The sequence below is a fragment of the Triticum aestivum genome, chromosome 7B (assembly GCF_018294505.1).
Source record: "Triticum aestivum cultivar Chinese Spring chromosome 7B, IWGSC CS RefSeq v2.1, whole genome shotgun sequence".
NCBI classification, from domain to species: domain Eukaryota; kingdom Viridiplantae; phylum Streptophyta; class Magnoliopsida; order Poales; family Poaceae; genus Triticum; species Triticum aestivum.
Window position 1 is genome coordinate 3,906,154 of NC_057813.1, and position 72,089 is coordinate 3,978,242.

Sequence of the window (72,089 nt, forward strand, 5' to 3'; positions counted from 1 at the left end):
CGTCAAATTTGGCTTCTTAATCCTCCAGACCTCAACTGTATCATGAACATTATTGAGTAATAAAGTGAAGTGTGCTTAGACCCAAAAAAGGAGTTGGGGGATCGTGGCAGGCCATATGAAGCCATGTGTACCAAACCCTGACTTTGTAAACGAAAAACAGGTTATACCATATCCGCACGTACTTGGTCTAATTTTTAAGCCTTCAATGTGAGGGACAAAATATGTGTAATATGCCAAAAAAATACAACAGGGATGACTCCCCCATTTCATTAACGATGCCAACAATTTTGTTATAGCCCAAATGCAACACTACCTGAAGGTTCAAACCACACCAGTACTCACTATCCTGGGAGGCAAAGGCAACAGCAAGAAAAACACGACTAAATAATAGCTCAGGCAAAAGAGAAAATGTAGGCAAATTGGGGGGAGGGGCCTGGCACCCCATCCCACAAGCCAGCCTAAGGACAAGGAGATCAAACTCTAGCAAACATCAAAGTTCTAGCCAAAAGCAACATCTTCCAAAATGTTCATGACATCTCCATCCACGACCAGCCACCTTATTGTCTTGTTACCCATGATGCCCAGCTCCACTTTGATAACCCACAAGTATAGGGGATCTATCGTAGTACTTTCGATAAGTAAGAGCGTCGAACCCAACGAGGAGCAGAAGGAAATGACAACCGGTTTTCAGTAGGGTATTCTCAGCAAGCACCAAAATTATCGGTAACAGATAATTTTGTGATAAGATAATTCATAACGAGTAACAAGTAACAAAAGTAACTAAGGTGCAGCAAGGTGGCCCAATCCTTTTTGTAGCAAAGGACAAGCCTGGACAAACTCTTATATAAAGTAAAGTTGTGACGCCCCCGATTCAATCGTACACTAATCATGCACGCAAATGTGTACGATCATGATCAGGGACTCACGGGAAGATATCACAACACAACTCTAAAACATAAATAAGTCATACAAGCATCATAATACAAGCCAGGGGCCTCGAGGGCTCGAATACAAGTGCTCGATCATAGACGAGTCAGCGGAAGCAACAATATCTGAGTGCATACATAAGTTAAACAAGTTTGCCTTAAGAAGGCTAGCACAAACTGGGATACAGATCGAAAGAGGCGCAGGCCTCCTGCCTGGGATCCTCCTAACTACTCCTGGTCGTCGTCAGCGGGCTGCACGTAGTAGTAGGAACCTCCGGTGTAGTAGGAGTCATCGTCGACGGTGGCGTATGGCTCCTGGACTCCAGCATCTGGTTGTGACAACCAGAAAGAAAGGAAATGGGGAAAAGGGGGGAGAAAGCAACCGTGAGTACTCATCCAAAGTACTCGCAAGAAAGGCACTACACTACATATGCATGGGTATATGTGTAAAGGGCCATATCAGTGGACTGAACTGCAGAAAGCCCGAATAAGAGGGGGATAACTAATCCTGTCGAAGACTACGCTTCTGGCAGCCTCCGTCTTGCAGCATGAAGAAGAGAGTAGACTGAAGTCCTCCAAGTAGCATCGCATAGCATAATCCTACCCGGCGATCCTCTCCTCGTCGCCCTGTTAGAGAGCGATCACCGGGTTGTATCTGGCACTTGGAAGGGTTAGTTTTATTTAGTATCCGGTTCTAGTTGTCATAAGGTCAAGGTACAACTCCAAGTCGTCCTGTTACCGAAGATCACGGCTATTCGAATAGATTAACTTCCCTGGAGGGGTGCACCACATAACCCAACACGCTCGATCCCATTTGGCCGGACACACTTTCCTGGGTCATGCCCGGCCTCGGAAGATCAACACGTCGCAGCCCCACCTAGGCACAACAGAGAGGTCAGCACGCCGGTCTAAATCCTATGCGCGCAGGGGTCTGGGCCCATCGCCCATTGCACACCTGCACGTTGCGTACGCGGCCGGTGAGCAGACCTAGCAACCTCCATTACAAAGGAAGTTGCATTAACGCAGTCCAACCCGGCGCGCGCCGCTCAGTTGCTGACGTCACGAAGGCTTCGGCTGATACCACGACGTCGAGTGCCCATATCTTTCCCGCGTAGTTGGTTAGTGCGTATAGGCCAGTAGCCAGACTCAGATCAAATACCAAGATCTCGTTAAGCGTGTTAAGTATCTGCGAATGCCGAACAGGGCCAGGCCCACCTGTCTCCTAGGTGGTCTCAACCTGCCCTGTCGCTCCGCCACAAAGTAACGGTCGGGGGCCGTCGGGAACCCAGGCCCACCTCTACCGGGATGGAGCCACCTCTCCTTTCAACCCCCTCATCAGAATCACTTGCGGGTACTCATCGAGCTGACCCGACTTTAGTCACCATCTGTACAGTATGTATGTATGTATAGTATATACCCGTGATCACCTCCCGAGTGATCACGACCCAATAGTATAGCAAGGCAGACTGAGAAGAATGTAGGGCCAATGATGATAAACTAGCATCCTATACTAAGTATTTAGGATTGCTGGTAAGGTATCAACAGATGTAGCAACAATGTCAGGCTATGCATCAGAATAGGATTAACGGAAAGCAGTAACACGCTACACTACTCTAATGCAAGCAGTATAAAGGAGAATAGGCGATATCTGGTGATCAGGGGGGATTGCCTGGTTGCTCAGACAAGGAGGGGTCGTCGGTGACGTTGTCGACCACAGGGGCATCAGCATCGTCACAGGGTCTACCGGAGAGAAGAGGGGGAAGAAACAGTAAATACATAGCAAGCAAGTGCATAACAGGACAACAAGTAGAGCTAGACGTGTCCTAACGTGGTATGAGGCGATACCTGTGAGGGGGGGGGGGAACATCCGGGAAAGTATCCCCGGTGTTTCGTGTTTTCGGAGAGATGAACCGGAGGGGGAAAGTTGCGTGTTCGATATGCTAGGGGTGTGTGGTGGACGAACGGGTTGCATATTCGGAATCGTCTCGTTGTTCTGAGCAACTTTCATGTACAAAGTATTTTCATCCGAGTTACAGATTATTTTATACTGATTTTTAAAGTTTTAAATCATTTTCTAAATTATTTTTAATTCGAAAATTAAATGTTAAATTGCTATGGGTACATAGAAGTGTACCCACATATGGGCTTGGGTGGTTGACCAGTAGGCCCAGTTGACTTGGGTGCCTAGTTAGCAGAGGCTAACTGATGGGGCCGGTCAAAGTCAACAACCCAGTCAGCATTGACTTTTGACTGGTCAAACTAACTAGTGGGTCCCGCTTGTCATAGTCTCATAGTAATTAAACAGGGTTAATTAGCTTTAACTAGATGATTAGGTTAATCTAATCCAGATTAATTAAGTTAATTAATTCTTTAATTAATTAATATTTTAATTATTATATTTTTAATTCCTTTTCTTTCTTTCTTTTAACGTTCTGGGGGCTGGGCCCCATGTGTCATTCAACCAGGGGGCCGATGCGGGTTACGGGCCCTGGGTGCTAACGGGCACAGCCCGAAAGAGTGCTGCGGGTGTGGCCGGCAGGGGCGCACCCGACTCGGCTCCGGCGGCCACGGCATGACGCCGGAGTAGGGGGAGGTCGGTGGCCTGAGCCGGCCGCGTGCGCGAGGGCGCACAGCAACGGTGTGAGCACAGGGAGGAGGTCAGGGGCGCTACGCGGACGAACGACCACGATGGCCGAAGGCGCGACCACGGGGCGCGGGTGGGCGTGCACATGCGCGTGCAGGGGGCGCTCGGCGCGGCCAGGGACCGAACGGGAGCACGGTCACGAGGCGGCGCGGAGGCCGTAGAGGAGCTCCGACTAGCTCAGCAAGGGGGCAACATGGTGACGGATAGGGAGGGAGCCTCGGCCGCACGACAGCAGGGCAGCGCTGCCGTGGGCGCGTGCGGAGGCGCGCCGGGCGAGGCGAGGATGCGGTGAGCGCGGTGAGCGCACGTACGGGGCGGTGGTCACAGGCATGCGCCGGAGCGATGGGCGCGTTCGTGGCCCGGTCGGCGACTGTGCTCGGTGACGGAGGGGAAGAGGAGGAGGGGGAAGGCCCGGGGCCTCACCGGGGTTCGCAGGGTCAAGGGCAGCGGTGCTCGAGGTGGGGGGACGGGGACGTCGTGGACGGCGTGGAGGCAGACCGGTTGGGAGGAGGAAGCAGGCCGGCGAGGGAGCTCCGGCGTGGTGGCCTCCGGCGAGGTCCTCGGCGGTGGCAGGCGCGGTCAATCCAGGCGGCGGGGGTCGGTGTTCGATCCTGATCCAGGAGGGGATCGGGGGGAGAAAGAGTGGGGGCGCGAGTGGGGGGGAGTGGTGCGTTGGGGGGTTAGGGTTTCGGGGTCCAGGGATAAGGGGAAGTGGGGGAGGAGTGGCCGGCTGGGCCTGATGGGTTGGCCCAGTTGGGCCGGTTGGTCCGGGGGGTTTGGGGGTTTCCCTTTTCTTTCTATTTTGTTTTCTTCCTTTTTTATCTTTTTCTTTTCTTTCTTTATTTTTTTAAAAATCATTTAGGCATTTTATAAAAATGTGTTTGCTTTATTATAATTACCCTTGTAATATTCGGCACCCACCGAACATTTTTGTTTCAACTTTTGAAAACTTTTATTGTTGACACTAATTTAAATTTGAATTTTGAAACGGTTTCGAATCAACTCGAGATTAGCAATAGTAACCGTGGTGATGTGGCATCATTAATAGAGTTTACTGAAGCTTAAATATCCGAGCATCACAAAAGCGCTCCCGAGGACACATGGGAATTTCTGTCAAGCTAGTTTTGATCATGCTCATATGATTCACATTCGTTACTTTGATAATCTGATATGTGGGTGGACCGGTGCTTGGGTACTGACCTTCCTTGGACAAGAATCCCACTTATGATTAACCCCTCTCGCAAGCATCTGCAACTACAAAATAAGAATTAAGGTAAACCTAACCATAGCATGAAACATATGGATCCAAATCACCCCCTTATGAAGCAACACATAAACTAGGGTTTAAGCTTCTGTCACTCTAGCAACCCATCATCTACTTATTACTTCCCAATGCCTTCCCCTAGGCCCAAATCATGGTGAAGTGTCATGTAGTCAACATTCACATAACACCACTAGAGGAGAGACAACATACATCTCATCAAAATATCAAACAAATACCAAATTCACATGATTATTTATAATAAGACTTCTCCCATGTCCTCAGGAACAAACGTAACTACTCACAAATCAAAGTCATGTTCATAATCAGATGGGTATTAATATGCATTAAGGATCTGAACATATGATGTTCCATCGAATAAACCAACTAGCATCAACTACAAGGAGTAATCAACACTACTAGCAACTCACGGGTACCAATATGAGGTTTTGAGACAAAGATCGGATACAAGAGATGAACTAGGGTTTGACAGGAGATGGTGCTGGTGAAGATGTTGATGGAGATTGACCCTCTCTCGATGAGAGGATCGATGGTGATGACGATGACGATGATTTCCCCTCCTGGAGGGATGTTTCCCCGGCAGAACAGCTCCGCCGGAGCCCTAGATTGGTCCTGCCCAGGTTCCGCCTCGAGACGGCGGCGGTTCATCCCTAAAGCTTCCTTATGATTTTTTCCAGGGCAAAAGACACCATATAGCAGAAGATGGGCATCAGGGGCCTGCCTGGTGGCCCACGAGGCAGGGGGGCACCCCCTCCACTCTCGTGGCTGGTGGGTGGCCCCCTCTGGTGTTTTCTCCGCCCAATATTTTTAATATATTCCAAAACTGATTTCAATGGAGTTTCAGGACTTTTGGAGTTGTGCAGAATAGGTCTCTAATATTTGCTCCTTTTCCAATCCAGAATTCCAGCTGCCGGCATTCTCCCTCTTCATGTAAACCTTATAAAATAAGAGAGAAAAGGCATAAGTATTGTGACAAAACGTGTAATAACAGTCATAATGCAATAAATCTCGATATAAAAGCATTATGCAAAATGGACGCTTCAACTCCCCCAAGCTTAGACCTCGCTTGTCCTCAAGCGGAATTCGATATCGACATATATGTCCACATGTTTAGAGATAGAGGTGTCGATAAAATAAAATACGAACATGAGGGCATCATGATCATTTTTAGAATAACAACATATATATTGGCATATGATTTCTTATGTTAAATTAACAATCTGTTCACAATGTAAAGTATGAATCAGAAACTTCATTGAAAACTAACAAACTATAATCTCAGTCATTGAAGCAATTGCAATTTATCATAACATCGGAAAGAGTCAATATAAGAGCTTTTCAGCAAGTCCACATACTCAACTATCATATAGTCTTTCACAATTTCTAACACTCACGCAATACTTATGGGTATGAAGTTTCAATCGGACACAGAGAAAGATAGGGGCTTATAATTTCGCCTCCCAACCTTTTACCTCAAGGGTAATGTCAACAATAATAATTTATGAAAACCTACATCCAAGTGGATATATATATATATATATATATATATATATATATATATATATCAGGATCTTTCCAACACATAGTGCTTGCCAAAGGATAAAGTTAAAAAGGAAAGGTGAAGACCACCATGACTCTTGTAGGAAGGTAGAAGATAGAAATAAAAGATAGTGTTGGAAATATGCCCTAGAGGCAATAATAAAATGGTTATTATTATATTTCCTTGTTCATGATAATTGTCTATTGTTCATGCTATAATTGTATTGATCGGAAACCGTAATACATGTGTGAATACATAGACCACACCATGTCCCTAGTGAGCCTCTAGTTGACTAGCTCGTTGATTAACAGATGGTCATGGTTTCCTGACTATGGACATTGGATGTCACAGATAACGGGATCACATCATTAGGAGAATGCTGTGATGGACAAGACCCAATCCTAAGCATAGCACAAGATCGTGTAGTTCGTTTGCTAGAGCTTTTCTAATGTAAAGTATCATTTCCTTAGACCATGAGATTGTGTAACTCCCGGATACTGTAGGAGTGCTTTGGGTGTACCAAATGTCACAACATAACTGGGTGACTATAAAGGTGCTCTATAGGTATCTCCGAAAGTGTCTGTTGGGTTGGCACGAATCGAGACTGGGATTTGTCACTCCATGTGACAGAGAGGTATCTCTGGGCCCACTCGGTAATGCATCATCATAATGAGCTCAATGTGACCAAATGGTTGGTCACGGGATCATGCATTACGGAACGAGTAAAGTGACTTGCCGGTAACGAGATTGAACGAGGTATTGGGATACCGACGATCGAATCTCGGGCAAGTAACATACCGATTGACAAAGGGAATTGTATACGGGATTGAATGAATCCTTGACATCGTGGTTGACCGGAGATTTGTTGACATCGTGTTTGACATCGTGTTGGACCAATTCTTTCTAGATCTATTAACAGTCTTTTGTAAGATCTATTTAGTCTCTCTATTACTGAATTCTACTTGACCAGTAGACTGAGGGTGGTATGGAGATGCAATTCTATGATTGACATCATACTTAGCAAGCATTTTACGAAAAGCACCATGAATAAAATGTGAACCACCATAAGTCATTAAATATCCAGGGATTCCCAACCTTAGAAAAATAACTTCTTTAAGCATATTAATAGAGGTGTTATGATCAACACTACTAGTTGGAATAGCTTCTACCCACTTACTAACGTAATCAACAGCAACTAAAATATGTGTATAGCCGTTAGACGAAGTAAAGGTCCCATATAATCAAAACCCCAGACATCGAATGGTTCAATAACAAGTGAATAGTTCGTAGTCATTTCTTGACGTCTACTAATATTACCAATTCTTTGACATTCATCACAAGACAAGATAAACTTACGGTCATCTTTGAAAAGAGTAGGCCAATAAAAACCGGATTGCAATACCTTATGTGTAGTTCTATCTCCAGCGTGGTGTCCTCCGTAAGCCTCGGAGTGACACTTGCGTAGGATCTGTTCATGTTCATGCTCAGGTACACAACATCTAATAACACCATCTACTCCTTTATAAAGGTGTGGGTCATCCCAAAAGTAATCTCTCAAATCATAGAAAAACTTTTTCTTTTGCTGGTATGTGAAACTAGGTGGTATAAATTTAGCAACAATGTAATTAGCATAATCAACATACCATGGATCAGTACGAGAAGCATTTATCACAGCTAATTGTTCATCAGGAAAGCTATCATTAATAGGTAGTGGGTCATCAAGAACATTTGCTAACCTAGACAAGTTGTCTGCAACGGGGTTCTCAGATCCCTTTCTATCAATAATATGCAAATCAAATTCTTGTAGCAAGAGAACCCATCTAATAAGTCTAGGCTTAGCATCTTTCTTTTCCATAAGATATTTAATAGCAGCATGATCAGTGTGAACAATTACTTTGGAATCAACAATGTATGGTCTGAACTTATCACAACAGAACACAACTGCTAAAAATTCTTTTGCAGTAGTAGCATAATTTCTCTGGGCACTGTCTAGAGTTTTACTAGCATATTAGATAACATTTAATTTCTTATCAACTCTTTGTCCTAGAACAGCACCTACATCATAATCACTAGCATCACACATAATTTCAAAGGGTAAATTCCAATCAGGTGGCTGAAAAAATAGGTGCAAAAATCAAGGCTTTCTTAAGTATTTCAAATGCTTCTACACAATCATCATCAAAGATGAAAAGAATATCTTTTTGTAAGAGATTATTCAGAGGCCTAGAAATTTTAGAGAAGTCTTTAATGAACCTCCTATAAAAACCGGCGTGACCAAGGAAACTTCTTATACCTTTGATATCCTTAGGACACGACATATTTTCAATAGCCTCTACTTTAGCTTTATCAATTTCAATACCTCTTTCAGAAATTTTATGCCCCAAGACAATACCTTCATTAACCATAAAGTGGCACTTCTCCCAATTCAAGACAAGATTAGTTTCTTCACATCTCTGCAAAACTCGATCAAGGTTGCTTAAGCAATCATCAAAAGAAGTTTTGTAAACGGAGAAATCATCCATGAAAACCTCAACAATCTTTTCAGAAAAGTCAGAGAATATAGCAGACATACATCTTTGAAAGGTAGCAGGTGCATTGCATAAACCAAAAGGCATACGTCTATAAGCAAAGGTCCCGAAAGGGCAAGTAAAAGTGGCCTTGTCCTGATCCTCTTTTGACACAGGTATTTGAGAGAAACCAGAAAAACCATCTAGGAAGCAAAAACGTGTATGCTTGGACAGTCTTTGTAGCATTTGATCAATAAGAGGTAGAGGGTAATGATTTTTCTAATAGCTTTATTTAATTTGTGGAAATCAATTACCATTCTATAACCTGTAACAATTCTTTGTGGGGTCAATTCATCCTTATCATTAGGAACAACTATAATACCTCCCTTCTTAGGGACACAATGGACAGGACTTACCCACTGACTATCAGCAACAGGATAAACTATACCTGCCTCCAGAAGCTTTAGTATTTCATTTCTTACCACTTCTTTCATCTTAGGATTTAACCGTCGTTGTTGATCAACAACTGGTTTAGCATCTTTTTCCAGTTTTATTTTGTGCTAGCATAGAGTGGTACTAATGCCCTTAAGATCATCAAGAGTATGTCCAATAGCTGCACGGTGGTTCTTCAAAGTTTTCAATAATTTCTCCGCTTCATGCTCTGAATGGTTAGCACTAATAATAACAGGACATATCTTCTTTTCATCGACATAAGCATATTTAAGAGTATTAGGTAATTGTTTAAGCTCAAACACGGGATCACCCTTGGGTGGAGGACGATCCCCTAGGATTTCGACAAGCAAGTTGTGTTTCAATATAGGCCCTTGCTTAAAGAATACTTCATCTATTTCGGTTCTTTCATTCATAAACATATCATTTTCATGGTCTAGCAAATATTGTTCTAAAGGATCATTAGGACGCACGACAATAGAAGCAAGACTAATCATTTCATCTTTACTAGGCAATTCTTTATCATGGGGTTGTCTATGAAATTTAGCAAAATTAAAGTCATGAGACATATCCCCTAAACTGACAGTAACAATATCCTTTTCGCAGTCTATCTTAGCATTAACAGTATTCAAGAAGGGTCTACCAAATATAATGGGACAAAAGTCATCTTGTGGGGAACCAAGAACAAGAAAATCAGTAGGATATTTAATTTTCCCACACAAGACTTCAACATCTCTAACAATCCCAATTGGTGAAATAGTGTCTCTATTGGGAGGCTTAATAGTAACATCAATATCTTCTATTTCAGCAGGTGCAATATCATGTATAATTTATTTGTATAAGGAATGAGGTATTGCTCTCACACTAGCACCCATATCACATAAGCCATCATAACAATGATCTCCTATTTAAATAGAAACAACAGGCATGACAACAACAAGTCTATGTTTATTTTTAGTATCTGGTCTAGCAATTCTAGCAGCTCCATCATAGAAGTAAATAACATGCCCATCAATATTATCGACCAAGAGATCTTTGACCATAGAAATACTAGGTTCAACTTTAATTTGTTCAGGGGGTTTAGGTGTTATAGCATTACTCATACGAACCATAGTTGAAGCTTTAGCATGATCCTTTATTCCAACAGGGAAAGGTGGTTTCTCAATTTAAGCGGAACAATAGGATCAACATTATAAGTAATAGTATTTTCTTCAACTTTAATAGGTTCTACAACTTTTACTTCAATGGGAGGATGATATTTAAACCACTTCTCACTGGTACGCGTCGGTGCTAAACAAACGGTTTAAAACCCCTTTCCACGACAACATTTGGAACTGTCGCCTAGTGAGTGTGGGCGATTAGGGGGTCCTTCCCACACGAGAAACCGTCGGGGATATGCCCTCCTGGCACACACACTCGGCAAAATGAGGTCATGAGGGACCGACGAGCGACCAAATACGGTTATACGTATAGTAGTGCTCAAACAATACAATTATAAAGGCGAAATCTTTTCCGGTCGTAAGTACATCCCACACACTCAGTCCCCGCGAAACGTTTCCGTTTGTATATACATCCCACATAGTCGCTGCAAGAAAAACGTTTCTGTTCGTAGGTACATCACACACAAGTTTCCCTGTTAAATCGTTTGTGATGGCGTTCCCATCGCACACAATATTAAAAAAAATAGTTTCCGTTATTGAATGCATCACATACGGTGCGTAGAAGAAACTGTGTGGCAAAGCCTGTCCATCACACACAGTTTTTATACGGTAAACGTTTGCGCAAGGTGGCCTAATGCAAACAATTTTGAAGAGAATGTCGTGTGCGATTGTTCATCGATCCAACACGGTTTATTCCTAGAAACTGTGTGCATTGCCTTAGGTCATCGCCCATGGTATTTTCTCAATAACCGGTTGCAATAGCAAAAACCGATTAGCAGGCTAATTCCCTATTATTAATAATCCATTTATTAATCTAATTAACATTCATATGAAACACATAATATATTTCATTCCCATGTTAAGGAAGCGGGATTTCATAATTGAAATACGTCAGAGTACAACATGATAGCTTCAGCACTCAGCTACCCCATTACACAACAGCGCCAGCACCAAGTTTCACATGACCTTTCGAAATTAGCATCATAGACGGTACATAGACAGATGCATCTCATTGCGAATATTGAGCCTTCATTGATGTTGAAGGTCTTTGCAACTTTAGGCCGGTGCCTATGGATGATTGACTGTCCATCCTTCGTCCTCTTCAAGAACACTTCAATATTGAACCATGGGTGTTTTATGAAAACCTTCCTCGCCTCCTGACTATAGAGGTGGTTTGAGAGGTAATCATCAGTGAACTTCTTTGGAAAGGCCTGAAAACAAGGATGTGCATAAATATCTTCTCTATATTGGAAATGGGGCAAAGGAATAAAAAAAGGCAAGGTATAATAGTTAGTACCATCTTGTAGTGAACTGATGTCTTCTTCATTGTGCAGACAAAGATCTTGTTGTTTTTTGTCGCCAATTTCTTTATCCTAACAATCTTTCTGAGTTTCTTGTCTTGATTGATATTCATGGACAACTCATTTCCCCATATGCAAAAAGGGTCGAACAGTGGGTCAAAACCTCTGACAGCAGGACCTACATGTGCAAGACCAAATTGTTAAAAACCTAAGTATTAGAATGGTTCCTGCAACTGCACAATAATGTGCTATTAGACAACGGACCATGCATGTGCTAACCTCAGTGCTTCCTGTTATATTGTTTCCCTGTAACACATATAAGGTAGTTAGTCATCAGGTTAAGTAAGGATTCACATGCTATCAGTAAAATATGTTGATGAAAAATAAGCACATTGCAGATTCATTAGATTAATTCAAGCCACATGGAAACCCCATTTATGCAAACCAAGCAAGATTAAGAACTAGGAAATATAGCACTTGTATATGCTTCTCATGTATTAAGTGCAGCAAAATTCGATTTATTCCTCACATGCACAACAATACAAAATTCCAACCACGATAATTGGACATCGCATAGCAAAATTGAACCGTAGTTAACTAAACACCACAACAAAAGAATCAAACATTAACTGAGCACCACAATAAAATACTCCTAATAGAAGATCAGACAGTTAATTGAACCAAGCATGCTTAACAACCTGGAAATATAGCAACTGTATTTGTTTCTCATGTATTTAGTACAGCCAAATTCGATTTACTTCTCACATGGTATACAATAATAGAATGCACCGACAACTATTGAACATTGCATTGCAGAATTGAACCAAACAGTTAAATAAACACAACAACACAAATGAACCAAACGTTAACTAAGCAACACACTACTAGGGAAAAGCCCATACACAGAATCTTACCAGCAGCGCTCCTCAAAATACGACGCTACTACTATTTAGCAGCAACGCATGATAGCAAAACACGCTGCTGAAAGGAAAATAGCAGTAGCGCGTTCGCACCAAACCGCGCTACTGCTCTAATTGCCATGACCTTGCCATCCAGCTAGTTATAGCAGTAGCGCCCTATACTGAACCGCGCTACTGCTATAGAAGTTAGTAGCAACGCCTTTCTAAGAAAATCGCTACTGCTAAGATCAGCCCACAAGTTTAGTCCAACCTTGCTCCGCGAACAGGGTGTTTACCACCTTAAATATGTTACTTCTGAAACTATTACAACCAGTTGGTCTTCACTGAACTCTATGTGTAGAATTGTGGCCGCAATATGAGTCCTCTCCGGTTCCTACAGGGGAGGACTCATATTGACAATTTAGATTGTACACAAAAAGATCATTGATGGCCAATGTATTTTTGCATTGACATATTTTTTTATACTTACACTTAGCAGTAGCGCTTTATCTGCAAAGCGCTACTGGTAGTCCAACTTAGCAGTAGCGCGTAGCAATGCACGGTGCTACTTCTATTCAGATTAGCTGTAGCACGTTTTGGCAAACGCGCTACAACTATCCCTACCTTATCCCCATGTGCGCGACCGACCCTCTCTCTCACTCACACTCTCACTCTCACCTCGTGCGCCGATAACCGTCGTCGTGCGTCAACGCCGCCGCCGCCTTCGTCCATCCACCGCCGAGGTACTCCCCTCCTTCTGTCCCTCCTCCCTCCTCCTCGCACCGCGCCCTCCTCCCTCCGCCTGCGACCACCCCTCCTCCCTCCTCCGCCGGCAGCCCTCCTCCCACCGCCCTCGACCTCACCGCCGCCACCCGAGCCCACCCAGCACCGCCGCCTCCCGATCCCGATCCTGCCCTCGTCGCCGCTACCTCTCCGTTGCCCCCCACCCCCTTTATATATGCTTAGTTAGTACTAGATGTTGTTTAGTAGTAGTAGATGTTAATTTAGGGTTCATAGATAATGATTTTTAGTAGTAGTAGATGTTAATTACTAGTAGTGATGGTACTAGTTAACTAGGGCAGTATGATTAATAGTAGTTGTAGTTGAACTAGTTTAGTAATTAAATTAATAAACTAGTTTAACTAGTTGAATTAATAGAAGTAATGTATTTTTAGTAAGATAATTAATATAACTAGTTGAACTACTTTATTTTTAGAAAGAACTAGTTTTTTTCTATTTATAGTAAGTTTATATTTAGTAAGAACTAGTTGAATTAATAAAACTAGTTGAACATGTCATATTTGTTGTTATTTTTTTAGTTTAAGCAATTATTCGGGATGTATTAGTGATAACTTATACGGTTTTTGCTTTTGCAGAAATCAAGGAGCCCCTCCATCATCCCCGCTGTCGTCTCCGTCACCGACCCCCTCCGACATCGAGGTGAGACCAGCCAAATATCCATGTATATCTTATGTTGCTCAAATAGGATATGTGGTTGCCCAAGTGGCCGTTCATGTTCAGTTTACTCCTCCGAGTGGCCTATGTGTTGCCGGAGTGTTGATTAATTTCCGTTCCGGCAAATTTCAGGCGCTCGATATGTCTTTTTTTAACAAAGGTCATGCTGGATTTTTCTGTGAATTCTGGCATGACTTGTGCTAGAATATGTAGGAAATATCGAGTGACCTGGATTTTCTCGAAAAATAATGATCTAATTTAGGTTTTTAGTACATATATTTAATTTTACAAGTTTAATATTTGAATTATGAACGTAGGAAATGTCGTACTCGGACAATGACAGTCTCCCGTGGGAGTGCAGCTGGTGCCACGATGATCGAGGTATGTGCGACAGGTTCGTTGAGCTGGACGAAGATCGGCGCTTCAACATTAAGCTCGAGGAGACCTTCGATGTTGAAACGCTACGCAACAACGACAAGTGTTTTTTCGTAATTAAGCATGACTTCAACTATTTCAACGTATAATTTTCATCTTTTACAATTCGATTAGCTTATCCCATGCCATGCAAGACACTATGTCTTGGAGAGGATGGGTTTTGAAGACCATGAAAATTCTGAAACAAAGAAAATACACCTAAGGACCCATCATGATATGAATTTTGAAGTAAATATGTGCAATGCTCAGAGCGTAACCCATTTTGGTTGCCAAAATTGGGAAGCACTTTGCAAAATGTATGGTTTTTATGAGGGTATGATTGTCACCATGGATCTTGGTGATCCTGACATCGAGCAAGACAATATGGACATCTGGGTCCTTGTTGATACGCTTCCGATTGTACTGCTATGTGAGTTTCTCAAACATAGTTATTAACTAATTTATATTGTTTATTTCAAAATAGTTGACAACTTATTTCCATTGACAGCTTATTTTGATTCTTCAAAGACTGTGTGGAAGATGGTAGACAAAACCCACTACACTGATGGCTCTGAATTAACTTATAAGGAGAAAAATCATCTGATCGCATTTTGTACTCTTCTTGAGGTTTACAATAATTATAATTGAACTCCTCCAAATTATGGTGAATACGTGCCACTAGTGCACGTGTTGAACTACGGTAACTTCTCTGGAGATACCCTAGTAAGATTTTTTACTATTACGACATCCGTGCATCTTTTGCATACTTCTAAAACTAGTACATCATTGCTAACTACGAAATTATTACTATGTTTTTCAACAGAAACTCCCGATGGATTGTGTGCCTCATCTGATGTATGTGAATGGTCGCCTTATAGTTCTGAACATACTGCCAGGTAAATCTAGGGAGCTTACATGTGCATATCGGATTTCTAAAACCGGTGAACACATGTTCATCAAAGAATGGAAGAAATGTATGGACATTCGCAAGGAGTGTCTTGGAAGTAACATTCAGCAAAAGGCCAGAATTGGAGACATGCTAATCTCTATTCTCCATAATGGAGAGTCAGGGGCTATCTTGTTTTTTGCTATTTTACCTTAGAAAATGTAGTAGGTCTTAATCAAATGTAGTAGGTCCTATGAGGTACAATATGTTTATTATGTGGTAATGTGTTAGAGTTGATAATGAGGAGTACTTGTGATTACGACTAGTGACCAATTTGCTATGTGATGTCATTGATGAAAACGATGATCTTGAGGAGGTGTTATATGACAATGATGTATTATGATGATAAGTTGTTAATGATATGATGATGATGATGATATTATTATATCATTGGGTGAAAGAACCGCGGATTAGTTTCAAGTGGATGGACATCCACTTGAAACTAGTCCACGGTTCTTTCACCCCGTGATGTAATAACTCATTATGATGTAAACACAATCTCTAAATTCGTGTTGTAAGAAAACTTGTGTAAAGGTGTACGAATACAACATGAAATAAAAAAGAAATAAAATACTAAATAATAGTAGTAGCGCGGGCAAGGGGAAGCGCTACTACTAATTACCGGTAGCGCTCCTTTGGAGAAGCGCTACTACTAAGTCAATTTAGCAGTAGCGTGGTTCTAGGCACGCTACTGCTAAGCTTTAGCTGTAGCGCCTTATCAGTAGCGCTCCTGCCCGCGCTACTGATAGGCCTAAAACCCGCGCTGCTGCTAGGCTTTTCCCTAGTAGTGACACATTGCACAATGTATAACCAAACCAAGCATGCTTTACAACTTGGAAATATAGCAATTGTATTTGTTTCTCATGTATTTAGCACAACCAAATTCGATTTACTTCTCACATGGTATACAATAACAGAATGCACCCACAACTATTGAACATCGCATTGCAGAATTGAACCAAACAGTTAACTAAACACCACAACACAAATGAACAAACCGTTAACTAAGCACCACATTGCACAATGTATAACCAAACCAAGCATGCTTGACAACTTGGAAATATAGCAATTGTATTCGTTTCTCATGTATTTTGTAAAGATAAATTCGATTTATATCTCACATGGAAGACAATACAAAATTGCAGCCTGAAGAATTGAATATCACATTTGAAGAATTGAACCAAATAGTTACCTGAAGAAGACAACTAATTAACCAAACAGTTAATAAGTGAGCACCACACTACAGGCATATAGAACACATACACAGGAGCAACAGATTGCATGGTAAAATTAGATAGCACAATTCACTAGAATTTGTTAAGGAAAGGCAAGAGCAGCACACGCAACGGGTAAACCGAGCATGCTTAACCGGCGTAGCTAGCAAATGGCAAGGTGCTCCTCCAAGATCTGGGGGTCGGCACAAATGGTAGCCATCACGACCTCATCCGCGCGTGCGGCCACGATTTGCTTCTCCACTGCCAAATGCTCCTTGAGATCCTGGCTATACTGCGTGCACCATGGCTTAGGACGGCGCTTATTTGGTGGAGGGGTAGGTGATTTGGGTGGAAGGAGTCGCGCTCGCGCCAGCAGTCGGGGCATGTGGGATGTGGAAGGAGGAGGAGGACGGGGTTCGGGTGTGGATTACATGCCTGGATAGGCGAGGCCGAGTAGCATGAAGGAGGGTCGCCGGTGAGGAGGCGACGCTGCAAGCAAGAAGTGAAGGTTTCAACTTGGAAAGGAAGGCAGAAACAGGGGAAATGTGGCTTTTGATAAGGGGGAGGGGGCGGGGAGGTAGATATTTTGCAGAAGCAAAAATTTGGAATCACTTTAGTGAAAAACTGGTGCGCAAAGTGTCATCAGACACGGTCCCTTATTCAAAACTGTGTATGATATATGAACGTCACAAATGGTTCAGATAGCTTAACCCATGTGCGATGAGTTTGAACATCAAAAATTTTGGTTCCAATTTCCCTGGTTACAGTGCTCATCCACGTCATTGCATAATTTGCCTACACAAAGGAGACTACAACACACACACACACTTCTTAATCGAGCAAGTTCGGCAATTAAACAGAGCTAGCTGGCCTAAACATTACTCTAACAAATTAAAGACCAGCACTCTTAATTAAACAAAACAAAGAGTACTACTATGGATGGTGCTCGGTGGTCTTCGCCGCCTCCTCCATCTCCAGTTCGCGCCCGACGGTCTCCTGGGGAAGGAGCTCCATGGCATCCATCGCACCATATTAGGCCAGCATCTCGCCATCCGCGTCTGCCATCTCTTTGGAAAAGGCCGCCAAAAGCTGGGCGTGGGCGGCCGTGATCTGGGCATGGACGGGCTCAGTCGTTGCAAGGTATGCGGCAGAGGAACGAACGGCTGCTCGAACGCTCTCGCCGATTGCCAACTCTTCAGCCGTGGGTTGCCGACCGTTGTCGGAGAAGCTTCGTTCAATTTGTGCGGTGACCGCCACGAGCTGGGCGTGGGCGTCCCTGACATGGTCGTGGGCGGCCTCCTCAGGGCTAAGGGCGCCGCTATGGAACGGACTACTGCTGTGCCTCTCTCGCCAGCTGCTATCCCTGAGGCAGATGTTGTTGCCGCCACCTGAGAAGCAACAGCAGCCGTTTGGGCTGCCATGGCCGCCCATCGCAGATTGCGTCCGCGCTCACGCACCTTGTTAGCGTGCACATAGTAGCTGCGGCCATGCTCTCGCCGTAGTGGGCCGCCAAAGTTTCCCTCACGACGCGGGTCCATGTCCCCATCTTTCATCGGCGATGATTGAACTGTGAAATGGTATTTGGGGAGTGAGCTAGTGTGCTTGACACGCCGGCTGTGGAATATAGCCCATGCACCTTCTCGCGTAAGCTATAGGCGTACTATACACCGACGGTGCTCCGGGATATTTTGTACTGCATCTCACACGGTTGGTGATAATAAACTGTGTGGGATCAACTTGATTTTCAATTTTGATTTGAATTATAAAATAGGGCCACAGTGGCAATGGACAGTGTTTGAATTGCTAGACCTTTTATCAGCAGTGAACATGCAACTATATGTGTGTCGTAAAAAATTGGAATTGTTCAGGGTTCCTTTGGAAATTTTTATACTGTAACTTGGTTTTCTTGGCATTTCAGGTGCACAATTCAAAATTAAACCAGATGCTCCAGTCCATAAAAACGGGTTGCAAAACCAAATTTTTGTCCTTGGTTGCAAGCTTAGGTCACATGCAAGAAATGAGAATGAATGTCAAACACCTTGACACTGTCGCTCAGCCGCTAACATTGAGATACATGCTTTTAACATTCTAGTAAATTGAAAACTCGTCTGAAATTCATGAAACTTGACATGATATCATGGAAAGGCAGCGACATGTCGTGGTAAAAATATTATCCCATTTGGGTCAGGTGTGGGGTATAAGCTTCTCGCAAACCAGAGCTTCCCTCACAACAAGTCTGATGGTTTTAGTAGGGTACGTGCCAACTTGGGGGACAAAACAATATATGTTGCCTCTTCTTACTTTCAAAATGTTTCTCGTGTCAACATAGAACAACACGAGTGTTGTGTCAATTTTTGGGATTTTCCGGGGTTTGTTTTGACATTTTCATGCATTAATTGTGTTTTCAATGCATTTATGAGCACAATTCAAATTTGAACTGCAAGCACATGCTCTAATGCATATAAATTGGTTGAAAATTCAAATATGTGTCCTTGGTTGCATGCTTAGGTCCCATGCAAGAAATGGGAATGAATGTCAAACACCTTGCCATCGTCACTCGGCCGCAAACATTGAGATTCCTGGTTTTTAAATTCTAATAAATCACAAAACTCGTCTGAAATTCATGAAACATGGCATGCTATCGTGGAGTAGCATCAACATGATGTGGTAAAAATATTGTCCCGTTTGGGGCAGGTTTGGGGATATGCTTCTCAGAAACCAAAGGCTCTCACAACAAGCCTGATGGTTTTGGTAGGGTACGTCCCACCTTTGGGGATGGACCGATATCCGCTGCCTCTTATTGCTTTCAAAAAATTTCTAGTGTCAACATAGAACAATATGTCGTGTCAATTTTTGGTATTTTTTGGGGTTCGTTTAGACATTTTTATGCATTAATTGCGTTTTCAATGCATTTATGAGCACAATTCAAATTTCAACTATATGCACATGCTCTAATGCATATAAATTGGTTGAAAATCAAATTTGTTTCCTTGGTTGCATGCTTAGGTCCCATGCAAGAAATGGGAATGAATGTCAAACACCCTGCCACCGTCACTCGGCCGCAAGCATTGAGATTCCTAGTTTTCAAATTCTAGTAAATCCAAAACTCGTTTGAAATTCATGAAACTTGGCATGCTATCATGGTGTCGTGGTAAAAGTGTTGTCCCATTTGGGGCAGGTTTGGGATATGCTTCTCACAACCCAAAGGCTCTCACAACAAGCCTGATGTTTTCGGTAGGGTGCATCCCACCTTTGGGGACGAAACGATATCCGCTACCTCTTATTGCTTTCAAGAAATTTCCACTGTCAACATAGAACAATAGGAGTGTCGTGTCAAATTTTGGGATTTTTCAGGGTTCGTTTGGACATTTTTTATGCATCAATTGTGTTTTCAATGCATTTATGAGCACAATTCAAATTTGAACTACATGCACATGCTCTAATGCATATAAATTGGTTGAAAATTCAAATATGTGTCCTTGGTTGCATGCTTAGGTCCCATGCAAGAAATGGGAATGAATGTCAAACACCCTGCCACCATCACTCGGCTGCAAACAATGAGATTCCTGGTTTTTAAATTCTAGTAAATCCAAAACTCGTCTGAAATTCATGAAACTTGGCATCCTATCATGGAGCGGCATCAACATGCCATGGTAAAATATTGTCCCATTTGGGGTAGGTTTAGGGATATCTTCTCACAAACCAAAGGTTCTCACAACAAGCGTGAAGGTTTCGGTAGGGAACGTCCCACCTTTGGGGACGAAACGATATCCACTGCCTCTTATTGCTTTCAAAAAATTTCTAGTGTCAACATAGAACAATAGGAGTGTTGTGTCAATTTTTGGGATTTTTCGGGGTTCATTTGGACATTTTTATGCATTAATTGAGTTTTGATGCATTTATGTGCATAATTAAAATTTGAACTACATGCACATGCTCTAATGCATATAAATTTGTTGAAAAATCAAATCTTTGTCCTTGGTTGCATGCTTAGGTCCCATGCAAGAAGGGAATGAATGTCAAACACCCTGCCAGCGTTACTCGACCGCATGCATTGAGATTCCTAGTTTTTAAATTCTAGTAAATCCAAAACTCGTCTGAAATTCATGAAACTTGGCATGCTATCATGGAGCGGCATCGACATGCCGTGGTAAAATTTTTTGTCCCATTTGGGGCAGGTTTGGGTATAAGCTTCTCACAAACTAGAGCTTCTCACAACAAGCCTGATGGTTTCGGTAGGAATGTCCCACCTTCGAGGACAAAATGATATCTGCCGCCTCTTATTGCTTTCAGAAAATTTCTAGTGTCAACATAGAACAACAAGAGTGTTGTGTTAAATTTTGCAATTTTTCGGGGTTCGTTTGGACATTTTTATACATTAATTGGGTTTTCTAGGCATTTTATGTGCATGATTCAAATTTGAACTACATGCATGTGCTCCAGTGCATATAAATTGGTTGAAAAATCAAATCTTTGTCCTTGGGTGCATGCTTAGGTCCCATGCAAGAAATGGGAATGAATTTCAAACACTAGGGCACTGTTGATTGCCGGCAAAACGTTGAGATACTTTGTCTTTAAATTCTAGCAAATCCAAAACTCGTCTAAAATTCATGAAACTTGGCATGCTATTGTGGAATGGCACCCAACATGCTGTGGTATTTTTTGTGTCCATTTTGAGAGAAAAAGCACTCGAATAACAGCCAACAAAGGCATTTTCAAACAAATAGCTGCCACTCTAACCTCGCAAATGTTTGTATAGTTCAAATCGTGCATGTTATGTGAACCATTCACGTGATGCCACGTGTCTTCATTCTAATGGCTATAGGAGGTGTCGTGCGGACAACTGCTTGACTGAACAGGAGGTGTGCGAGCATAGTCCGGTGCGCAGGCTGTTCGAGAGGCGTGCAAGCTGTCCTCCAATGCGCAGGCTCACCGGGAAGCATGCAAGTTGTACGCTGCGCAGGCTCACTGGGAATCGAGCCCTTTGACTTCCATGGCCGCCACCTTCCTCTCCATTAGTGGCACCCGAGCCGCTGCTTAATATGGGTAGCCTTACTATTCGCCTCCCACTCCCCTCCGTCCGGCAGACCTCCACCAACGCCATGGCGTAGAAGGATCATCTGCCACTAGTCTTCAAGTTTGGTGAAGTCGACTCCGAGCCTGAGGAGATAGAAAATAAGGAGGAATGGGGCCTCATGGACATGGCCCAGAACGAGTTGGCCGCAGCTGTTGCTGCCCCTGCTCCTGTCCCAGCTCCCATCCCCGCGCTCCCGCCAGCGACCATGATCGCCTCTGAGGCAGCGTGTGCCACGACCACGGCAGCGGTAAGGCTCTTTGCGTGCTCGACGAGTCGCTCCTCCTCCTCCCGCAGGAACTCGGTGTAGCGCACAAGGTTGCTGACGCACGTGTCGGCATCCACCTTCGCCTCCCGCCTTCGGGCGGCGGTGGCGGAGCGGGTGATGACCCTGGCGGTCGACGGTGGGCTGGAGGCCAGGGCAGCCGATGATGGGGTGGCGCCCACGACCACCACCTCCCGCCTTCGGGCCGCAGTGGCGGAGCGGGTGACGTCCACGGTGGTCGGCAGTGGGGTGGCGGCCATCACCGCCACCTCCCGCCTTCGGGCCGAGGTGACATAGCGGGCAATGGCCCTAGCTTTCGATGGTGGTGTGGCGGCAACAGCGGCTGGAAACAGCTGCCGACGGGCACCGGCGGCGGATTGTGTGGTTGGGTGTTTCACGCAAACCCAACAGGGACGCCACGTGCACTACACTACGTCGGGGACTGCGCCGCCGCCACGGTGTAGCCTCCCAGCTGGAGCTGTCGTCTGATGACGGCATAGTGGCTGAGCGACCACGACGGACCGGTGTCATTGGCGATTGTGGGAGAAGCATACGAGATAAGCTACAGGGAGGGAGGGGAAAATGCAACGGAGAACTCGCCGGCCGTTAGGGTTTTTATAGCAGGCCGGTAAGCATTGGGATTTTGGGGTATTACACCCAGTCGGGCGGGAAGCTTGCGCAGGAACCTGCAAGGTTGCACGGGAACAGGCTCATCGACGATTCATTGGCGCCACTCTTTGGCCAAAAGAATGCTCCCACGCGCTGCGCAAGCTTGCGTTGTAACCGTCTGCGGCAACGGGGTGACAAGACATGCGAGAGGAGGACGAAAGGCCACGTACACATATGGTTAATAAAAAAATGTTTGCGATTGAATTACCTACTATACACCCATCCTGGTTTATAAGTAGGATTTAACTAATAAAACACGAATGCATGTTGCCGAAGATTATATAGTTGGATTTGTATTTGAACATAGTTTCCAATTATATAATTTTTATAACATGCATTAACATTTTATTGGTTAAATTTGAGGGCAAAGTATGACACATACTATAAAGGGGACTATAGACCAAGATGGAGGTAGTAGCACACGACCGCTCTCTACGCAGCGACGCAAGTGTCGGCCGGCTTGTAGGCGACCATTTCCTGCGTGTTCAACTTCTCTATGCGTGTGGTTTCTTGCGGTTGAGGCGGCCGCGGCGCGCTCTGCTCGTGTCTCTCCGCGCGTGCTCTGCCCTCTCGCATCCCTCCGGGTGCTCTACCCTCGTCCCTCCACACGCGCTGCCAGTGTTTGGGGTCGGCGCACGATCACGCACGTTTGTGTGCATGCGGTTGCGCTGGGCGCGGCTCCACAATGCAGTTACCCGATGCAAAAACTGCCATGCGGACGCGCCGAGAATCTAGGCCGCCCGACCCCCATTTATTCCTACGGCTATTTACCTTCATCTCTCATGTCACACGACACAATAAGCACCTCCACGACGACACATACAGAGAGGACATCCAGCGGTTCCAGTGGCGATCCCCGTGGCTCCAATGGTGCTCCCAGCGGCCGCTGACGACAACGGCGGGCAGTTTACCACGCATCACGCAGTGGACACCCACGTGAGGAAGAAGGCCCTCTCGGTGGTGTACACGAACGATCTGGTGTCGGTGGAGAGCTCCATCCAAACTATGAAGCAGTTCCTTGCCGAGGATAAGTACCAAGTGGTCGGCTTTGACCTCGAGTACACCATCGGTCGTGCTGGGCACGATCAAAAGGTTGTGGTTGCCCAGCTGTGCATGCGACATGACGTCCTCGTCTACCACTACCACCTGGCCATAAGGCATTGCGAGCGGTTCTCCAATTTTATCAACACCTCCGACTACAAGTTCGCTGCGGTGGACACCACCAATGATCTAAAAGCTATCAAGGTTTCGGGCTTGAAATGCCCGAATCTTGTCAACATCCTGGACCACTACAAGGACTGGGGCAATGCCAAGAACAAAACTAAACTCCCTGGTTGACATCGCCTCGGCCATCATCGACCCCTACTACATGAAGATGAAGGATGAGAGCAAGAAGGACAAGGACACCTAGCACAGTGATTGGCATCAGAGACTGAATGAAGAACACATCAAGTACGCGACCAATGACGCGTACACAAGCTACGAGATGTACAGGAGGATCGTTGACATGAGGAAGTGGCGGGAGCATCACAAGAAGTAGATGACTAGACGATCATTTCTCCTACTTTAGAATGCATGCTATTGTTTATTGAGGTGTGTGCGAATGATCTGTATAGTCACTTATGTAATTGAATGTTTATTTCAGTTATATATACATACATACATGTTATTCTTCTGTAGACAGAGAAAATCACACGGCTTATTAGTAGCAATCGTCTGTGTTATTATTGGTCTTCGAACACATTTCTGATCAGGGACCTGTTTGCCGCGTATCACACACATATTGTTCAGTTGAACCGTTTCCATTGTGTTGTGCAATAAAGGTTGCAAAGAGGGATCTACAGCAGCAAGGACCAGCTTCCTTACCGATAGCTCATCTAACAGAACTCCCAAGCTAAGTGTGCTGAGGCTGGAGTAGTCATGAGATGGGTGACTGGATGGGAAGCAGACTCAATATTAACTAGTTGGATGGGCAACTGCAAAGGTTTATTATAGATTATGTATTATAAACATTTATACTGACCCATCCCATCTAGTTAATATCGAGGTCTTTGTTTTGTAATTTTTGTAATTTTTTGTTTTCTGAACACATGTTGATTGGCTTGAAGAAGGTCTATCTCGTTACTTTTTGATAATTGTTTATACGCAAGCAATTAGTTTGCATTTTTCAAAGTTTTTTGTATGAACAGAATCGCACACGAACTTACTATAGTAACCGTCTGTGTTATAATTTCTCATCACAAACAGTTCATCCGAGTGGGCTGTTTGTGTTCTTTTGGCTGATAGAAAATGCCGCATATCACACACATCTTTATAAGATGAACCGTTTCGTTCTCATCGTAAACAGTTTGTCCGAGTGAACCGTATGCCGTATATCACACACACCTTGATCTGGCTGACCGATTCTGTTGCATTCCCTAATAGCACACATTTCATCGGAGGGAACTGTATGCCGTATATCGCACACACATTGATATGGCTGCCCGTTTCTGTTGTTCTTCCTCGTCACAAACATTTCTGCTGGATCAACCATATGCCCTGCATCGCACACGCAACTAAAATCGGAACCGTGTTTGATGCATCGGTCATCGCAAACGTTTTGGACATTTTTGACGGTTCTGTGACACCACTGTTTGCGATTATTGCATCACACACAGTTTCTCGAAGAGTCTCTGATCGTAGTGTCACGTTAGCACCTTCCTACAGTCGTGTCTCCTTAAGGAGATCAATATGAGTAGCAAATGATTCACAGAAAGAAGCTATTATGTCATACTCAAGTCCATATTTAGTGCTAAATTCACAAAAAGCATCGGTATTCATAAAAGATTTAACGCAATCAAACTTAGGTGTTTTACCTGACTCCTTACCTTTGTCGTGTTCCCAATCTTCAGAGTTGCGTTCAATTCTTCCAATAAATCCCATCTGAATTCAATAGTCTTCATCATAAAAGAACAAGTACAAGAAGTATCGAGCATGGAGCGATCATTAAGAGAAAGCCGAGCATAAATTTTTTGAATAGTAATTTCTCTTGAGAGCTCATGATTTGGGCATGAATATAGCATTGACTTAAGCCTCCCCCAAGCTTGAGCAATACTTTCTCCTTCACGAGGCCAAAAATTATATATATAATTACGATCATGATGAACCAGATGCATAGGATAAAACTTCTGATGAAATTCTAGTTTCAATCAATTGTAGTTCCATGATCCACTATCATCACATAGCCTAAACCATGTCAATGCACTACAAAAAAAAGACACATCCGTGACATTTTGGGCCAAACAAAAAAAAATTATGTCATACATATGACACTTCTATGACGATAATTGTGACAAAACCCGGTATCATCATAGATGTGGTGGGCTCCTAGTTCTATGACAAAAAATCATGACAGAAAATGGGCTTTTCGTCCTGGGCGGGCTGGAGACACAGGTGCATGACATTCTTTGGGCCGTCCATAACGGAAAAAAACGTGGTAGAAGCGAGGGGGAGGAAAATTTCGGGGAGTTGCCGGTTACGGTGGGAGGTCGCAGGCCGAGCAATGCGCGTTTCTCTCGTACATGTACGCGCGTGTGTGCGAGGCGTTGGCTCTAACTGAACCCGAGCAAGGCGTTGGGCTCTAACTGAACCCGAGCGATTGCACTGCAGGCTTCGCGTTACTGAACCCGAGCGATCGATCGATGGCTGTTAACTGAACCCGATCGAGCGATTCCTTCTCTACTGCTGCTAACTGAAGCCGATCGATTGGTTGAACAGTGAGCGTTGGGGGGGGGGTTGGATGAACAGTGAGCGGTGGTGTTGCCTCTGGACGAACAGGACCCTGTGGTGTGGAGGGCTGGATGAACAGTAGATGATGGAGGGGTGCCCGTGGAGGGGTAGTTGAACAGGACCCCGTGGTATGGAGGGCTCGATGAACAGTAGACGGTGGAGGGGTGGTTGAACAGTAGCCGATGGAGTAGCGCGCGGTGGAGGCTGGATGAACAGGAGCCCGTGGAGGCTCGAGGAGGTCGATGGTAGCCCGTGGAGGCTGGAGGAGGTCGACGGTGGAGATGAACAGTATCCGATGGAGTCCCGTTTTGCGGTACGCCACACCCCTCCCGATGAACAGGACCCCTGTTTTGACCGTAGCGCTCCAACACATGTCCGTTTCGTCCGTTTTGCGGTACACCACACCCCTCCTGATCAACAGGACCCCCGTTTCGACCGTAGGAGGTCCGTTTCGTCCGTTTTGCGGTATGCCACACCCCTCCTGATCAACAGGACCCCCTTTTCGACCATAGGAGGTCCGTTTCCTCCATTTTGCAGTACGCCACACCCCTCCCAATCAACAGAACCCCGTTCAAACATAGGAGGTCCGTTTCTTCCGTTTTGCGGTACGCAAGGCCTCATTTCCATCGCCTGTTCCGTCCAAGCCCTCCCGATGAACACGACCATGCATTCCGTTTTGACCCAACCGGTTGGCTCCCCATGAACACGACGACGATGTTGTTTCTCCCTTCCGACCCAGCCATGTACGTATGCGCGAGTAGGCGTTCGAGACCCCGCCCATATGTACACATACATGGCCGTATTTTCTTTCTTGCACCCTGGCCGCTATACGTACGTGTACATGCTACGTGCGGCCTCTACTACGACATGTGCGCGCCTCTACATCCACCAGTATATATGTACGTACACGTTTGCGACCCAAATGACAACGCTACATACGCTTCGACCAGGTGGGTCCCGACTGTCAGGCACTTCCTTGCCTGCGAAGATGTAGCTGGTGGGTCCCAGCAGTCAGGGGCGAATCGTTTTGGGGTTTTTTTTTGCCCGGACGTACTTCCTTGCGTGCGAAGATGTGGCTGGTGGGTCCCAGCAGTCAGGGGGGCGAATCATTTTTTTTGCCCGGACGCACTTCCTTGCATGCGAAGGTGTAGCTGGTGGGTCCCAGCAGTCAGGAGGGAAACATTTTTTTCACGAAGTACGGTGGCCCGTTCGGTGGGTCCCTGCTGTCAGGTGGAGGAATCATTATTTTCCGCTTAATAAGGAGGCTTTTGCTGCGCAGTGGACCCAGCTGTCAGCCTCTCCACGTACAGTCCACGTCCGATGGAAGTCGTTCCTTGACCACGTTAACCACGCCGTGCCGAGAGCACCAGGGCGGTGGTAGACCGCGAGGCCTAGGAAGGGGACGACACGAAGCCGGTGAAGACGCGGCAGTGGATGCCCACGCGGAGAGGAGTATGAGGGTTCACTCGTTCAGCTGCGGTGTGAGGCTGCCGTCGCCGCAGGGCCTGGCCAGCGGTGGGAATAGTAGGGGCGGTGATGCCTCCGCGGCAGCACAGCCGGCCACGAGAGGCAGGTGCAGGCGGCACGACCGGCGCTGCTTTGGGTGGCTGGAGCAAGAAGACCAGAGGTTGAAGAAGCACTACGGCCGTTGGATGGACATCGTACGGTCACTGGAGCTAGAATCGTTCATATTGACTAAGTTGACAAAGCCCTCCGTCCCCGTCAACTTAGTAGGCCCACAAGTCAGCCTCCCACCAAGGTGGGTCCCAGCTAGTAGGGGGAGTATTCATTTTTTGTGCGTAATAAAGAGGCACTTCCGGTGGGTCTGAGCTGACAGCGGGGGGAACGTTTTTTTTCGCAAAATGCGGTGGCCCGTCCGATGGGTCCCAGCAGTCAGGGGGGAACATTTTTTTCGCGAAATAAGGTGGCCCGTCCTGTGGGTCCCTGCTGTCAGGTGGAGGAATAATTATTCTGCGCGTAATAAGGAGGCACTTCCTTGCGGCCGCCGTGGACCCTGCTATCAGCCTCTCCATGTACAGTACTCTTCCGATGGAAGTGGGTCGTTGACCATGTTGACCACACGGGGCCGAGAGCACCAGGGCGGTGGGCGACGGTGAGGCCTAGGAAGGGGACGACGCGGAGCCGGGGAAGACGCGGCAGTGGAAGCCCGCGCGGAGAGGAGTACGAGGGTTCACTGGTTCGGTTGCGGTGTGAGGCTGCCATCGCCGCAGAATAACAAGGGGTGTGGGTGAGTGGAGGGATGGCCTGGCTAGCGGTGGGAGTAGTATGGGCGCGGTGAGGCCTCCGTGACAGCACAGCCGGCCACGGGAGGCAGGAGCAGGCGGCACGACCGCCGCTGCTTTGGGCGGCTGGACCAAGAAGACCAGAGGTTGAAGAAGCACTACGGCCGTTGGATGGACATCGTACGGTCACTTAAGCTAGAATCATTTATATTGACTAAGTTGACAAAGCCCTTGGTATGCTCCAACTTAGTAGGACCACAGGTCAGCCTCCGAAACGGCGCGCCCCAGATGTCAGGGGGAGGAATCATTTTTTGGGCGGTCGAAGCTAAGAATATCCAAGATTGAAGAAGAAGCACGACATCCGTTGGATACACATCCAACGGCCACTGCTGCTAGAACCGTGTGTTAACTATAATAAGTTTACAAAGCCTTGCATACGCGTCAACTTATTTTTTTAGGGGACGCGTCACTTAGTAGGCCCACAAGTGTGTGGCAGAGAACTTATAGCCCATTTGCGTTTTGTAAGAATGTACATCCCATTTTTGAATTCTAATGGAATTTACAACAGCCCATTTACAGTTTGTTAAAAGTACAACCCATTTTCTAGCTAGGAAAACGATTAATAATTTCAACCAACCGTTGAAGACAGAATTCAATAAAATTTCCCACATTTTGATGGGATCCGGAATATTTTTATCCCGAAATTTCTAGTCAGATTAAATATAAATTTGTATTACGTAAAAATCCAACGAAACATTGCGCGCGCAACAATGAAATTTAAGATTTTCAAAATCCATAAATAATATTTTATAAACTAATTTCGTATTTGGTGCATGTTTTATAGTTACTGCCCAGTTTTTATAATTACATCCCATTTATTATTTTTAAAGCCCATTTTCCTATTAAGCCTAATGCATCCCTCCTAGGAAAGATTTGTAGCCTAGTGTGGCGGAGAATAACAAGTTGACCTTGCTTGGGTATTCCTCAAAAAGACGTATAGCTGGGCTAGCCATTTTCATCTTGAAAAAATTAGTATCTAGGCTGGATATGTGGCCTGGGCTAGACGGGCCACATCCCGCCCAGTTAATACCCTGCTCTCCTCTGAACAACAACGAAATCATCACCAAGAAAAACTCTACAGTGCTCACGCCTCAAAAACACAAATATTGCTCGAGTTGCTTGGTCCCAGCTGTTAGCCGCACATTGTGCAATTCTCTCGTTTTTATTGACTACATAGGTTGACAATGGTGTGGGACCATGATGTCAAGAAACAAGGAGAAAGCAAAAAATATATAGTTGTACATAATAAGGAGGCACTTGGGTATGTACGGCTATGGCCCTAGTGGGTCCCTAGTGTCATCCAGTCAAAATAAAGTCATCTCCTGAATCCTCATGTTCATTGACGATGTTAACAATGCTCGATGCCACGGCGAGCACAACAACTCGAACGACAACGAAGAGGGCCTCGCAGCCCTACGGAGGTCTGATACAGCGCCCACTACTCATTCAGGAAGCCAGGATCATCAGACACCTATGAGCACCTTCTAGAAACTGAGACGGCATGAAACGGTAAGGCCGCGCTTGAGAGCTCTGGTTTATTTCAAACATGTATTAACATACAAGTGTAAATTACTCGTCATCGGAAACAACGCGTAAAATGCAGGCGTAATGAAACCAAGGGCCTAAGGTCTGTAAGTAAAACCGGCGGGTTACGCGTGTAATTTGAGAGACCAGTGTATATTTTACGAGCACTGCTATATGGATGACATTACCAGACGACACATGCACGACGTGCGTATCATGCCATCCATGGGCAAGGCTGAAACAGCAGCTAACGGCTGGATTAGCAATCATCCGAGTGTCGTTCAGCGTTTTTATTGTGTGTGAAGTACTTCCGATATTTTACTAGTCGAAATCGACCAACCAAGCGCCTTTGCCCGAGATCATCTGCTTTAATTTACAAGCGTCAGTTTTACAAGCAGTTTTGGTTGGAAAACAACGATCCAATCATGGCCTAATATCATGAGTTGGTCAAAAATTCATATGGTTTCACATCTAACCTACCCGACATGTCGTATAGGCTATGAATGAAACATCAGATGATAAACTTCTTACGCATGGAAACAACAGAAGAGGATGATCTCTGAGGGAGTCCTGGATTAGGGGGTGTCTGGATAGACGAACTATCATCATCGGCCGGACTCCAAGACTATGAAGATACAAGATTGAAGACTCCGTCCCGTGTCCGGATGGGACTTTCCTTGGCGTGGAAGGCAAGCTTGGCGATACGGATATGTAGATCTCCTACCATTGTAACCGACTCTGTGTAACCTAGCCCTCTCCGGTGTCTATATAAACCGGATGGTTTTAGTCCATAGGACACAACAACAACAACAACAATCATACCATAGGCTAGCTTCTAGGGTCTAGCCTCCTTGATCTCGTGGTAGATCTACTCTTGTAATACCCACATCATCAATATCAATCAAGCAGGACGTAGGGTTTTACCTCCATCAAGAGGGCCCGAACCTGGGTAAAACATCGTGTCCCTTGTCTCCTGTTACCATCCGCCTAGACGCACAGTTCGGGACCCCCTACCCGAGATCTGCCGGTTTTGACACCGACATTGGTGCTTTCATTGAGAGTTTCTCTATGCCGTCGCAATCAGGAAGGACGCCTCTTCCCGTCTTCAAAGATGGTACCATTGCCAAAGGAGCTTTGGCCGCCGGTCAAGCTATCCGGCTGGGTGGTTTTCTTATGACCGCCTGTTCGGCCACCACTTCGACGATGACCTCTCGGGTCATCAAAAGCGATCTTCGCATCAACTCAGAATTCGCCAAGCAGTTGGATCCGATGGAGCCCTCTTCCGTAAACGAGCTCTTGGATCGCATCGCCGCCCTGGGAGTCGCTACAGACTACGATCAGATTGGGCTTAAAACCGATCTGAGAGAAATTAACTCTCCCCAGGCTACCCACCATGTTGGGGTGGTAGAAGAATAACGCGGCGATTCTTCTTCTATGTTAAAAACCAGTTATGTCCGGATTCCCGATCCCTCCATGCCGGATTCCCACGGAGGGACGGACGTCAATCGAGTACTGAACCTAAAGTCAGGCAGCGGACTAGATTCGTTGGACGACCTCCAGCAATCCAAGCTTCCAAATCCGGAAACTCCTCGGCCTTTGAGCCTCGGTTTGGGCGGGGTTCCGAATTTAGTTCCACCCGCCCACCCAAACACAAGCGATCTATATCAAATACGGCAAGAGCCCGATGAAACAGTACATCATTACTGGGCCAGATTCCTCCTGGTTATGGACAGTATAAAGGACTGCCATGAGGAAAGTGCAATCTCTATTTTCTGCAATAATTGCACGGACAAGGGAATCATGAATGCCATAAGTCGTCGCAAGGTCACGCGCTTCGCCGACCTGGCGACCATAGTATGAAAATACTGTGCGACGGAGAGTACCTTGAAAACCGAAACTAGATTTTGGGACAATCCGGCCCTAAACACAACCTTAGTCCGGAATAAAAGGGTGCACCATGCTCAAGCACCTGGGTCAAAAACCAAAAAGCAAAACCCCCCTAAAGGGTACGGAACCGTACTGGAGGGATGGCTCAGCGGACCCTGCAAAATCCATAATGCAGAAGGCGCCACTCCAACACATAGCCTCCGGGCATGTTGGATACTACGGCAGGTGGCCAAAAGTGGCGAAGGGCTTCTAGCCCCGGAAAACCAGCCCAACAGTACCAGTACGGTATTAACAGTCTTCGAGACTTCCGCATCAAATAATATGCGGAAATGAACAATCTGCAGCCTCGCCGAAGTCTACCAAGTAGCAACAACAAATCCATGGAGCGACATGGCTATCACGTTCAATGCCAGCGACGAACCTAAATTCCGAACAGCCCGAGCACCTGCCGCATTGGTCCTCAGTCCCATAGTGGACGGCTTTCGTCTTACCAAGGTACTCATGGATGGCGGCAGCGGATTAAACCTCATCTACGAGGAAACCCTCCAAAAAATGGAAATAGACTGGAGCCGCATTGAGCGAAGCAGCACAACCTTTAGAGGAATAATCCCTAGTCGGGAAGTACGCTGCATTGGAAAAATCACACTAGGTGTGGTGTTCGGCTCGCCGGACAACTACAGGTCCGAGGAAGTTACGTTCCAAGTGGCCCCGTTCAGCAGCGGATATCACGCTCTATTAGGGCGAGAGGCATTCACAATTTTCCAAGCCGCACCCCATTACGGGTACATGAAGCTCAAAATGCCCGGGCCCAATGGAATCATCACTCTGGTCAGTGATCCGGACATAGCACTCCGCGCCGAAAATAAGACAGCCGCACTAGCCCTAGAGGCACTATCCGAAGCACTAGCGGCAGAAGAACTCACCGCACTATGCTCCACGGTGAATAGGGACGATGTGATACTCGATAAGAGATCTAAGTCCACATCTTTTAAACCAGCAGACGAAATAGTCAAATTCCAGGTCCATCCAACGGACCCCACAAAGACGGCCTCCATTGGGGCACAATTAAACCCTGATGTAGAAGCTGCACTACGAGAATTCCTTCAGGAAAATTGGGACATTTTTGCCTGGCACCCTTCAGATATGCCAGGAATCCCACGCAGGCTGGCAGAGCACAGCCTAAATATCCTAAAAGGATTCAAGCCAGTCAAACAGGCTCTTCGACGATTTTCCAAACTCAAAAGACAGGCAATGGGAGAGGAGCTAGCCAAACTATTAGAAGCTGGATTCATCAGAGATAAAAACATCCAGACTGGCTAGGAAACCTAGTAATGGTACCAAAAAAGGGCAAATCCTAGTGCCTTTGTGTGGATTTTAAAGACCTTAATAAGGCCTGTCCAAAGGATCCTTTCCCCCTCCCCCGCATCGACCAAATCATCGATGCTACCGCGGGGCACGATTCATTGTGTTTCCTCGACGCATACTCCGGATACCATCAAATCAAGATGGCAGAAATAGACCAGGCCGCAACGGCATTCATTACTCCATACGGACCATTCTGCTTCAACACAATGCCCTTCGGACTTAAAAACGCCGGCGCAACATATCAGCGCATGATTCAGACATGTCTGGCTACCCAGATCGGCAAAACAGTGGAGGCATACATAGACGATGTGGTCGTTAAGACCAAACACGTCGAAACTCTAGTAGACGATTTGAGGCTCACATTCGACAACCTCCGAGCATATGACATTAAGCTCAACCCGGAAAAATGCGTTTTCGGCGTACCAGCCGGAAAGCTCTTGGGCTTCATTGTATCCGGTAGAGGAATTGAAGCAAACCCAGCCAAGATCCGAGCTCTGTAACAACTGGATATCCCAAAAGACCTCAAACAAATACAAAAACTGACTGGATGCGTGGCAGCTCTAAGCCGCTTCATCTCCCGTTTGGTAGAAAAGGCATTGCATCTCTACCGCCTCCTCCGGCGCACCGAACACTTCGAGTGGACGGATGCTGCCACGGCCGGACTCGTAGAAATAAAGGCCATATTAGCAACAAATCCGGTCCTGGCCGCGCCCAACCTAGGCGAACCAATGTTATTATATATCGCGGCAACACATCAAGTTGTCAGCGCAGCGCTCGTCATCGAACGAGAAACAAAAGGACACAAATTTCCTCTTCAAAAACCAGTGTACTACGTATCCACCGTCTTAACCCCATGCAAGTCCCGGTATCCACATTATCAAAAGATAGCGTACACGGTGTTCATGGCATCCTGGAAGCTACGACACTACTTTCAAGAGTGCTCGATAACAGTGGCCTCCGAAGTACCCCTCAACGACATTATAAACAACCGCAACGCGACAGGCAAGATTGCAAAATGGGCCATTGAGCTCTGACCACTTGACATAACCTACAAACCAAGGCGAGCTATAAAGTCGCAAGTTTTGGCTGACTTCATCGCCCAATGCACCGAAGCCAAACTCCCTAAAGAGTACGGCGCATACTCCAATTGGATCATGCATTTAGACGGCTCCAAAATGTTGGCCGGCTTGGGGGCTGGCATTGTACTAACGTCCCCAACCGGAGACACAGTCGAATACGTACTTCAGATAATGTACATGGACTCTAACAATGCAGCCGAATACGAGGCCCTTCTACACGGTCTCCGGATGGCAATCTCCATGGGTATTCAACGCCTAGAGGTGCGCGGGGACTCAAACCTCGCAATATCCCAAGTAAATGGAGACTTTGACGCCAAGGATCCAAAAATGGCAGCCTATCGTAACGGCGTCTTAAAAATGCCAGCTCGGTTCGAAGGACTCGAATTCCACCATGTAGCCCAGGATAATAACCAGGCAACCGACGTGTTGGCACGCATCGGCGCAAAACGCGACGCCGTCCCTCCAAACATCTTCCTGGAGCGGCTCTTTAAGCCATCCGTACTATGGGAAGAGGAGTCCGGAAATAGCAACCCAGAACCAACCGCGCCACCCAACACGGAACATTCTGACATAGTCGGTGGCTCAGCCAATGAAATAACACCCTCAGCCCACGAAATAATGGCAGTAATCGCCCCGTGGACGGAACCATTCCTAGCCTACTTAACTAGGCAGGAACTCCCCAAAGACCAAAATGAGGCCCGCTGCATAGTTCGGCGATCTAAAGCCTACAAGGTCCATGAGGGATAACTTTATAAGAAAAGCACAACCAGAGTCCTTCAAAGGTGTATCTCCGAAGAGGAAGGGCGAAATCTCCTGGCTGAAATTCACGCCGGACTCAGTGGGCACCACGCCGCAGCCCGGGCACTTGTAGGCAAGGCCTTCCGTACAGGATTTTATTGGCCGACTGCCCGGGCAGATGCTCAGGACTTAGTCCAACAATGCGTCGGTTGCCAGCTCTTTGCTAATCAAAGCCACATGCCACCCACCACCCTCAAAAATATACCCATCACCTGGCCGTTCGCAGTCTGTGGGCTTGATATGGTTGGACCCCTTAAAGGGGGAACCCACAAGCAAAAATACCTATTGGTCATGGTGGACAAATTCACCAAATGGATAGAGGCCAAGCCAGTTAGAACGGCCGAATCTGGACCCGTGATAGACTTCATATCCGGGGTAGTACACCGTTATGGTGTCCCCCACAGCATCATCACTGATAACGGCATGAATTTCACGGCCAATGAGGTTAAACTCTGGTGAAAAAACATGGGCATCAGACTCGACTACGCTTTAGTCTATCACCCTCAAACTAACGGTCAAGTCGAACGGGCAAATGGTCTAATCATGAGCGGCATCAAACCCAGATTAGTGCGGTCCCTCACGGAATCTAACACGCACTGGGTAGAGGAGCTCGACTCCGTACTCTGGGGGCTACGGACCACGCCGAACCGCACTACCGGATTCACACCATTTTTTATGGTGTACGGCGCAGAGGCAGTTTTGCCCTGCGATATAATTCATGACTCACCTCGCGTGCGCATGTACGAAGAAAGAGAAGCCGAGTTGGATCAGCAGGACAGTTTGAACGCCTTAGAGGAGGAGCGGGACGTGGCAAAAGCTCGTTCCGCATTTTACCAGCAGCAGGCTCGAAGATATCAAAGCAGAGAAGTACGGGCCAAAACTTACAATGTTGGCGAACTTGTTCTACGCCTGACGGACAAGAAAAAGGACAAACTCAAGCCCAAATGGGAAGGTCCCTTCATCATCGACCAAGTCCTGACCGGCGGAGCATACCGTCTATGTAACGCATCTGACAACCGACTTGAGCCGAACCCATGGAACGCAGGCCGTCTCCGAAGATTCTACGCCTAGCGCCGGACTCAGAGTTTGTCTCCCTCCTCCGTCCACCTTTTACATTTTCACTGTCTCTTGTTCCCCTCCTTGTTCCCCTTTTTTTTAGTAAAAATCCTTTGATGGGATGATCTGCGCATTGTTCGCACACACTTGATGTGCTACTAGCACTCATTATACCTGGGGGCTTCTTTAACAGAAGCTTATTTATACGGGCTTCATGCCCAACACATGTGTCATACTTCCGCATGTACCTTTTATTCACCAATATATGCATCGATATGACTTAAGTTTTGGCCAAGCTGGGTTGCCCGGCTCCTGTGCTTACCCCTACGTTCCCGATTGTTCGGCTAGGAGGTAAAGGGAGCACCTCTGCGATTGTTACTGCCGGGTCAGTCGGATGTGTACCTCAGACTGGGTGAAGCCGAAAGCTAGCATTCTTAAGGGAATATTCGGTCGGTGACTTGAAAGATGATTTATTACTTATTTAAACCTATCTGCCCCCAGATGCTTTTTCTGCTCTTTTCGCAGTACGGACATGCACCTTAGGGCATGCCTCCCAGGGAAAGGAACCCCTAACGAAACTATTCTCCCTGGAAGATGTTTCTTACTAACCATGTAATATAACATAACTAGTTGGGCACTTGTCTGATAAAGCACTAATGACCCCTACGCCTGGTCTTCATGCATGCCCCGGTTTTTCTAACCTTTAGGGTATTCGGACACACTCCGGACTGTTGGGTCCCGAGGTTGAAGCGAAAAGGTCCGCAAAGACAAACGATCTACAATCCGGCTAGAAGGCATTTTACATGTCATTTTAAAATTACATCGTCAAATTGATTGATTGAACTCCTCTTCAATCCCATCTAATAGGCTGTCTAGCTTACAGTCCCGTTGGGAATATTTCGCGGCCAACTCTACTTGGCCGTACATTAAGCACACAGGGATCTCCTTCCCATCGGGCCCCACAGGTCCGACCTCGGCCATGTGGTTTGGATCAGCCTTCGTGTACCGCGTCTTCACCATGGCCCAGGCCTCTCTGGCGCCTTGACAGCAGGCCGATATCTTCCACAGACGAAAGCGCTGCCGTACTCCCTGAAGCTTGTCAGCAAGCCCTCCAAGACCCTCGGGTAGGGAGACGGATGGCCATAAGGCCTGGACGACACCGCTCATCGCCTGCCGAATACGTTCGTGCAGTTGCAGCAGCTCGGGAAGAAGGTCACTCGTGGAAGTAGGCATTTCCTCCGCCGGACGACCCGTGAGCACACCTACAGACACATTTATGTCAATCAACTTCCTCGCTGAACTCTTCTTTTCAAAAGAGTTTGCTCAAGCACTTACTATAAATGCCGCGACGAAGCCGCCAATTCTCCTTTATGGAGTCAGCCAGCTGGACCCGAACATCTTTTAGTTCTTCGCCCAGCCGGGTGTTGGCATCTTGGAGTTTGTTCCTCTCCTGCTGCACCCTCGTAAGCACCTTCTCGCCGGCCTTCAGCTGGCGTAGCAGATGTTGCTTGTCCAGTTCCAATCCGGCACCCTCTGCAATTCAATTGTCAGACTTACACACACGCCGCACTTCATAAACTACTTACCTTTTCGAAGTATGTATTACCAAAGGGAGTCTCTGTGCCTCCTCCTGCGGCGCCTAGTGCTGCCTCAAGTTGGGCTTGCACTCTTGAAGCTCCTGGGACAGACAGGTATTCTTCTCCGTAAGATCCTGCATAAACAAATGATCCTTAAATCAGTTATTCTAACTATTTTAAGTCTCGGGGGCTACTGGCATATATAACTATTAAAATTCCTCACCCGTATGTCTTTCACATACTGCTCCGTGGCTCTGGTTAAACCATCTCGAGCGGCACGGAGGTGCGCATCTCCCGCATTAAAGGCATTCAGTGCCTCCAGAGAGAAACACGCGTCACGAAGAACCGTCCGGCGGCGCCTGTGATTCATGGCGCTCTCCACCTCAGACCTGGTGGCGGACAGCCTGTCGGTATCCTCCGTTGGAGGACCATCCGACTCATGTCTTGTGTTCGCCTCCCCTTCCGGACCACGCGTTGGAGCATGGCTGGCGGAGGCTTGATTGGCAACCTCTCCGGACACTATCCGGCGAGCGCTCTTCCTCCTGGGAAAATCATGAGCGTCAATATACCTCCTAGGGATCTTTCCCTTAAAAACAACAGTGCACCGTACCATTGCAGCGACGTTTCGATTCGCGCTGCACTCCTCTTCCGCCTGGTGGGCCGAACTGACCCTTGCTGGTCAGCCGCCGCGGGTTCGGCTTCCCGCCTTAAAGGCGCCTCCAGCGATGCACCATTGGTATACGATGGTCAGAAATGAGCATGGATCAAATGATGGTGTCAGGACTCCGGTCGTAGTCACCTGGGAAGCCGGAGATAAACCGGGGTAGTTAGTCGTAATGGCGACTGGAGCATTGTCCATGCTAAGTTGGTGGAACACCCCGTCAATCAGCTCCACCTTTATGTCCGGATCCTCTTCGGAGGCCGGATCAAGGGATCATCCCGGATCCTCGGGCTGTGGAGTTAGGCTTTGTATGCCCTCCACGTCCCGGCGCGGCTCCTGCGTCAGAATCACAAAGTGAGACACTTGACTTTGGGAATATGGATCAGACGGATAAACGTCCGCTTACCCAGCTCCGAGGGTTATTCATGGAGAATCCATTCAATGGACTCGTGCGGAAGAAGTCCTCCTTCTCCCCCTTGTACAAGCCGGACAGGATCTTCACCAGATCGGCGGCCGATCCCGGCCCCTTGCGGCCATGACGGGTGGCGTCATCCTCCCTGTTGAAATCCCACATGGGGTGGCCCCTATATTGGAGCGACTGCACCCCTCGCGTAATGCACGTGGCCATGACTCCAATCATGGTCAATCCGGAGTGGGCTAGTAACCTTATCCGGCCCATCAGATATTGGACGCTCCCATCATCTTCCCGTTAAGGGCTGCGCGGGCGCCAACTCAGGCGTTTCTTCAAGGGAGCGTTGCTGAACTCCGGGAGGCCGATCCGAACTGGATCCGGCAGAGGGGCGTCTTCCATATAGAACCATTCCGAAGGCTAGTCTTCGGACGCCTTCTTCGGGGTGCCGGATAGATATCCGGTCCCGGCGATGCGCCATATTTCGGCTCCGCCCACTTGATATATCGACCCCTCGTGAGAACGGGGTACGAGGCAAAACAATCTCTTCCACAGCGCAAAATGGGGCTCGATGCCCAAGAACAGCTCGCAAAGAGCTACAACGCGCGCGAAGTGCAGAATGGAGGCAGGTGTAAGGTGGTGAAGCTGGAGTCCGTAGAACTCCAGGAGCCCCCGGAGAAACGGATGTATGGGAAATCCGAGTCCCCTTATTAGATAAGGGACGAAGCATACCCGCTCTGCTTTGGAGGGGTTGGGGACGCTCTCCGCCTGCTTTCCACCCCTGAAGGTGGCCAGTCCGGCTCGAACCGGAACCATGAAGGCTGGGGGAAGATATCCCTCGGTTTGGAGCGTCACTAGCTCGCTGTGTGGAACTGAGCATCTCCCCCAATCTCCTGGCTGAGGGCTGGGAGCGCGAGAGGAGGAGCCGCGTCGACTATCCATGATGGAATGGATTTTTGTCAGAGGTGCTTCGATGAGTACTTGCGGAAGGAGGATGGTGTGAGTTGGATCTAGACCCTCGCCTCTCTTATAGGCGGCTCGTTCGCGCGGTAGGAGAAAAAACGCAAAAATACCCTAGCTTTTCGCATTCATACAACACGTGGAAGAGGGCCATTATTGGATGTGGAAGCCAAGGAGCGCAACATTTATAAGGAAGCCAGACACTATTCGGCAGGCACATGAAATTTGAAGGAGAACCCGCCTCTTGCAACCGCCGAAGACAATATACGCGCCGGACTCGTCGTCATTGAAGCCTGGTTCAGGGGCTACTGAGGGAGTACCGGATTAGGGGGTGTCCGGATAGCCAAACTATCATCATCGGCCGGCCTCCAAGACTATGAAGATACAAGATTGAAGACTTCGTCCCATGTCCGGATGGGACTTTCCTTGGCGTGGAAGGCAAGCTTGGTGATACGGATATGTAGATCTCCTACCATTGTAACCGACTCTGTGTAACCCTAGCCCTCTCCGGTGTCTATATAAACTGGATGGTTTTAGTCTGTAGGACACAACAACAACAACAATCATACCATAGGCTAGCTTATAGGGTTTAGCCTCCTTGATCTCGTGGTAGATCTACTCTTGTAATACCCACATCATCAATATCAATCAAGCAGGACGTAGGGTTTTACCTCCATCAAGAGGGCCCGAACCTGGGTAAAACATCGTGTCCCTTGTCTCCTGTTACCATCCGCCTAGACGCACAGTTCGGGACCCCCTACCCGAGATCCGCCGGTTTTGACACCGACAATCTCCTTAACCAGAAAATCGCTGGCATTAGATCGACATGCAAAACAATACGAAGCATTATTCTCAGGAGGCACGGTGAACAGCTCGTGATGCCGCATGCCACAACATTCCAAGCTCAACTTTGCAATCAAACACAAGGCCTGGCATTACATAGACAATATTCAGAACAAACTCTTAACACATGAATATCTCAGCAGAGTAACTATTTACTTCTAAACTGAACACATGAATAGGAAAAAACACTCAACGCTGCTCACAGCAAGGGCGTCCCACTCAAAAATATCAAATGCATGTCTTCTGGCTAACATCAATGAGCAAATTTTGACAAGGTTTTCCAATTCCAATATATTAAACTAACGTCCTCTTGCTAACATCAATGATTAAACTTTGACAAGCTTTTCCCATTCAAAATATGTAATGCCTATGATTGTGGAGTCCTGTCGTAGCTTCTTGTACTTGTTTGGGCACTTTTTGCCCAGGGCACTCCACGTGTTGTTAAATTGCCAATGGTCTCTGCAGACTAGTCATGTCACCGGTGTCTAATAATACTCTGTAACGCTTCTCGGTCAGTCCTTCTGTAATGTAGCGCAAATAGTGACTGCTTCTTTCTGCAAAGTGGAACGACCAACTGGACCCAGTAACGCAGCAGTTTGCCTTGGACACATTGGCTCCTTTTGTGCAGTTCAACTAAAATCGAAGTCGGAATAAAACTGAGCTTTAATTTTGATATCCGTGTAAGCAATAATAGGTATAAGGGAAACAATTACTGAGAAATAACGGTTGATGACTTGTCTTAATGGGAAACAAAGCAGGAGAGTAGCAATTCTCCATCAGTGTGATTCATTCATATTGACTAAGACATTATCTTAACAATGCCTTGTTTCAACATGTATAAAGAATGACAAAGAAGAAAAGTACCATTCCTAAAACAATGCAGCTGATTCATTTTAACAGAGACATTATCTTAACAATACCTTGGTTAAACACGTAGAAAGAACTACAAAGCAAGATAGTACCATTCCTAACAAGTGTTGCAGTTTTGAACTAAGATTCAGTAGTTAATTAATTCTGAGAGTGGCATTGCTTAATTTTACCAGTGGCATTAGATTAACGAAAAGCATAAACAGTTCCAGGGGAGAGTGGGTGCAACAACAATATGTGCTTCCATCTACTTATAAAGGGGGTGATGCAGAGTTTGTTGTAACAAAGCAACAAGCATCATGTCTGGGTTGGTCCCATTTTTGTTCACTACTTAATGGGAAAAGATAGCAATACAATAGCTTCAATTCAACATTTATTTAAAACAGTACCAATACAAGTAGCACAACATCTCAAAGCACACTGCACATCATGTGGTTGAGACCAAGATTTGAAACAACTCGCCACGAAGACTGGAAACAAATCTCGATCTCCTTTTGTGCAGTTCCACCAAAATTAAGCAAAGTCACCGGTGTGACATTCAAGTTGAACTGCACAAAAAACTCTTGAAACATAAGTGTTTCGAGTAGCGAAGCAAAATGTCGCTATAGCAACAAGTTGAATCGATACCCCTGTTTTAACAGAGGCAAAAAAGGAAACAATTACTTGTCGATAAAGGAGGATGAAACAAACGGTGACAGAAAGAAGCATCTAACTTATCTTGGATGGAAAACAAAGTAGGATGTAGCATTTCTAAAACGGTTGCATTGATTCATTTTAACGGAGACATTCTCTTGAAACAACATTTGTTAAAAAAATGTAATTTACTTTTAAAAGTGGCATTGCTTCAATTTTCCGGTGGCATTCTTAGATTAACAATAGCAAAATAGTTGTATGGGACATGCTAGCACCATGTGTGTCCACACGTATAAATGGGTGATGCAGAGTATGTAGCCAAGCAGCATATCTGTGTTGGTCCCATATTTGTTCTCTTTGAACTTTTTTCCTATGTGAGGGCAGCAAATCTAGGCCTGCACAAACTACCTGACCCCCCCAGTTTATTTCCCTTTTCAACAAAGAGATCGATTCCTTACAGATGTGTGTACTGGGTTACCCCCTTTTTTCCTTTTCGACCAACAAAGCGGCTGAATAGCCAGTCTATACTACTTTTCCTCCCTCCTTTCCTCATTGAACCACATCTGAGATTCATGCTCCACCCCACCGCACCCTTATTTCCTCTTTGAACCAAGACCTAGATTCGACTACAGATCAAAAAAGATCCACATGCAGCTAGAGCAACGACAATTTCAAAGAAACTTATACCTTAGGGTTGTCGGGATGTGGCAAGGCGTGCGGCGGGAGGCTAGATCTGCCCACACTACGTACGGCAGCAAGGAAGAAGGGGTCGGTGGCCCTCCCGCATAGGCGTTGGGTGAAAGAGAACAGCGCAGCCGACAGTGGATTGCCTCCCTCGCCGAAGGCGATAGAGTGAACGCTGCACCTCCTCCCCTTCCCGGTGCGACGGGATACGGACGCCTCCTTCACCAGCTGTGAGGAGGGGAGAGAGACAAGAGGCCAACACAGTCTTGTTTAGATCTGGTGAAGAGAGGGTGAGAGACTATGAATATAGCAAACCCTAGCAAATGAACGTTGAGCCTCCAGCGTGTAACATATATGTAGTGCGGCGAGTGTGTGGAGAGTGCAAACCCTAGCGAACAAGCGCTGAGGCTCCCGCTTATATATATACTAATATAGTATGGACTGAGCTCCGGTGCCTTCACTGCATCTACTTTTGGCTGTATGACAGGTGAGCCAGCCACATTTTGGTCCCACCTGTCATAAACCCAAAGGCAGGTGCACTAAGTCAATGAAGCTGCGTCCATATAGTACTCTCGTGTATACGACTAATATATAGTGGAGTGGTTTTCTTATTCTCTCCATAACAATCGTTTTAAATTGTGTAAGTACAAAACAAAACTCTTTATTTAATGTACAGTGAAGAAAACTAGTACTACTTCCGATGAACTAACGATCCACGCCCACGCGTCCTGGTCGCACTTCCTGTCCTTCACGTGTGGTACACTACCCTCCCTTAAGTGAACAACCACACATGCGCCAAATTATCGGAAACGTGTGAGTGTGTACAAATAAAGAATTTTAATTTCAATTATCGGAAAGGTTTGAGAGTATTACAAAGTTCGACTTCAGTCAAATCTAATATGCGGAATAAATAAAAATGGAGGGCTACTACGTCAATCCGGGTTTTTAGTCCACACCATTTTTTAAATCAAAGTAGCTGGACAAATAAAATTACAGGGGAGCTGGAGACAAAGTTGTGAGAAGGCTTAGAAATCAATACAAAACTTATGCTCTTAGTACCAACGTCGATCCTTCTTCGAGGAAACATTTGGTTCATAGCCAATTGTGTGATAAAATTGCACCAACGTGAAATACGACTGCATCTCCAACACAACCAAGGTGAACTGACGAAGGATATCATCTTTGTGCATAACAAGCAAAGAGCACTGATGGAAGACAGCTTGTTTTTCATTGAAAATCGATCAGCTTCACCAGCCGACGCAACCATGAGGCGCAACCATGAGCATCGATAGGTCATCGTGGTGATGCATCATCCATTTGGCATCAAGTTTGGGTGAGGCACCTATGAAGTTCGACAAATCCTCACTGTGGTCTGTTTCTTCTCAGTAATCAAGCTCGAGGAAGGAAGAACCACGTGGCAGAGGACAGTGAGGCGGAACAACAATGGCCATCCAATTTTGTGCAGTTCCACTAAAATTGAGGAAGACATGCCCGGGTATGGAGACACGCATCGCTGTTTCCAAAAATATAAAAAAGGGTTAGCAACGACATCTCAATTGTCAATAAGAATTAATGAAAAGTACACCAACAAACAGAAGCATCATAATTATATCTTGATGGGAACTAAACCAGGATACCCGAGAAAAAAAGCATTTCTTCATTTAACCAGTGATAGTACTACCACCATATGGACAATGACCGCACAACCACCATGTACTTTTTGTCGAAACAACATGTATACCTCCACCGAGGCATAAATCAGGACAACTTTTCGAGTGGCATTTCCTCTATAATAGTACTAGTAGGTGATGTTGGACCAGCCGACGAACCCTAGCTACTATGCATGGGGAGCTGGGGAGTAGTCGCATAGAAGAAAACCCGCACGCAGCGACCTGGGGAGCTGGACCAGTACAAGAAGTTATACCTCAGGTGGGCGAGATGTCGTTTAGGCGGGCGGGCGGGATCTGCCCACACGACGGCAGCGAACAAGGGCGCGGAGGATCTTCGTCCGCGCCAGCGCCGGCTCCGAGAGGACGGTGCGCATCGGCTTCCTCCGTCGCCGACGGCGACAACGTCAACACGGCACCTCCTCACCTCCCGGAGCGAACGGGATTCGGCCGGATCTGTGACCACCGGTGAGGAGAGAGATATAGTGGACATTGTCATCTTGTTTTGATATGCAGAGGGTGAGAGAGCGAGACGCGAGAAACTCTATCAAACAAGAGGCTATAATGGAGTAAAAAAATCTCTCCATAGCAGTGGTTTTAAATAGAATACGCGCGTTCCCAGATGTGACATAGTTAAATACGCATCTAGCGGACAATTTTTTAAGGGTCTGTCTAGGACACATCTAGATGTGACATAGTTATGTCACATCTAAGTTGATGTCCACTCTGTTTGTGGTCTATCTTTTTTGTCCTAGTTTTTTTTGTTTCTTGTTGCTACATTATATACTTGTGGGAGCTTAGATGTGATATCCTTAAATAACATCTAGATGTGAATTAGACAAACTAATTTTCTAACGTACCAAGACAGAAAACTTGATCAAAAACATGCCCCCGCTTCCAGGTCGCGAGAGTCGTCGCGCACACACACATAGACATAGACTTGCATATCCGTGTTTACGTAAAATTCCATTTCCATCTCCATCTCCAAACATATTTGTCCAACTGGCACATTATTTACGTTGTTAATTATATACGCAGCAATATTAACGTACAACATCTCTTGTTTGCACATGTCCGGACCGCTGCCACGGCTGGTCCTGACCAATCCGAACCATCTTCATCACCCGCGCGTGCTTCCCGCCCGAAATGGTCAGTGCCGCATTCATGCCCGGCCAGAGCGGACGCAACCTCTCACTAGCACCGGCCGAGAGAGCGTCGCCCGTGCCGCTTCCGGGTGCACGCGGCTGCTCTGCGTTCAAAGGTCGCAATAGCCGGCTACAACATGCATGTAAAAAGTTCTTGGGAGTTCATGCTACAGCTAGTTGTCCTCCCCCAACTCGTCAATCTCTTCCAGTAGTGCTAGTACTCCATGGCGTGATCCATCGACAAGCAGGCGGGAAAGTTATCGTATACTCGGTTTGCGGTGAGTGGCATGCCGAGCGACCATGTGCGGTCGAGCCATGGAGGACGGTGAGACACGAACACGACAGACGCGATTTAAACGTTGGTTTTGCTCAATGGCGCGATCCAACGAAACGAAACGTTGGTTTCTCTCCGTTTCCATTTTTTCTCCGGAAAAACGGAAACTTTCCACTCCATTTTAATTCCTATTGCCCCATTACAACATTCCATCAAATACAGAGGAAAACTAACACGCATGCTGATGCATCTCAATGATTCACAGATCATAGCCAATATTTACTTCACAACTAAAGAAAAAAGTTGTGAGAGCGTGTACGAAAGAAAAACTACTGATGGGGTCACTACGACTTAAACCCTAAACCCTAAACATGATTTAATTCCCTGGCCAGGTAGAACCTGTCGAAGGAAAGACGGCTGGCACCCTCGGATCATACGATGCTTTTGTGCAGTTCCACTAAAATCGACCTGAGTATCCCTGATGGCAAAGATATTGAAGAAGTGTGATTAGAATAATAGTACTGGCACTAGTTCATGAGACATAAACTCATCACAAGTAGAAGCCGGTAGAAGTAGAGAAAGATCGACATGGAGATGGAGCTACGACAGTGGAGCAAGCCGGCTCCAAAAGGAAGATGGACTACCTGGGACGTCGGGCTGTAGCTAGAAGGGCGGTTGGGACGCGGCATCGGCCCATACCACGGTGACCCCCGATTGGGACGCATCGACTGTGGGTTTTCTCCCTCGCCGATGTCGACCGCGTCTACGCAGAACATTGTTCCCTTCCCCCAGCTGCGGGATCAGGCCCGTCGTTCTATGCTTGTGAAGAGAGCAACCTAAGCAAGCAGGCTTGTAGCTTAGGCTCCTGCTAGTGTATATATAGTGGTTTTCTTTTTCTCTCCATATCAACCATTTTATATTGCGTACGTGTCATTCAAGAGTGAAATGATGGTTGCTTCTTCCGACTAACTTACTGTGTGATTTGACTGCTCCTTAGTGGCCCCTACACGTACTCCCCCTACGTGTATGCAACAGTCACACGTACACATGGACGCAAAAACGCGCGACGCCCTAATGCATGCATGTCCGAGCACACGACGGAACACACACGGTCACGCTCAAGTGCTCAACCTACACGTGCATGCACACACATACTCAGTCAGGGTGAGCTAGTGACCGTATAAACACCGGAAATATATATATTGAGCGCAATGAGCGTATTATGAAGTCCACTGACCGTATTTTTACAAATATACAGTGACAGACAGTGTATTTATCTCGTTTGAAATTAAGCCATATTAACCGGAGAGGAGGCAGTATGGACTAGCATTACTTTGCTGTGTCCCGTCAACTTGCCGAACGAGGAGAAGGTTGCAGGACGGGAGAAGCTTGCGCGCGGTGGCTCGCAGGACAAGGAGAAACTTTTGACTAATGCAAGCTCTCCCTCGCTCAGGCGGTGGACGTGCAACAGTTAATTCGGTGTCAGATTGCCAGAAGCATACACTATACTACTAGTGCTATTATTGTTCGACTTCCCGAATAGGCGAACAGCCAAGCGCAAAGTTTACTAGTACTAGTACTACTACTATAGTCTATAAAGGTACGTACTATACTAGTACTAGGAACCGGATGGAGGAGCGTCTGCACTCTTATTATAATTTTAAAATGTGATAAAGCAATCTTCAACACATTTGGTTCTCTTCGAGGGTTCTCGCATGTGATAATGGAAGTTGATTGCATGGAACACTCGCCACAATTCTCGCTTAATTCTGGCTCATATCCTGTTACAAATAGTAGCGCTCGGTAATATTTCCTCTTTTTTTGTTATTCAGCATGTAAACAGGTCAGCAAACCTTGCGGCGCATCTTCGTGCGAACCGTGCTTGCTGCACTTTGAATGTGGCCGAGAGCTGGCTTGATGAAACACCTCGCTTCCTACTTCTTTTTTTGCGGGGTACCTCGCTTCCTAGTGACCAGTGTCTTGGCTGATCGTCCTAAGAATGCTTATATATGAATAAAGCTCTCTCATTTACCCGCAAAAAAGATTAAGCCATATTAACCGGAAAGGAGGGAGTATGGACTAGCACTACTTTTTGGTGTGTCCCGTCAACTCGCAGAACGAGGAGAAGCTTGCAGGACAAGGTGAAGCTCGCTTACGCCTTTTGACTAATGCAACCTACCCTCGGTGGACATGCATCAGTCCATTCGGTGTCAGATTGTCAGAGGCATACACTGTAGTACCCAACATGCGGAGTACCATCATTGTTCGACTTCACGAAGAGGCGAAGAGCCAAGCGCAGTAGTACGAGTAGTACTACTACTAGAACCGCATGGTGGAGCGTCTGTACTCTTATTTTTTTATCTCTGATAAAGTACACGTTTATTCCGGAGAAGGGCGGAAAACGGCAGCCCAACATGTAATGAATGATATCGATCAACCAACCATGCTCGAATATATCTTGGCCTCCGTGCGAGCCCGTCTGTGTGTTCTCGCTCCTCGTCTCTCTCAAGGAACGGCGGGTTGGCTCTTTGCCGTCAATTGAGATCGGTTTGCTCACACTCCTGTCCCACATGTCAGTGATATGCCAAGAGGAGGTGCGTTGACCGACTGGCCATACGCGTACTTGGTTTTGCACCTTCATACTACTCCTCCCTCCGTCACAGTTTACAGGGCGCGCTTCATTATGATGCATTTCTCTCAATGCATTTCCACCACCAGAGAGACTTTAGACGCGTTTGGTTTAATGCTCAATTAATTAGGGCGTGGTAACCGCAATCAAGTCCACAATTTTCTCTCCATGTACTCTGTACTACTACGGAGTGGAGTAAGTGCATGCATGTGTGTACCCGGGGTGGAAGCACTGCATGCATGTGTGTACGCATTATTCCCTCTAGTAATAGACGCCGTGCTATAACTACCAATGCTATTTTTCAGGCCGATCGCTAGTCGCCTTGGTCCCACAGATTTTTTTCTTTTTTCTGAAGCGCGCTGTATAAACAGTGACGGATGGAGTAGTATGAGCGGATTCAAAGAAGAGCGTATTGATGGTTGCTTCTTCAGAGCAACTTACAGTGGGAAAGGTGGGGCTTATGATTTGACTGCTCATTACTCACTATTAATGCGGCGCAACGACCGGGCTGAGTCTCCCATGCGGTTGTGCACTACCCCCTCGGTTCTTAAATATACTCCGGAGTATTTGTCTTTCTAGAGATTTCAACGAGTGACTACTCAAATATTTGTCTTTTTAGAGATTTCAAATGGACTGGCACATACGGATGTATATAGACATATTTTAGAGTGTAGATTCACTCATTTTGCTCCGTATGTAGTCACTTGTTGAAATCTCTAGAAAGACGAATAGAATATTTAGGAACGGAGGGAGTACACATACGAAGCAAAATGAGTGAATCTACACTCTAAAATATGCCCGTTTGAAATTTGTAAAAAGACAAATATTTAGGAACGAAGGAGTATAATTTTGTGCATGGCACATGGACCCGGATGATGAAGAGGCTTCTGGCAATGCTATCAAGCTTCCATCATTTGTTTACATAATTGACGTACTATACAAATAATTTTCCAGCGACATGAAATTGTACAATGGTGTGAGCTTTCAGCTTTTGTTTCGCGTGTCTTGCCATCGATGCTCTTTCGGAAACAATAAAAAACTAACTTCCTTGCTAATGCATGTCAATTATTAGCAGATCAGAGCTAATAATTACATCACAACTGAAGACAGAGTTGTGAGAAGGTGTTAAATTAAAATTGATCCATGCTTTCATTGGCAGCAACGTCCCCCCAGCTCTGTCTAAATCAACAAGGCATGTTGGGAAAAAAGTAGCTGTCTGGAGCATGCAACATTCCGATCATTTTGTGCAGTTCCACTAAAATAGAGCTGAGCGTCCCTGTTCCAAAGATATTAAGTGTGATTACGATAATAGAGGACTGCTGATGAAACAATAAACACACAAATAGAAGCCGGTCACCTTTGCAGTCTCTCTTAAGACTAACTAGTTGGAGAAGATTAGGCTCGGAGTTGGATGAGGAGGATAGAGCAAAACCAATCTCCCTTTGTGCAGTCGCACTGAAATGTAGAGACGTTGCCCGTGTGACATTTTAGTACAACTGCACAAAACACTCTTAAGAAAAAAGTGATTTGTGCAGTTCACCAAAAGGTCGCAATAGCAATGAGATGAAATGGATAGCCCTGTTTGCAAAAAAGAGGTAGAAAGAAAACAATTACTGGCCAATAACAGTTGATGACACATGCGACGACAAAAAAGAAGCATATTCCTTGCCCTAAGGGAAGATAACAACATGGTTGTGTTTGTTTAAAACGGTGTGAGGATGAGAATGCAATGTGGAAAGTACGCCGGACGAGCTACGTTTTGGGCAAAGAACTATGGAAGATCCACATGCAGCGACGTGGGAAGACGGGCAGCGGAGCAAGGACAGAGGGGATACCTGGAGGTCGTCGGGATGTAACTAGGTGAGCAGCGGCGGGCGGAATCTACGAGAAGGTGGCGTAGGCCCTGCCGCGCCGGAGCTTGGTCAGAGAGAACGGCGTATACTACAGATCGGGATGTGCTGCCTCGGCGCCGTCGAACGGAGAAACGATGCACTTCCTCCCTTTCCCTCGACGGACGGGATGTGGCCGGATCAGTGACCAACGATGAGAGAGAGAGAGGCCACCGGATGGGATTTGGCCAGATTAGTAACCAACGGTGAGAGAGAGAGAGGCCACCGTAGCCTTGTGTGAGATACTCTGAAGAGCGACAAACCAGGCACGCAAGGCTCCATTGTATATAGTGAGCGGACTACCTTTTTATCCATAAAAATCATTTTATATTCTGTGTATGTGCCATTGAGCGTTATAACTTTATTTAAAAATAATGCAGCAACGTGTCAAGTCGAACTTTGTTTCGTGCACGCGTGGTACACGACCTCCCTAGGTAAACAACCGCTACAGGCGTTCAAATTAGCACGTGGGCTGCCATTTCGTAAAGAAATGAGCTCCACCGTGTACCCGCGCGGGTGTGGCTGGGCACGAAGCGTGAGTACGTGCACGGTGCACCTATTCTCTTCTTGTATAGGTACACCACCTACGTGGGGTTGTGTGAGAGAGATACAAACCTAGAGAGATATAGTGTGTGGGTTCTTGAGAGTTTTTTTGGGGGGGTCAATCAAAAAATGTAACATATGCAATGTGTGTGAAATAGAGTCCTGGATATAACATATATATAGAGGGGGCGATCCACGAGAAGAGAGTGGAGGTATCATCGGCTTGAGGTGTCCATAGAATCGAAGAGAGGGATGATGTGTGTGTGTGTGTGCGCGCGCGATCGATAAAGAGTGCCATCGAATTTGTGTGTGCCCACGTCAAAGATATAGAGTGGCTGGCCTACTGGAACGTGAGAGGGGACATGTGCAGTTTGTCTCTGTGGCATGGATACCTACCTGCAGCGCTCGACTATCGGTGTGTGGTGGGGGAAGAGGGAGGCCCAATTAACTATAGAGGTACAATGGCTGGTATATGTGTGGAGGAGGAGAGAGGCCTACCTCATGTATTAAGGAGATCGATCTGCCTCATGTATTAAGGGAGATCGATCGGCATCCATGCATATGTGCAGGAGAGGAATAAGGTTGGGAGAGAGACAGAGCTAGAGTGTTGGAGGGGGTGGTAGTGGAGTTGCTTCTAACAAATGGTGGGATAGGCTTGCTAGACAAACGGAGGGCACGCCCGCAATATCAATAAGAGAGGAGATGGCTGCTTGTTGTCTGTGCACGTGCGTGTGAGAGACGGGTCAGGAGGCATGCACGAATGATGAGGGGGGACGATGTGGCTGTGGTAAGCAGACGTAACTACATAGGAAGATCAATCGCCCTTTGTTAGAGAAAGGAGAGACATAACTTGTGAGGTACGTCGATCGATGGGGGGGTAGTTAAAGTCGATCTAGGTATATGTTGGGAGATCGATCGGTATACATGCATGTGTGTGTTAGAAGCAAATGAGGCACGAGGAGAAGGATAGAGAGAGAGGGATGCATGTAGGAGGTGGTACGAGAGGCATACTATATCGAGGGGGAGGAGTGTGCGAGTACGAGAACGATGAAAAGAGTGGTGGGAGTGAGGCATGGACGGTGACAAGAGAAGAGGGGAAGCTTGTGTTTGTGCTAGGCACACCTGGCTAGAGAGGCATATCGATCGATGTGTGCCGTAAAGAAGGAGCTGGGGGCCTACACACACCGTGGGTGAACGACCTAAAGTGAAAAGACGAATTTGCGCGATGGAGCTAGAGAATGCTGAGGGAGGGTGAGAGGGATGCGGGCGTGTGCATGCACAAGAGAAAGTTAGCGCTAGCTACAAAGATAAGAGGGTTGTGTGGGTGTAAAAGACGAATAGAGATCATATATACTTCATTATAAAAAGCGAATTCGGATATTTGAAGAATTTATCATAGTGTTTTAAACCGACGCATGTGTGAATATATATAACGGTGATACACATGGTGTGTTTATGAACATGTTATACTACATTTAATATATTTTATCTCTACTCTTATAAAAAACGGAGTTGTTGATGATGGTGTGCCTGCCATCCTGCATTATAGGCCGTCCGATTTATATCTGGCGGATAGCAAGGAAACTATGATGGTTGAAGTTGGCAACAATCATGATTGTAGATTCTTATTGAAATAGAGAAACGAATTCAAATTTAGTTCGAATTGCAGCGGTAGTATAGACATTTGGAATGCACTAAAATGTTGGTATGAGTAGGTTACATGCATTATACAGCAAGCGAAAAAATTTAATCGGACATAACATGGATTCATACTCCCTCCTTCCATCTATATAGGGCGTAATGAGATTTTTAAGACCGCCTTTGACTATTGACAAGATTAATAGTACATGACATGCACAATGTGAAAATTATATCATTGAAAGAACCTTTCACAGACGAATTTAACGGTGTGCTTTGTGTAAGTTGCATGTCATATATCATTGCTCTAATATTTGGTCAAAAATAGCATCGAAAAATGCATTAGGCCCTATATAGATGGAAGGAGGGAGTAGCTTTGAATAGCATTTGTATAGTAAAACGGGGCAAGACTCTCTCTTTGTGTGGTGTGAATAGTTTTATTTTTTTCGTTTTCTTTTTGGTTGAGGGAAGTGCGAATTGATTTGGTACGTACAAGTACAATATTACTACACGTTAGGCTTGTCCCTAAAATTCAACCCGCATCTTGTTATATCCCGAAAATTCAGATATCATGCTCCCAAAACTGGCGCCTTCACAACCCGCGCCTTGCTATCCCGAAATTACAACACGCGCAAAAACTCCCTCCAGCTGCCAAATCCCGACACGCGAAATCCCCCTTCTAACCCTGAGCCGAAAGGGCCGCTAGTTCAAATCGATGGGGGGTACTTTTGTAACACACCCTACATTTTGGACAAGCGCGTCCCTAAGTCATGCTTCACCCCCTCCCATCGCCCCCTTTTTGCCATTCAAAATCCCACGCCGCCATAACCTCTCTGCTCCAGCCGCAAAACCCCACCCTCCTCCGTTCGCCACGTCACCGCTGCCCATCCGAAGCCTCTTCCCCAACGACGTCGTCCACCGCAACAGCTCGACGTCCCTCGTCCACCTCCTCGGATGAGGATCCGTCGTCCATCTCGCCGTCCCGCCGGTTCAGCCGCCCCGTCCTCCACCTCCAAGGATCTACTCCAACGATTGCCTCGTCTATCGCGGCTGCTCCATCCTCACAACGCCGCCTTAACCTGCTCCACCGGAACCACAGCATCCTCACCGACTCCTCGGACGAAGCTGTGGCCTACTCGGCGCCACCAAAGAGGTTGTACACTCATCGCATCGCACCTTCTCCTTAACTCGACCTCCCGACACTGACGGTGCTCCATCCCACACCCCCATGGAGCAGCTACCTTGAAGCCGGCTCCGCGGGCGACATCTCCACGGCGGCTCTCCCCCAGTGCAAGGCCCCTTCAACGGCAGCGTCCATACCAGCCGGATCTGTTGTTGCTGCTCCAGCTCTCGCTCGCTCGCTCGCACTGCTGCTGCTTCTCCGGCTCTCGCTCGATCGCTCGCTCGCCCAGCTGCTGCTGCAGCTCTCCCCCTCGCTCGTGCTGCTGCTCTGCTCCAATTAAGCCACACTTCAGTCGACTGAATCGACTTTTAGGTCAGTCGATTTTCAGGGATTGGGGGGGGGCTCGCCGGAGTTAAGGAAGAACCACCCGCAGCGGGGACGGGGGCTCGCTGGAGAGGTACCTCACTATCTATCTTAGGGTTCAGGGTGGGGGCGGGGGCCTAGAGGGCTGGCCGGGGCGGCGGTGGCGAGTTGTTTCGGGGCAGCGAGGCGGCGCTGGGGCCGGCGGTTCGGCCGGTGGTGGCTGGCGGCTCAGGGGGGTGCAGGTTGAAGATGAACTACAGGCCCTCCCTAAACTACATGTCAAGTGCCTCTCTGCTACCATTGCGTTCAGTTTCGACAATAGCATTCAGATTCCACGGTAAATTTCAGTTTCGAAAGTTAAGTTCAGAGCCAACAGTTTTTACCTCATCTGTTGTAGTCAGGTGGTTTTTGTTGATGTTCATTTTACATCCATTTTACATCATGTATTGGAGATGCTATTAGAATCCCACTTGAGATTGACGATGTCTGTCTTGTGCTGCTTCAGCCTTGACGTCTTACGGCTCACCGGAGCTGCTCCAATGATAGAACGATCCATCACAACATAGCAGTGCCCTGGACGCCGTCTATAGATTCCTCAGATCTTCCTCCACACCTCCGACAGCCACCTCTGCCTCAACTGCTTTAGAGACCAACCCAATGATGCTGAGGTCGACACGGCTACGGCAAAGAGGTTGTACACTTGTTGCATCACTTATTACTATACATTCACGTCGATCCATTAGGGCTATTTTGGTTCAACGGAAAAACGTCGATCCACTGGTTGTTACCATCACTCTAAATTTCTGCATGCTCTCCTTACATAATCTCACCATATTTTTTCGTATGCATGTCAGATATTGTACACAGTCATGCTGAACATGTAGAGAAAAAGAGAAGAGTTTTGCGCGGCAATACAATGTCATGCAGACATCGCTCCATGGTGGGTTCAATGGCAAACCCTCCCCACCCCTCTCCAGATTGTAATCCAGAGGAAGATATCTGTTCTGAGGCGGATTCAGACGCCGCTGACCACTCCTATTTACCCCCCAAGGTGTTTGCTCTACCTTGGCATGATGATGTTAGTCATATCATGCATATGTTGCCTTGCAGTGCCTACTTTTGACATCATATATGTCATCTGCTTAGTTTAGACATGTTCTGTAATGCCACCTGTTTAGTTTCTATATCATATATGGGAATTATGCAGTCTCATGTCTTTTAGCCAGCCATAATATATGTGAAATGTGCAATGCCATCCTGTTTAACCAGGCATCATATATTTGAATGATATCTTGCCCATCCTTTTCTTCATTACATTTCCATTTGTCGACAATGTTTGTACATTAAACTACTCTTCCTGTGAATCAGCCATTTGGGTGGGAGATGGAAAAATCTGGAGTGAAAACAAGGCCTTCAGAGCAGACAGTGCTACCTGTCGAAGCAGATCTCTTGTTGGGTCCCGATAGCTCCTCAGAGATGGATTCAGAGACAGATGACCAGTCCTATTCCCCCACTGAGGTGTATGCTCTAACTTGGCACGGTTATACTGCTCATATCATGCATACGGTGTCTTGCATTGCATAGTTTAGACATCATATACACAATATTCAACACCATGTTCTTAGTTCAGACATCATATCGAATGCCCTCTGTTTAGCATATAAATCACATATGTGAATTAAATGATGCGATCCTGATTACTTAGATAACATGTAGGTGAATTATGTCATGCGATCCTGTTTAGTTATTCATCATATCTTTGAATTATGTTATGCTATGCTATCCAGTTTAGATAGACATCATATATGTGAAATTATGTCATGCTATCCGTTTTAGTTAAACAATATACATGTCAACTATTTCATGCCCTCTTTTTTCCACACTATCTATTGCATCTGTCTCTCATACAATGTCTGTACATTCAACTATGTTTCCTGTTTATCAGCCATTTGAATTGGAGCGGGTGATGCCAGTATCTAGCGGAATAAAAACACGGTCTTCAAATAAAACAGTGCTACCTCTTGGTGGAGATAGCACCCCGGTTGTACATGCACAAGAACCAGCCCTACCACACATAACCCAAACTCTCGCAGATTGTACCCCTACTGCGATGGACAGAGAACCAGCTTCACCCAATCTAACCCCAACCCCAGCCGATAGTAACCCAGTTCCTGTTGACACAGCACCATCTCCACCACAGAGCTCCCAAACAAGAGCAGTTAGTAAGGCAGCTCCAGTGCCCAAAGGGCCAGTACTATCACGGCGAACCCCAACTCCACCAGTTAGTACGCCTATTCCTGTGGAGGAAGCACAACCAGCTAGTCGTAGTTTAGCATCTATCGCATTTGATGTTGTTAAATCGTATGTGCGTATCTTCCCATCTTGGAAATATTATACTGAAGATGAAGGAAAATGCCAGTTGCAGGTGTTTGTCCAGGAGTTATGTGTAAGTAATGTTATTCATGGCAATTACTTTGCTTCGTCCCATACATCCTACCTCCATGATGGTTATAATACAGCAAATTTTCCCATTTTTCTCTATAGAGAAGGACCGATTTGGAAACTCAGGATGAGGTAACCTGTGCTAATACCTCTGCTATCTTCAAGAATGCTTGGTGGCAGTATCGGAATTACCTGAAGAAAACGTACTTCACCGGCAAAGAAACTCATCAAATTCCCTTACGTTCTCCTGAGACACATTTACTGGACGATGACTGGGAACGCCTTGTTCTGTACTGGTCCCGAACCAAGAATGTGGTAAGGTCTATGAGCTCATTTTCTATTTTTAAGTATTATATTCTTGCGTCTTACTGTACTCTGTTCATGTAGAACAAGTGCCTAAACCTGAAGAACAACTGTTCTAATTTAAGATTCCATTGCTATCATAGTTCAAAAAAGCGCTAGGCGTTAATTGTGCGTTTTGCCACCGCCTTGCGCTTTACTGACCAAAGCGCATGCTTATGCGCAGTTATGCACAGATTATGCGTAGTTATGCGCAATGCGTTTTGCCAACGCCTAGAGCCTAGGCGCGCTTAAGCGCTCGCTTAGGCGCGCCTTTTTTAACTATGATTGCTTTGCTCTTGTATCACTGTATTTACTCATACAAACTTATTTTTAAATTGAAGGATCCAATCGAAACTCCAATGGCACAGCAGGTATGTTCACGCATGTTTCTTTAACAGGTTTGCTCTTATCAATAGCTCTGTTGATTTCAATTTCAATTGTGTATACAGTTGACTTTCATATCATGCACATTACTAGCATCACAACAGAGCCAATAGTGTTGTTGTACATGTAGACCCGTGGTACCCATCTGAAATCTTGTTGTGCCGTGTAGTTTCCCACGCTTTGTATTCTTTCACTGCTGCTTTGTCTTGAACTGATATGATTTGAACCGTGTCTCTATTTTGATTTGGCAAGACAATGCAGTGACCATAGGACATAGATATATGTTTGTTTGATGCTTTTATTATGTACTAGTACTTGGCAATAGAAGACTTGGTAGTTTAATCCTGTCCACCTTACTAATGAACTGGTTCACCGAAATGAGTTTCATATACTAGTACATGCTAAACTTGTTATGTGTCTGCTTGTTTCTTCTTTTAGAATGCTGACAGAATATTGGGGAAGAGTGCCTTATTAAGCAATGGTAAAGGAAGTAATGCAGATAAGGTTCAGGATAGTGACACATCCTTGTTGGTCTCCAACAAAGCTGATAAAACAGCTAAGGAAGACTATCTTGAAGACAGCGAGACAACCCCAAAGTCCTGTCTTGGTTTAGTGTTCGAGTTACTGGCCACTACCGCTTGCACAAGCTATTCAAACTCACTGTCTGAATCAGTTCGGTTTCTTGAGTCTCAACTACAAGCTGAAAGACATCGATCAGCTGTGCTGCGACAAGAAGCGGAAGGACTGCGGAAGTCCCTGGAGCATTCAGATGCATACTTTCTGGTGCAACAGCAAGCGTTGGAGGATTTTAGCGCCAAACAGGACAAAGCTAATCAGCTTGCTAAGCTTATTGCCAGCATGGTGGATACCCAGGATAACGTTTCTTGAGCTCTTCTGAAGTTGTTTCAGTTATGCTCTTGTTTTGCTGCCGCGTTTATTTGCACTGGTGGCCAATTTTGACGGCCAGTGTATGTAATATGCTGCTTTGTTCCCTATATTTGCACTGGTGGCGAACTTTGATGCCCAGTGGATGTAATATGTGTAATAGCGGTAATAGGCTAGCGTTAATTGCTTGCTTATTTATTTCCTTATTGTCTTGTTTAGTTGTTTGCTTGTAGTCACTGCAGTTCTTTTTCTGTGTTTTTCTAGTGGCCACAATAGCCTATTTTTGGTAACTAGGCCAAAATAATCATGGCAACACACGGACTGTTGTAACCATGGGCCTCCTGCAGGCCGTATGATCCATGGGCCTTCGTCCGGCCGTAGGATCCATTGGCCTTCTATACGGGCCATAGGATCCATCGGCCTTCTATACGGGCCTTAGGGTCCATGGGCCTTCTACGGGCCGTAGGGTCCATGGGCCTTCTACGGGCCGTACGATCCATGGGCCTTCTACGGGCCGTACTATCCATGGGCCTCATACGGGCCGTAGGATCCATGGGCCTTCTACGGGGCATATCATCATTTCGCCAATCATGGGCCGTACTATTGGTGGACCATAACGGGCTGTTAATAGGCCGTATTTGATAACTCTATGAAAACAGCCCAACGGGTTTTTTTGACATGAAAATGGCCCAACGTATTAAAGGTCCGCAAACGGGCCGACTGTAACGACTGGCTGAATTTGGCCCACAAGCAGAAAATGACAGTAACGGGCCGTATGTAACCGAATGTTGCAAATGAGCCCAAGAATCAATGGGCCCTGAGAAGGCCGAAAGATAACTTGGGCTGGAAACGGCCCAATGGAATAACGGGGCGTTAATGGGTATAAAGTGATACACTGTTCATTACGGGCCAGTTTCACCACTGGCCGTTAATGGGCACAGAGTTACAAAGGTCCTTATATGGGCCGAAAGAAGTCATAGGCCGCACATGGGCCGGAAGTTAAAATGGGCTGAATCATATTGGACGGCCCAGATGATGCTACTGGGCCTAATTTGGATAGGGCGTAACGGCCCCTGGGTTAGAGGGCTGTAAATGGGTTGTATGAGAACAGGCCGTTAACAGGCTTTCCGTGGGCCGGGCCGCCACCTTTTGACCAAGTCAAACAGGCCGGCCTTTTCATAAGAATGGGCCTCTGTTGGGCCGTGCCACGTGTCGTCATATCATAGGTGACTTCGGTCCAATGAGCGGAAAACATCTATCCCAACGATGAGCCGACACGTGTTTCCTCCAGCCAATGATGATTTTACACGTGGAAAATCCCCATTGGTCGGGGCTGTTAACGGGTTATCGGATCCAAAACCCGACCCGATAGCTTAACGGCGTTCCGTTACGGTGGATGCCACGTGTCGGTCACCCTTGACGAAAGCACTTCTGTGACACGCGATTTATCGTCATGGAAGTGGACACTTCCATGATGATAATTTTGGTAATGTCATGGAACACTTCTACGACAGCACAGGTATGACTATCTTGATTCTGTCATAAATTTGTCATGGATGTACATGCATGACAAAAAACGCGACCTACTGTGACAAACACGTATCATCATGGAAGTGTATTTTTTTGTAGTGATGCTTTTCCCTTCAAAGATAAACGGAAGACCTTCTTCTTGATGATATCCTCGGGAATACCTGCAAGCTTAAATAATCCACAAACTTCATCCACATAGATTAGGTGCATATCGGGATGTAATGTTCCATCTCCTGTCACTAGTGCAGAACCGGGCTTTAGCGCCGGTTCGTAAGGGCCTTCAGTGTTGGTTCTACAACCGCACTAAAGAGTGGAGACTAAAGCCCCCTCCCCTACTACCGGTTCGGCATGAACCGGCGCTAAAGTGACACCACGTGGCACGAGCCAGGCCCGGGTGCTGGTAGACCATTAGTACCGGTTGGTAACACCAACCGGTACTAAATGTTTGGGGGGGTTGGTTTTATTTTTTATTTTCCATTAATTTTGTGTTTTCCATTTAATTCTTTTTTGTTTGCTGGTATTTTTACGATACTATATATTGTACACGTTATGCATATATATAAATAGATTTTCTCGTAGAACCGCATATATATCATCGAATGTCTCACAACCAACACCATTAATTATTCACACATACACATGTATATATATATATATACAATTTCTCCTACATGTTGCCTTGGTGCCTTTGGAGCACGATGACAAGTGGTTCATGGGGGCGGTAGCAGGTAATAGTATTTTCCTTTGAGATCTATGACCTGGTCGAGCAAAAATCCCGCTATTTCCTCTTGAAGTGCTAGTATGCGCTCCGTTGGTAGGAGCTGCTCCCGCACCTCTCTGAACTGTTAAGAAGGAGATCAATATGCATGTGTATTAGTTGTGTGACTAGATATCGATAATGGTTTAAAAATTTGTTCCCTTTGAGATCTGCTCCCTTTGGACGCCATCATGCGAATGTTCTCGCAAACGTAGTATGCACATAGATCATTACCCGACGCCTGCTACAGGGCCTTTACAATAATGGAATTGAATCAGATAATGATTAATCAAGCATGATAATTAATTAATGGTATTGAAACAATAATTAAAGAGATGGTAGCTAGCTAGCTAGCTAGTACTACTTAATTACTTACCTTTGGTCGATACCAAAACAGCTTTTTTGCCCATTTGCTTGGAGTCACCTTGATGAACTTTGCCCAAGCCCTGCCCACCAGCAAAGAAAAATAATAAAGGGGTTATTAAATAGTTCATATCAGGAAATGACGAACTAAATAGGCCGAGATATAGTTAATAATGATTGAAATTACCTGTTGACTATCCCCTTCAAGATGGTGTAGTCACTTTCTTTTTTAAGTAGTGAGTCCAGTACTTCAACTTTTCCTTCGTCAACTTTGATGTCTAACAAGATCCAGTGGAAACTGCATGCGCACACGTTTGCATGTCTTAATTAAGCGAGCATGTGCATAACACTAATCAACTACCGTAAACCCTATACACTTAATTATTAACATCTAGCTAGCTAGTAAGAAAAACAGAATTTGTAGTACAAGACAGTGTGACTCATAGGAAGTTGTAAGGAAGTAGTATATCTTCATTGGTATTGAGGCGCTTGAAGAACTCTACCATGCTTTCCTCTAAACTTAGTCGACAACTTGGAAGATTCCATGTGTACTCATTAATGGTATTTGGGTCAATGAACCCAATGCCATAGCGTCCAGATTTTTTCATTTCATACATCTTCATCCTGCATATAATACCACAGAAAAGAATATAGTGAGGATAATTACATGTAATGATTGATCAAAATGATCACTACAGCTAGCTTGAGACTTAAATTACAGAAAGAAATCACTTATAGACAATAGCAACTGACGATAGATTTGTCGAGTGCGTCTTGATTGTATAACTGAAATAGTTCTGAATACTCAACGGACAGAGCTTTCTTATGGAAGTAATGCTCCTCCTTGATATTCACCATGAGGGACTCTCGATTGGAAATCTTGGTAATGTTCATGTACCATTGATGCAATTCATACATTCTCGTTGGGAGGTTATTGACCTTGTCTAGCTCAACCAAAGGTTGGCCCGGACATATTTCCGGTTTATTTCCTCCTCTCTAAGCGGAGACATGGGCTCGATTTCGAGGAGTTGTCCAACAGTGATCTTGAGCATTTCAGCCTGCATTATATGCTCCTCGGTTATTACCACATCGCCCAACTGGGGAACGTTAAGGTTTACCCACAATAATATTGGGCGCGCGTACTCTCATGTGTTGTTGGCACAACAAGCTGGGGGGGGGGGGTCGCTTGCGCCGCCTGTTCTTCCAACTGGGGAACGGTTTTCCCGCAATTTTTGACAGCTGCTTGTTGGCTCGAGCTTGAGCTCGCTTCCTTCTTTAGTCGTTCTTGATGTAGCTTCCTGAGTTGGCGCTCATAGTCTGAGTCAACAGGCTTGGGAGCTGGTTTTCTTGCCATATGAATAAAGTGGTCCATAACTTTCTCAGGCACTTTCTCCCTTGGCGGCGGTGCCAGTTTCGGTCCAAAATGGGCATCCACTTGGGCCCGCACTATGGCTATGTTTTACTCCTCGGTCATGTCGTAAGGCCTCTGAGGAAGAGGAGTGAGGCTTGGACCATATTTATATCGCTTGTCTCCACCTGTACTTCTTGTACTACCTCGACTCATACCACTATGCACCATAGCTGCGGGGTGTCTCTTCTGCGATTGTTGAGACGGCGGAGACGGCTGACGTGGCTGAGTTGGAGAAGGAGGAGTGGCTTGACGCTGTGCCGGACTTGAAGCATGAGGTGTGGCCTGACACTGTGTCGTACTTGAAACAGGAGGAGTGGCCTGACGTTGTGCTGGACTTGACGCAGGAGTCTGCTCATGTGTTCGTGGACTTGGAGGAGGTGGCGGACTTCAAGGAGGAGTCGGCTCACGCATTCGTGGACTTGGAGGAGCGGGAGTCTGCTGACTCGGTGGCGGACTTCAAGGAGGAGTCGGTGGACTTCGAAAGATGATGCAATCCTTTCTCCATAGGATGATACGATGTATGACCTGTCCTAGTGTGCGCTAGTCGTCACCTCCAGGAATGTCAAGTTGTAGCCCCAAATATGGGTCCACCACTTCATCAACCAAGACACGAGCATAGCCCACTGGAATCGGGGTGCAATGGAGGATTGCTTTGGGGGTAATTGTAAAAGCAACGACGTCCGCCACCTTCATGGATATGTTCTCCATTTTGGAGTGTAGGTCACAGTTAGTGTTCTCTATGATGTCATCCACAGGGTATGTATCCAGCAGTGTGTCGCCTGGGGCGAAACCAACGCTGCTTCTCGGTATGGATGGGATGGTGCTATCCAATGCTGGACGATCATCCGCTTGCTGTTGCCGCTGCTGAGACCCCCTTTCCTGGCTAAGTGAGTCAATCTGCTGTTGCTGCTGGAATTTGAGTGCCAAGTTTGCGTGCCTTGCTTCTAGGCCTTGAAGGCGTTCTATGTCCTGCTTCCTCTACTCCTCCTCTAGCTTCCTCTTCTATTCCTCCTCCATCTTCTTTCTTGCACGGGTCTTGTAGTCGCCGTTCCATTCCGAAAAGCCCTCATACCAGGGAATAACGCCCTTGCCTCGTGTTCTTCCCGGGTGTTCAGGATTTCCCAGGGCGCGCATAAGCTCGTTGTTCTCTCTGTTGGGCGTGAACACCCCCTTTCGAGCATCTTCTATTGCGTCAAGTAACTTTTGTTCGGCTCCTTTTAGACTTGCCTTCTTCAAAACCAGGCCTTTCTTCGGGCCCAACGCCCCCCCATGCGCATAGAACCAACTTCTGCACCTGGGGGGGCAGCTCCTAGTAACTGGAGTGACCCCTGCATCCTCCATCTCTTGCTCAGACTTATCACACTTAGGCATTACCGCATAGCCACCTGGACCCAGCCTATGGAACTGCGTCTTTTTTGCGGCATTGGCCTTGTTTTTTCTTGACCGTTCCTTAGATAATTCTGATTCCTTGAATTTCACGAAAGCGGGCCAGTGTTCTCTTTGCTTCTCCAGTGTTCCCTTGAATTCTGGAGTCTTCCTTTCTGCAGCGAGGTAGTTGGCCCATACAGTTTTCTTGTGGGTGTTGAATGCAATTGCCATCTTCTTAAGAGTAGCGTCCTTGACTTTCTGCACATCTGCATCAGTGAAATAATCTGGTAGGGTGAAATGTTCCATCAGAGATTCCCAAAGCTTTTGTTTTGCTCTGTCATCGACCCAAGTAACATCTGGACGTTTAGTTTTTGGCTCTTTCCATTCTTGAATGGAGATCGGGAGTTGGTCCTTCACAAGAACTCCGCACTGACGAGTCCACTTGTTCGCAATGTTCTTAGGCATGAGGGGTTCGCCATTAGCTTTGATGAAGTCGATGTTGTACTTTACATCCGCTTCAACTTTTTGCCCGGGCCTCGCTTTGTCCTGCGGTCTAACATTTCTATATATATAACTAACATTTCTATAACATTTCTAATATTTATATAACTAAAAAACAGAAAATTTGCTAACATTTCTATAACTAAAAAACAAAAAAAATTATAACATTTCTATATAAATAACATTTCTATAACATTTCTAATATTTCTATAACTAAAAAACAGAAAAATTTCTATAACTAAAATTTATAACTAAAAAACTAATGTGTGTGTGTGTGGACATGGCGGCCGGGGCAGGAGCTCACCGGCGAGGCGCGGCGACGAGGGGCGGAGACGGGGACGGAGACGGGTGGTGATGACAGGGATGGGGACGGGGCGGCGACGACGGGGACGGGGACGGGCCGGGCGGGGACGACAAGGTGGGGCACGACGACGGGGCGGGGCACGGCAACGGGGCGGGGCGCGGCGCGGCGACAGGGATGGGGACGGCCGGGGCGGCGACGGCGACGGGGACGGCGACGGGGGTGGCGACGAGGGGTGGCGGCGCGGGGTAGAGGAGAAACAAGTATAGGGAGAGATGAGAAACTGAATTTTTTTGAAGTACTTTCTTATATAGAACACCCCTTTAGTACCGGTTGGAGCCACCAACCGGTACTAAAGGTCTGTTTTGGCCAAGCCAAGCGGCGGGAAGCGCCCCCCTTTAGTACCGGGTGGTGGCACGAACAGGTACTAAAGACCCCCCCCACCCCTTTACTACCGGTTGGAGCCACGACCCGGTACTAAAGGTGGTGCGCTGGCGCAGGTGCGGTGCGGCAAGTTTAGTCCCACCTCGCTAGCCGAGGGGCGTCCGCACTGGTTTATAAGCCCCAGTGTGGTAGCTCTCTCGAGCTCCTCTCCAAAGTAGGCCTACTGGGCTACCTGTTCTCTGCTGCCCTGTGGGCCTACTAGGCCTTTGCGGGCCTGCATCCTGGCCCAACAACACGTTGGGATTCTAGTCATATGCAGGCTGCTTTGGCCCAGTAGGCGGACTTTTTATTTTCTTTTTTTTTTTTTGCTTTATTTATTTTTCTTTTATTTATTTTTGAGTTGTTTTTTGCTGTACTTAGAGTTTCTTTGTGAATATTTTTGCTTTAGGTACAAAAAATTACAAACTTTCTGTTAGTGCCGGTAGTTTTCAAATTTGAATAGTTTAAATTTTTAATTATTTGAAATTTGTGTGAATCACTAGTTTGTGAATAACTTAACTTTGAAAATAGATTTTTTAGTGATTCTTTTTTCTTATGTTTAATATTAGTGTGTTTTATCATTATATTCAATGTGGTAATGCTTAGGTTATTCAAAAAATGAAATGTCTTTGTAACAGATGAGTTTTCGTCCAAAACCCTGATACTTCGAAAGAGATTGTCCATTTTGTACACGAAGTGCATCTAGTTTTTTCGGTAACCTTCTCTACTTTTTTGCACATGCTATGTGGGTGAAATTATGATACCATGCCAACTTTCAACCTTTTCTGAGTTCATTTGGAATGCTTTTCAATTTTAGGGTCATTTAGTTGAAAAATGAGTAAATGCATGAAAGAATTTGTTTGCACATAAAATTTCTTCGCGTTTCAAATGCCAAAACACATAACTACCCTAACTATTACAAAGATTCCCTCCTGGGTGTGAAACACAAAAGAAAGTGATGATAGTGAAGCCGATCACATCCCAGATCTTTAGGTGTGAAACTTTTTCTTCGCGTGTGTCCCTTTGTGCCATAGCCATGGAAAATCTTCATCATTTAATTGGATGCTCGGGTCAAATATTCACTGTGAATGGAGAAATTTCATCAAACTTTTCATAAGCTTCTGACATGTCTGTCTTGTCATCCACTCCCACGATGTTTCTTTTCTCTGAAAGAACTATGTGGCGCTTTGGCTCATCGTATGATCCATTCGCTTCCTTATCTTTTCTTTTTCTCGGCCTGGTAGACATGGCTTTCACATAAAAAACCTGCGCCACATCATTGGCTAGGACGAATGGTTCGTCTGCATACGCAAGATTGTTGAGATCCACTGTTGTCATTCCCACTACAAGAAATATGTCAACTAGTGACCTTCTGTCAGTGACCCTGGAAGAATTGGTCATAAATTTATGACCATTTTAGACCAATAGGTCAAAAGCTGTTTGGGGGGCTCCAAACCCTAACCTATAACGACCATTCTGGTCAGAAAGGTCATAATGCCATTAGAGGAAATGGTTGTAAAGAGGGAAGCACTGTCCACTGCCTCATGCCTAGCTAATAACGACCAATATAACATGGTCACTACACTTGAGTTTGAATGAATTAGGATGATTAGGCAGCCACCTCAGCAACCTCGCTTATGTGTCACTTTCTAGGTGTCATTTTTGCTTAAATGTTAATATTCAACAACAGACGGGGCACACACTGACATGCAGGACCCATTTGACAAGTGGGGCTGAGTGCTTAATTCGCCCAAAAAAGAGGCGCGAGGCGGGACTCGAACCCACGACCTCGCGCTTGCTTCGCTCGCTTGCTACCGCTGGGCTAGAGAGGGATAGTTGCTCAGGTATGGGAATTTATCTATACATTATATAAAACTACGGCTCTCTCGTATCATTGACAAGTGGGACCTTCCGACCAGGTGGCATCGAACAGAGCAACACTGACAGGCGGGAACCATTTGACAGGTGGGTGAGCGAGCGTTTAATTCCCTAAAAAATGTGCGCTTTAATTCCTAAAAAATGTGCGCTAGCAGGGACTCGAACCCACAACCTGGCGCTCGTTCGCTCGTTCGGTACCGCTGGGCTAGAGAGGGATTGTTGCTAATGTGTGGGTAATTTTCTATATACTATACAAAACCAGGGCTCTCTCGTATCAGACAAGTGGGGCCTTTCGACCAGGTGGCGGTGGGTGGCATCGAACAGAGCAACACTTAGCGTTTTTCTAGGTATTCTAGGTCTTCCGACCAGGTGGCGGCGGGCGGCGGCGGAAGCAACCAGCAGGGGTCGCTCGGACGAGGGCGGGGCCGGTGGGCGACGGGCGGCGGGCGGCGGCCGGCGGCCGGGGCCGGCGGCCGGGGCCGGCGGCCAAAGCAACCTCGCCTTGCCCACGACCTCGCTGCAGGTGACCTCGCCCACAGCCTCGCAGCGGAAGCAACCAGTAGGGGCGGAGGCGGGGGCAGGGGCGGGGCCCACAACAGGAACGGCGACCTCGCCGCTCGCCTCGCCCACGCATGGGGGACTCGCCACCGCCGAGCATGGGGGAGTCGCCACCGCCGCAAGCAGACCTCGCCCATGTATGCACCCCTCTCCTTCCCCCCCCCCCTCCTCTTCCCCCTCTCCTCTCTGTTGATGTCAATGATTTGATGTAGATTTGTTAGGAGAATCTCCACACACATAGAGTGATTTGATGTAGGTTTGTTGTAAGCTTGGAAAAATCTCTTGGAAATGTCATTGATGAATTTGGTAGAAATTGTGAAGAGAATTTCTGTTGATGAAATTATTAGGAGAATTGTTGTTGATGAAATTGTTAAGAATTCTTTTGGAATTCAGTCAATTGTTACTGGTAAATTATGTTGTCAACAATCAATGGAACAGAGCTCAAGTTGGTCTTTCCCTGAAACGGGATCCTGGGGTTGATGTAGATTTGATGTTACACCTCTGAAATTTCAGCCTCAAATCTGTTAAAGGACCTGAATATTGATGTAGATTAGATGTAAACTAGGAAACTCTCATTGATGTAGATTTGATGCAATCTTGGAAATGGCATTCATGTAAATTGACAGTGGTGTTATTGTTGGTGGTTTAACCAAAATAGTTCTTAGTGGCAGCATATATTGTTATTGTTGGTTGTTTAACCACCTCTATTTTTTGTGAACCATCATATTTTAGTTAGCTTTTCTTTTCTCCCATGTGAAATCTGTATTTCCATTTGAACTACTTTTTATTGCTCCCATGTGAAATCAGTAAACCATGTGAACTGGACTAAAGTAGTGAGAAATTGGAAATAGTTGAATGTTGTGCTTAGGCAGTTAGCATATAAAGTTGGGTGCCTACCTTATTTTATGGAATTTTAGCTTCCATTACTTCCATCCATTTTCATTAATTAATGTTGATGCACTTAGATTGATTTGCTAAGTTGCAACAATTTGTTGTCTTTGGCAGATGGACAGAAGCTGGATTAGAAAAGGAGTTAAAAAGTTTTTGAAAGAACATATGAAAGGAGTTGATGATTTCATGGCTTTTGTTCGGGCAAATTTTGCCAACAATGCTCACATTCTTTGCCCATGATGCGAATGACTCAACCGTTCAAGAAAGGCTCAAGGAAGAGTGGAAGATCATCTGCTTCTTAATGGGATGTCCAGCACATATGATAGATGGATATATCATGGAGAACCTTTAGATAGTCAACCTCAACATTTTGAAGCTGATACAGAGGTCCCTCATATGATGGGTGGTGGTGATGCTAGCATTGATTTCATGGAAAAGGTTTTGCGAGATAATGCTATTTTGGAGGAAGAGGATGGGCATGAAGATGATAGGATTCCTGACCTATTGAAGGATTTGTACGATGCTGAAGATCATGCTGATGGACAGAAGTTGTTGTTTGCTGAGGTGTTAGAGGAGGCGAAGCGCGCAGCTCATGAAGGGGGTAAATTTTCAAGACTTACCTTCACCGTGAAGTTACTCCACATCAAGTCTTTCTACCGGATTAGCAATGCCGCATTCAACGCAATACTCCGTCTTTTGAGCTTACAATTCCCTGATAGTTGTGTTCCCAGATCTTATGATGAAGCATTTAGCATAATCCGCGGGCTCGGGTTAGGTTATGTCTCATTACATGTGTGCCCAAATAACTATGTCTTGTTTCGGAAGGATTTAGCAAAGCATGACAACTGTCCAAAATGCAATGCATCTAGGTGGAAAGATGCTGATGGGAAGAAGTCAATGCCGGAGAAGGTACTGAGGCACTTTCCCTTGATACCAAGGCTGCAGCGGATGTTCATCTCGAAGAAATCATCGCGTGAGGTACAGTGGCACAAGCTGAAGCGGCAACCTGTGGACAATGAGCTGAGCCATCCAGCGGACGAAGAGGCATGGAAAGAGTTTGACCGTATACATTTAGATTTTTCTGCAGATCCAAGGAACATAAAACTTGGCATTGCCACAGATGGGTTTAATCCGTTTGGGAACATGAGCACGTCTTATAGCATGTGGCCAGTTTTTGTGGTGCCGTACAACCTGCCACCATGGGCATGCATGGATCAGTCCAACTTCATGATGTCATTGCTTATCCTGGGTCCAGAGTCTCCAGGAAAGGATTTTGATGTCTTTAAGAAGCCCCTTGTAGAAGAACTGCTCCAGCTCTAGACTGGTGTACCTACATACGATGTCTTGAGTCTGGAAGAAAAGTTCAATCTATGTGCTGCAATCATATGGTCCATCCATGATTTCCCGGCTCTGCACACTCTGTCTAGGAGGATCACAGCGGGTTATCAGGCTTGTGTCCATTGTGACAAAGGCCCTTGCTCAAAGAGAATAAGGAGAAAGATCTGCTATATTGGGCAGCCGCTTTCTTCCCCGAAACCATCACTAGCAAAGAAGCAAAGATTTTAATGGTGAGAATGAAACCCGTGACAAGCCAGCTGAATTCACTAAATAAGAGCTGGAGCAGCAACTTGAAAAGCTGAAAGATGTGAGACCAGGAAAGCTGGCGAAGAAAAGAAAGCGTGAGGAAGGTTAATGTTGGGACCGGAGGTCTTGTTTGTGGGACCTGCCATACTGGGCTGATCTGAAATTAAGGCATAATCTCGATGTAATGCACATTGAGAAAAACATATGCGAGAATCTGCTAGGGACGTTTCTGAACATTGAAGGGAAGACAAAGGACACGGCTAGTTCTAGGCTTATTTGGAGGACATGGGCATAAGAGAAGATTTGCATCTACAGCACAATGCAGATGAAGATTCATTTGAAATGCCACGAGCATGGTATACAATGAGTAAAGAACAAAAGCTTATATTCAGTTAATTCCTAAGAGTGGTGAAATTTCCAGATGGTTATGCTGCTAACCTAGCAAAGTGTGTTACTTCTGATGGATTCAAGCTTTCAGTACTGAAAACCCATGATTGTCACATCCTCCTCCAAAGGATTTTACCGGCGGGCCTCCGAGGAATCATGGACAAGGATATATATGAAACGGTTGCTGAGCTCGGAAATTTCTTTAGAGAACTATGCTGCAAAACACTCAAGTTAACTGTCCTGGAAAGACTTGAAAAAGAAATCCCAATTATTCTTTGCAAGCTCGAGAAGATTTTCCCTCCAGCTTTCTTCACCGTGATGGTCCATTTGGTGGTGCACTTACCAAAAGAGGCAATGCTTAGAGGCCCTGTGCAATACGGTTGGATGTACCCAATCGAAAGAAGGCTGCTTACTTGTAAGCGTTATGTGCGAAACACGGCAAGACCTGAAGGTTCTATTGCTGAAGCATATGTCGTTGACGAGTGCTTGAATTTTTGCTCTAGATACTTTGGCGATGTGGAAACAAGATGGAACCGGCCAGGCAGAAATATAGAGCAGTCTGATTCGCAAAGTGGTGATGTCTCTGTTTTCAACCATGGTGTGAACTTTCTTGGAGCCTCACAATACTTGGACGCTGGTGATGAGTATGACAAGATGGTTTGGTTTGTGCTCAGCAATTGCGCTGAGGTTCTACCATATATCAAGTACGTTATATCTTGTGCACTCATTATATATATATATTTTTGCTTGGGTTGGCACCAGCCTAATGTTTTAATTCACATGTTTTGTTGGCATTGCAGGAAATGCAAGGAAGAGTTAAATCAGGAAGAAAGCAATATCCATGTTGATAAAAGGGTTGCCAAGGGGTTTGCTAAGTGGTTTAAGAATCATGTGAGCTCTTTGGCCACATGTTTTATGTTTTCTGTGTTATTCACCAATTGTTAAATACCATTGTTTGCTAAATGGTTTATTTGTGCAGATTGGAAAGTTGCATGAGGATAAGAAGGTCAGTGATGATCTATTTGCTTTGGCATGCTTACCGGATAAGCGAATGAGAGTGTATTCATCATGCATTGCTGACGGTGTCCGGTACCACACCGTTGACCACGAGGAAAAAAGGAAGACACAGAATAGTGGAATCGTCACTGAGGGGTCACATGATCGTGAGATCATTGACTTCTATGGTTAGTTGAGAAGCATCGTAGAGTTGCAGTACAACTCTAGTGGAGGCATCCATCGCTCGGTTGTCTTATTTCGCTATGACTGGTTTGAGCTTGGTAGCAAGAAGAAGAGAGACTCTTTTGTCAAATATGATGGCCACTTCAAAAGCATCAACACTACAAGGTGCTGCTATAAGAGTGATCCCTTTATTCTAACAACACAAGCAACAATGGTGTTTTATCTGCCAGACACTCTTTTGCATGGAAAATGGCGAGTTGTGCAAAACTTTGAGCACAGACACTTGTGAAGTGTGACTGAAACAGAAGTGGAAAAGGGCCCCGGTGATGGTGGACTAACATACCAAGATGATGACTCTACGGAAGTTCTGTTGCAAGTTGATGATGACTCTATGGAAGTTCCGGTGCAAAGCAGAGTGCGAAGGGACCGGGAACGTGTGATCGTTGGTGCTGCAACAGTTGAAGGCATCAAGAA